The sequence below is a fragment of the Urocampus carinirostris genome, chromosome 7 (genome assembly GCF_059441175.1).
Source record: "Urocampus carinirostris isolate Australia breed hairy pipefish chromosome 7, RoL_Ucar_1.0, whole genome shotgun sequence".
NCBI lineage: Eukaryota > Metazoa > Chordata > Actinopteri > Syngnathiformes > Syngnathidae > Urocampus > Urocampus carinirostris.
In genome coordinates, this window is record NC_142355.1 from 8,368,841 (window position 1) to 8,433,462 (window position 64,622).

Consider the following 64,622-nt stretch of genomic DNA (forward strand, 5'->3'; position numbering starts at 1 on the left):
TATCACTTTTCAGTATTTTTTCGTAGTAATATTAACTGTTGAAATAATTTGATACCACTTCACGATTGTGTCTCACATGTTTCTGATTCTTAGAAAACGTTTCCAGGTTTTTAGCTTTAAGTTAAAAGCCTGTAATGTGGCAATATGAAAAACGTTCTTGTCGGGCCAATACTTAAGTTAGAATCTGAACATCAGTCCACAGCACTTTATTCCAAAGCAAAGCTTGCTTGACCGAATGTGCTAATGGGTAACCTCGACCAGACTCAAGGAACAACAAATATATGCATGGCGGGAGAATACAGCATTTTAAAATACCGTAAATTCCGGACTATAAGCCGCTACTTTTTTCCCAAATGTTTAGCCCTGCGGCTTTTCAGGTGAAGCGGACAATTTATGTAATTTTTCTAACGGCCGCTTATGACGAGGAAGACTTCAACTCCTTAGATTATGCTAAAACTGTCTATATGACAAAGGTTCTTTCAGATGGCGAGGAGACTCCCTTTGTAGAGACAGTCATAGAGAGGAAGATGAGGACAGTATACCGTGAATTTAACAATTAGGGTATGCTTCTTTATTAGATACGTTTGATACGTTGCGTGCGTGTTCATAGTCGCGTGTTGGTACCTTTCAAAGGCAGTTTGGGATGAAAGTTATATTATTATTATTAAAGCTTTGAAAACTCTCTCGGTGTACCGTCTTTCTTTGCAAATATGTGTAACCATATATAATATGTATATTTTTGTAATGTATTTATTTGAGACACTTATGCTGATTTTCACGAGCAAATAAGAAAGAAGGGGCGGAACAAACGCGGGCTGATGGGAACTGGGGACGGGTAAAGGTGAGTGTTTGTGAACGCAGGAGACAATAGTGGATATATATTTTTCCCACCCTTACCTTTGGAAATATACACTTTTTTTTCCTTGGATTACTTTCAAAGGGCACCCGACTCTGCAGGTCTGCATCAAATGATAAGTAGCCTGCTCTGTTCACTTCACGTATCAGCCTGATAGTGCAGTACCACCGGGAACGATGCAATAGCACTGATAGTTTCTTGGCCCTTTGGCTAGGACCTTGACTCAGTTTCTTGAATGGGAACAAGTGTCTCGGCCTATTGGCTTAGAAATGTATCATGTATTGATTAATAATAGGCAGTGGATAATTGATAAAGAATATATATCAATAAACCTATACAAACTCCCCCCCCGTCAACAGAATAGTTCATTCAAAAGGCAGCCATTATTTAATGTGGGCGCATGCGGCTAATATACCGGTGCGGCTTGTGTGTGTACTAAGTTGGTTTTCCTCCCGAAATGCGGTGGGTGCGGCTTATAATCAGGTGCGCCTTATAGTCCGGAATTTACGGTAATCACTTGCTTTAAGATCCAAAAAACAATTTAAACCCAAACCGCATTTGAGTTGTGAGAGGAAAACATGGCCGTTGGCATCAGTCCTAGTCGCCTCACCCTACTTCTTTATCAACTGTCAGAGAGAACAGGGGTTAATTTCAAAAGACCTCGTTTTTTTTCATAAAAGCATTCCAGTTTAAATGTAACAACAGTACAAGGAGACCCAGAAGAAACCATACTCTTTTTCCACTTTTATCATAACAAATGAAAGGTTCTCAGTTGAAATCAGCAGAAAAGAATGTAAAAATACTTTATTGATGTAAAATATATACAAAAGCGATGGCAAAACCAAAATAAAAAAATACACTTTAAAACTAGGCATAATTATGTCTCATGTGGAAGTTGACCACATACTCGGCGTTTGTGCGCTGAACAGAAATGGCGAAAGGTTCGAAAGGGTGAAAAGTGAATGCCACCAGGCGCCGCACGGTGTGGTTGACCGGCCGTCCGAGCAAGCCCGCTTGGATTTTAAACTTCAACAGGCCCGAGTCACGTGCGTAGAACCTGATGCGTGACGAGAAGACGACATGAGATTACAGGAAATTCCTGACTACAAGCGCTTAATATTTTTCGACATTTTAAACACATTTTTTTCTTTTCTTCCCCACTGTGGCGAAACTGGGGAAAACAGCGAGCTGCTCTTATTTTGACAACGCAAGCGCCTTAAATATAAAACTCCGCGATGACGCCTTTCGAGAGAAATTAGTCCATGTTTTTGATAACATTCGTATAATACGTAACTGGAGCAAAACAGGAGGTTTATCAGTACTTTATTTATTTATCAAGTAAATTTATTTATTATACATCCTTAATTTATAAATGCCAAATGAACAGCAGTGGAAGGTATACATTAAAAAATCTACACTTCTCTTTCTGAATCGTTTCTGAAGTTTGCTTTTATACAATGCTTTTCAATTATTTTCTGTCATGCCCCCCTCAGAAAAAAAATACCCCCCCAAAAAAGTTTATTTTTTTGAGTGAAAACACAACGTTGGTGGGGATGAAACAACGATTGCTATTAGAGGTAACACATTCCCCTTTGAGCTATCTGTCCAAATGCAGACTTTGGAGCCTACCCATCATGAATGCTGGGTTTGGTTTGTTTTCTGAGAATCTACAGCACCTACTGGAAACTTGTCTGGCATGTAACAATATAAAATATGGTGGAACCTCGGTTTTTGAACGCCTCTCAGTTCGAACAAATCGGAGTTCGACCAAAAATTTAGAGAAATTCTTGCTTCGCTGTACAGTCAAAAATCGGAGTTCAAACGCCAGTAATGCGTGAGTGCGTACGCTAGGGTGCGATGCTGAGCGGCGTACGGGTGTAGATGGCTCTTTTCGTGACCAACTGTTATCGCGTGCGGACGTGCTTCGTTTTGCTTTCGCTTTTAATATAGGTGTACCAAGTGTTTTAGCCCCTAATTATGCCTCCGAAGAAAGTCACTGCAAGCAGCAAAGTTGCTACAGCTGAAAAAACAAAAGTGCGTACAAATATTGCACTTAAAAAAGAAATAATAGCAAAATATTTAGAGAAAAGAACATCCTTCCTAACAATAATTTTCCTTCCTCCTCCATCCCTCTCCCCACCGTCCACCTGCGCCTTCTGCTGACCACCACAAAGGTAAGAAATCCTATTCATAATTCTTTTCTTTATCCTTTTTTTCTATTTTTACACGTTCATGTTAGCGTAATCGTTCGTACGGAAGATTACGATAACGCGAACGTACGATTAGCTTGGGTTAGCTTTATGTTTACGTTAAACATTCAAGGTAAACATTCAGGGTGTTGGAACAGAGCCCAACATTCAGGGTGTTGTAACGGAGCCCCCTTTCCAATAAACCGCTCACAACTTGTTATGGAGACCCGGGTGCTAAATGACTTGTAAACAACCTGATTTTTTCATTTTTACACGTTCATGTTAGCGTAATCTTTCGTACGCAAGATTACGATAACGCGGACGTACGATTAGCTTGGGTTAGCTTTATGTTTACGTTAAACATTCAAGGTAAACATTCAGGGTGTTGGAACAGAGCCCAACATTCAGGGTGTTGTAACGGAGCCCCCTTTCCAATAAACCGCTCACAACTTGTTATGGAGACCCGGGTGCTAAATGACTTGTAAACAACCTGATTTTTTCATTTTTACACGTTCATGTTAGCGTAATCTTTCGTACGCAAGATTACGATAACGCGGACGTACGATTAGCCTGGGGTAGCTTCATGTTTACGTTAAACATTCAAGGTAAACATTCAGGGTGTTGGAACGGATAAAAACGATTTACATTATTTTTAATGGGAAAAATGATTTCGGTGATCGAACAAATCGGTTTTCGAACAGGGTTCTGGAACAGATTATGGTCGAGAACCGAGGTTCCACTGTATACTAAAAAACAGGCATATTCTGGTAAGTTCTATTGCACTGCCATTATTTTGAACAGCACTGTATCAAAAGAAAGTTTCAACCCTCATCTTTCATCTAGCTTTTACCATTGTGTAGTAAACCACAGTTAAGCATTGCTAAATTTTCTTGAAAATACTTCCAAAAAAACTGCTTTTTGCAGAAGGATGCATTTTAAGCAGAACCTTCAAATTGGTGCTTTTTTCCCCATCTGTGATACCTCCTAAATCAAAACAATGCTTTTTATAAACACAATGGCACTCTGCTTGCAACATATCATTTTATTGTAAGAACCCTGAACTTTGCAAGAAGTTTTCAGTGCCCGATGTTTTCGGTGATGTGATCAAACTATTTCTGTCACCAGGGCCATCGCGTTCCTGCGGATGTGCACAAATACGTCATCCCCCTTTGACCACACAATAACAACAGGACTTCGACATCTTTTTGTAGAAAGGAAAAAAAAGCTCTGTTGAAGCGTAAACCATCTGTACTAACTCTGTACTACTCTCACCAAACTGCTTCACAACGCCTACCCGCCAGTTGGAATGTTTTATACAAGAAGCAACACTAGAAAGTGCGGGCTTCTTTGATGTGTGGACAATTATTTGATCAAGGCCACTCTTGCCATCTAATGGTGATTTATAATACTGAAACCATTCACAGATGCTTGATACTTACCGATGTGCTGCGGAGAACACTTTATAAAAGTTTTCTTTTAAATAAAATATTCTCACGTTTTGGCACACAGGGACAATGCTTCTGAAACCGTATTTATACGTTATGGCATTGAATGTGTTAATACTTTCCAATATACTCAATGCATACATTTGTGTTTTTCACAAAAATGATAGTTCAATGGTTATTTACTGCATTTATATTGCTTCATCCACACACCTGATTGGGTGGTCCCCGCAGGTCTTTGGCCTCTCCATCACAGACACCCACTTATCATCGTAGCTGAATAAGGACAGGTCTAGGTAAGGGCTACTGCTGTAGGACTGCGCACTAATGGGCAGCTGACCCAGTAGTCGGCGCACCGCCTCCGTGTGCCCGCCGTATTTGGCATTCACAATGGTATCTTTGAATCTGAATAACAGACAGGTGCAACATTTGATCAAGCCTCGACAGTTAATAGTGCAAAGGTGCAGTTGAACACATAGTTTGGCATAGCTTTAGTTTACAGAAAATTGATACTTTCATCCGAAAATGGGGTCAAATTATTATGGAAAAAAAAAATAGAACGTTTTTATATCTTGACATTTACGGATTCTCATTTGCCCTTAGGACTCCCTCACTCTCAAGGTGACGCAATTTGCAATAACATGATGGACTTCATTAACTATCACAACAAAATTCTTATAGTTTGCATTATTTAGCATCTCCTATTGGTAAAATAAATCATCTATCAAGAAAACATTGATTCAGTAAGATCCAGACAACACACCACTACTTTTTTGCTACATTTTAAACAATACAGTGCGGCTTTTTTCCCCACAACGCATGCTCACTAAATACAAAATGCCATGGTAATGTCTGGAAACATTTGACACCCTTTAGAGGAATAAATCCATGTTATTTCCAGCATTGTTCATAGAATAAGCAAAATAAGAGGTTTGAAAGTATGGTACTTTAGTCAATATTTACAACCTACTTATGATATTTTTTACATACAGACCAAGTCCCTAATTTATGCATTACATTGAACAGCAGTGGAAGTTGTCAATCAAAACCGCTACACTTCTCAGATTATATGTGAAATCCATTTGAGCTTATCTCATGATCATTCTTTTTATTCTCGTCGCCAGAAATACTGATTTGCATTGTGCAGTTTGTTCTGCATTCTGAAACAGTCTATTCACTTCTGCGGTTTAATGTGTATACGTACATAAAAGAGCTTGTATAGTATTTTGTTGGAAGACTACGTTTTTCACAATGTTATTGACGCACAGGTGCAGAAAACAACAGACTGTTCTTGGGATTGGACATCGAAAATGTTGAAAGAGCCATATTGGGGAAAAAAAACATTTTTGGAGATCAACAAATGAAGTTTTTTAGAAGCCTTATAAGGAAGGCAACACATACTCTGTATGTGTGTGTGTGTAATATATATATATATATATATAAAGTGTATATTTATATTTATTGGAAAATGTTAAGAATGTTTGTGTCATGTTTGTACTTCAACAGAAACCATATGATTTTCCATTGGTAAACACACTAGGGAGCGCCAAAGAACCAGATGCGGCTCCCGATCCGCTGATTGCTGAACCCACGTTTAGTAAGTCTAGTGGAGCGCTTTTCAGCCTTTTCTGAGCCAGGGCATGTTTTTTTTATATCGGAAAAATTTTGCGGCACACCACTAACCAAACATGTTATAAAATGACACTGAACAGTATGTTTAATTACAATATAATTTATAATACCCCCAGTTTTTACAGCACAGACACTTGACAATGACATAATATTTGCAGAAAATAATGCATAAATATTTCATGAAATTTTATATTTTTAAAAATGACATTGGAAATTTCTCATGGCACACCTGACGATCTCTCAGGGCACACTAATGTGTGGCGGCACAGTGGTTGAAAATCACTGGTCTAGTGGAAGAATATCGGTGCCCTTACTGCCAAGACCCACATTGAAATCCTTATTGCATACAACGTATTGATATTTCGGTCAGCGACGATCGATTGATCATCCATCCATTATCTGCACCGCTTATCCTCAGTAGGGTCGCCAGAGTGCTGGAGCCCACCCCAGCTATATTCAAGCAGTGTGCAGGGGACACCCTGAACTGGTTGCCAACCAGTCGCAGGGAACACAGAGACAGACAATCCGCTCGCTCATTCACACCTAGGGACATTTTGGACTGGCCAATTAACCTGACATGCATGTTTTTGAAATGTGGGAAGAACCAGAGTGCCCGGAGGAAACCCACGCAAGCACGGGGAGAACATGCAAACTCGGAAGGTTCAATCTCATGACCTCAGAACTGTGCCGCACATGCACCTACCACTGCGCTGATTAATTATTCCTTAATCATTGCTCATAAACAGTAGCATACCATAAAACCATGTGTAGTAATGCACACCCATAAACACAGTATATTTCCAATCTTATCAACCATATTCTGCAGTATATAAAGCACAATTTAAATTTCTAACGAATTTTGGGTTTTTAGGTGCACCTTATAGTCCGGACAATATGGTCATTCAATATCAGATAAGACACTGCGTTTTCCCCGTCATCGCACCTTCTCTGGACTTGCCGAGCATAGTTATTGGAGGAAGCGGAACAAGGGAATTGGACAGCCTGGCTGTGCAGCGTGGCGTTCCTGAACAGGTCGCAAAAATTCTCGAACAACTCCAAGAGCTGATCCGAGGTGTTCTCAAAAACGGCCAGCACCTCCGTCGACACCATGTTGTAGACCACAAAGAAAGACGGCTGCAGCAAAAAAGAAGAAGGCTTTTCAGGGAATCGAGATCGAAAAAAGTAAACTCGGGAATGACAAAACAGCAGTGCTGTAGTCAGGGATGGAATAACATGCAGTTGCGGTACACACTTTTTTTTGTATGTTTGGTGAAGAATAACAAAACACATAAAAATGTAGACGGAATTCGATTCTTCTGTTGCTATGCTGAATGAGTCATAGGACTGAACCAAGCGTGTAGACGAGATGGTCCTTGGAGACGAGAAAAAAGGAATCCCTTTCATACAGCACAGACAACAAAAGAAGTGCGCCCAATAGGAAAAAAAAACAACAAAGAGAGCAATGTGTGTGTGTTTGTGTGTGTGTACCTGTGAGGGGTCTGTGACCCTGAGCGTAACCACATCTTCGCTTGTGTATTTAATAAAGAGATGATCCTCATCCAGCAGCTGCATCTTCCACATTCGCAGCCTCCTCAGCTGATCGAAAAACTGGAAAAATCTAAAAGGAACATTCAAAATAAAACTGTTTTATAAAAGAGGACAGAAGGAAAACTATGACAGTGTCTTTCTGCTACAAGGACATCCAAAACCACACAATAGTAGCCAGATTAGGCAAAAACTCTTAGCAAATGAAACATATTTATTAATTTAGTGCGGTGGTCTGCAACCTTTTACTTACCACCGACCGGTTTAATGTCTGAAAATATTCTCCTGGCCCAATAGTAACATTAGTTCTCGTAACAATAACAATAATATTAAGCTTAAATCCACTGTGTAATCAGTAGAACATTAGGGGTCTAGATGACCTGCGTAAAAGCATTAGATCTTATCTCTTCATCACACTATTTTTACTCAAAGTACCATGTTGTTACATCGTTGTTTTGGCTGAACTCTTTCCCACAATGTTCCAATACAACGTTGTACAACGAGGCGTAAAAATGGTGCGATGATGAAATAAAATCGAATCCCTTTTAACTTATCACCTGTGCCCAGGAATAGACGCTCAAACCACCTCGGTTCGATTCCTGTTGCGTTACAATGTTAAACAAGGAGGTTGAATGACCAATCAATGCGGTCAGTGGGAATTGTCGATTGATTGGGGCGGCAGTAGCTCAGGAGGTAGACCGCTCGTCTTGGGATCAAGGGATCCCAGTTCGAATCCCGTGTCCTTGGGTAAGACACTGAACCCCTAATACCCCCAATAAGCAGGTTAGCGCCGTACATGGCTGCAAGGCCGCTATTGGGAAATGTGGAGCACATGGTAAAGCGCTTTGGGAAGTCATTGACTTGAAAAGTGCTATATAAATGCAGATCATTTCATGATCAATCGTTGCTTGAATAAATAATTTTTTGGGGAGTTAAAAAAATGTGCGTACACGACTAAATATGGTAAAGGCAAAAAATAAGATTAACTTTTTATCCGTGCAGCCAGGAACCAAACGACCCATGGCCTTGCTTTGACAACCAATGATTCAGTGTCCCCATTTTTTTACTTTTCCACTCATGTTCTGTGCTTCCCCTCGATTTTAAATGGGACGATCAATACTAGTTGTGGAGTGAAGCTAAAATTACAGTTGCTTGAGTAACCACCAATCATAACTTTTCAGCTTTAGAAAACAGATCAGCTCTGATTAGTTGATGCAGGGATCGTACACCCTTTTCATGGCCAAATTCAAGAACTTTCAATGCCGATTTTCTAAATTTTCCCAGACCAGTACAATTAACTCATTAACATTCCTGTATAATTCGCCTGAAATCCAATTTCAAGACTCAACCAATGTGAATTGAGTGCTGTTCTGGAACCGTTTAGAAAATATAGATGGTTGTGGTCTCTTTTGAAAGGTAACACTCTGAAGTTTTGTGTCAAATGGAAGTAATCACTGCAAGTGTTATTAACATTGAGTAATACAAGTTGGAACATGCAGAACAAGGTTTTATTTCTCTCATGACTTTTTTTGCAATCACATGGCTAAAAAAAGAGTGTAGCATGGGCACCTTAACTGGAAAACAGCTTGGCCAATAGCATGAAGCCTTTCCTAGTCCCAGGTCAAATTTGATCACAATTTTAAAAACTAAACATTGTATTTTACAAATTTTTTAAAGGTATGTTAAAGCCTTCCAAATGTAATAGCGTTTTTTTTTTGTTTTTTTTTCCCCAAAAATTGTTTTTGCAGGGAAATAATGGAGCAAAACAAACATTGGTTGGCAATATCTTTTGCTCTGGAGTAAATATTTAACACGGTATGATAAAATGGACTTTAATGAATGTAACCATTCAATGTTTGGAAGGAATCCTGTCAATTTCGCAGCACTTTTGGGTGAGTTGTACTGGCTTTATAGTTTTTGGGTATCTTGTTTCAGACTGATCGTTATGTTTCTATGATGAGAATATTTTGAAATTACATCTTGAATCCCCAGAGTTTAAACTTTCCAATGATAGGTGGCATGATGTCTTTCAGTGACTGGTGACAACATGAAGACACAACTTTGTTTATCAAGTCTGTCAGACAGGTTAAATTAGATTTTTTACCTTGCGTTTGTTGATCTGAACACCACAAGTGTAAATATTTCTGAAACAAATCTCTCCCCATTTAGGTGTTCGGTAAAATGATAAGTAACATGTGACTTACATTTTCAAGTTGTTTCCGTTACAGTTTACCACTGAGAAACACTACCTTCATAATTTGCATGGTCCATAATTTCCATAATTGGTTCGTAATCCTTCCACAAATACACGTTTTATCGTGTTTTGGTGTAGCATGCACTTGTCCTCACGGAGGCAATGAAGCTTCATGAGATGATGTCATACAAACAAATGCCAGCTGCGGGTAGTCACGAGCGAAGAAGAAATATGATGACAAAGCGAAGCCATTAGGGAGCAGTGTCTGCGTCATTTTTAAGCAGACTTGTTGAGAAACACAGCTACAATTATAAGCATCTACGCGCAATTCCCCAATATTTCAAGCACTCTTCAAGCCTTGAAAACACAGCATTAACATTGAAATTTTTTTTAAGGATTTCAATCAACTGTACCAACGCTGTTGAGACCTGAGCCCTGACATGATTTTGAGTAAAAATAAGGTGTCAAAATGCCAGCGTCCACAGCTGGGATTAAAACCACACTGCTTCTCCGGATTCAGAGATTTCATGACGTATCCTATTCTCCGGTACCCCAGGGGGAGCGTTAGTAGTGTGATCCACATCTAGTTGTAACCGTTTGCCCAATCAACATGGTCCACTCGTACTGAATGTCCCACACCTCCTTCCATGGGGCATGAGTGAGATTGTGCTTAAGGACATGGACTCTGTTAGATCTTCACAATACGATCAAAGTCTGAAAGCTAGGACTGACATTTCCACCAACCAGCTAGTGATTCAATGCCCTCTTTACCCAAGTGCCAAAAACACCCCGCCACAAACCGATGAAATGACTAAAAAGTTGTTCATCAAACTGGGCACAAGCGTATACTGGCGGCTTAGGCATCCAAAGCAATAATGTACAAAGTTAATGTTTGTGAAAGTAGACCTCATCAATTTAGCCAAGAAATTAATTGTAAAGCAAAGGAGCAAAAAATAGTTACCTAGTTTAGATATAGGCAGGGCCTGAGTAATTCTTTTTTCTGATATTGTTTTAATTACTTCAGATAATCTCAAATGATGAGAAGATTCCCCCGCGTCTCCTGCTGGGAATACGTTTTTGCAGAAATGTTCTTCTGTGACTGCAGTTTACATACACCTGCACATCATAACAATAGTCAGGGGTTGGCAGTTTTCAGCTGTAACTAGTCTGGACCTAACGCATATTTACTCCAACCGGGTTGCCTAAATTAGCGGGTTGCATTTCAAACACTAAAATTAGCAGTAAGAATGACAGGCACTATTATTAGCAACTAGTACCGTTAACCTGGATCCCAACATTAGCTGTCATTATCCAGGACTCTAGTGCTAGCATTCCTGCCCCAGCCAGTATTAGTGCCGCTTAGTAGGTAGGGAAAGTGTTTAAAAAAATCAAAATCTAAACCAGACCAAATCAACTGTGTTGATTTGTCAATGAAATGTTCATCATGCAAGATTGAAACCCAATTGTTTAATGTCAAGTAAAAGGTGATTCTCATCACCTGTATTAAAAACATTTAACAAAATCACACGGCTCCTTAAGGTCATATATACTGTGCAGAAGAGCTTGCTATTAATGCTTATTGCACTCCTATATGGCTGATTTTCCCTTTTTTTTTTTTTAATAAAGAGCACAGCATTTGATGAACATTTGTATGCCCTCTTTTTTTTAACATAATAGACAAGCACATGCACAATCAAAAAAACAATGGTGTTAAACAAAGGTCTATCTAATGCCACATGCCTGTTAAGAATAATGGTAATACTGGTTTTGGTCACGGGTGAGCTGAAGCTGAGGTAAGAAAAAAATCCCAAAATCCAAACCAACCCAGTCCCGCGAGGATTAAACCCCGAGCTGGACTTGCAGGACCGAACCCGAAAAAACTCAAAATTTTACATTTTATGTGGGAGGACTCGGGAGGAGGAGAGGTGATTTATGATAGCAAGTTTGTCTTTTGTAATAAAATGTAGGTTGAACTAGACTGTATAATCATTTATGTCTTTTATATTTCTGTGTCTGCAGCAATTACGTTGACCAACAATTTTCCATCGTTGACAGATCATTTTAATAGTTAACGGCAAAATTATAAGGAGGTCTGTGATTTTAACGGGCTGTTTATTGGGCGACAAACCACAGCAGCAATACGTCCTTAAGATTTAAGAGCGGCACTTTGAGAGAGGGGCAGAGAAATAAAGAAGAACCATGACTAGTTGATAATGGAGAGAGGAAAGAGTTTTCTTTTTTAAATTGACATTGCAAGAGTTTGGTAAAGTACGTGCTGTGATGAAGCATGTTTTGATGAAAAGTTGGAATACATTTTATAACCCGTGTGATCCAGTTCTAGTTACAAGTAGGACCCTCCCAAAAGGGGAGCAAACACATCTTATGTACGGTCGGAGAGCCAAAGCAAAGAGAGAATATTTTGGGGAAATATATTTTCCTTTTTTAATAAATTCATTTTTTAAGTATCTAAACGTCGATTTAGTATAATTTTTGTCTATTTGTTAGCAGTCATGCAAAATCAAAACATAAAAGACACACCCAAAACCTCGAATTGTGATCTGCCATGGAAAGGTATTTATATCACCAATATTAGTCATTCTCATTAATACACGATGGGTCAAATCCTGACATTTGAAAATGGAGGCAGCCGAGAAAAATAAAGCTGTACAATATTCTGTCAATGGAGTAGGGTGGCCAAATACTATGGAATGAGATGGTCTTGCACATTGGAAAGGCCATTATAAGAAATTTTCCTTTAAAATTCTTTTTAGAACCTAACTACGGCGTAGTGCAAAGACCTATTGTTTCTATTCAGATTATTGATGAAGTCAATCTGAAAAACGATGAAAAATGTACTCTGTAGTGCTCCTTAGCGTCGAAAATTTAAATAAAACCCTAACCCTGGCCAGTTTGGCTGAAAGAAAATTAATTTGGCACCCATGCGTAAGACCCCGAGACACACAAATAACCTCATTAGGGCTATATCCCAAAGTGTACAGGAAATTAGCTATTAATTTTACAAAGTCCAATATTTGGCTATTTTTCTACATTTATAAAAGTCATTTTGTTGCCCTTTGTAAATGATTCATCCTATTAATTTCAAACTTGTCCTGAAAAACCTCAAGACTTAGGGAAAACAACAAAATACTTAATAACTCACAAGTACAATGTCTAGAAAAAGAAGTACCGTATTTTCCGCACTATAAGGCGCACCTAAAAGCCTTTATTTTTTTCAAAAGCTGACCATGCGCCTTATAATACAATGCGCCTTATTTATGGATACACATTAAGTTTTCCAACTAACTTGCAGCCGCCGACTCGATTTTCCCCCGAACGCCAAGAAGTACGCGGTGGATGGTGGGATTTATTTACCGGCGTTTCATTGGCTAACCAATGTGTCAATCATCAGTTGAATCGATCACTATTGGCTAAAGTTATTCGGAGGTCAAGAGGCGGATCCTTCTTATCATTTACAGACTGCCATTGGCTCAAACGGCAAACAAAGCCTGCAATTGGCCGAAAAAGATGTGTCAATCATCAGTTGAATCGATCACTATTGGCTAAAGTTATTCGGAGGTCAAGAGGCGGATCCTTTTTATCATTTACAGACTGCCATTGGCTCAAACGGCAAACAAAGCCTGCAAATGGCCGAAAAAGATGTGTCAATCATCAGTTGAATCGATCACTATTGGCTAAAGTTATTTGGAGGTCAAGAGGTGGATCCTTTTTATAATGTACAGGCTGCCATTGGCTTAAACAGCGAAACAAAGCCTGCAATTGGCCGAAAAAGATGAATGCGTATAGCATGTGGCCGATGGCATAGAGAAAGCATTTTTTTCTATTCTGTATTTGTAAATATTGTATTCCCCTGGATTTACTACCCTCACGGATATAAGAGGACATTGCCTGCACATTATTATGAACACAATGACTTCGGTGAGCTATTCCCGGTTTTATATTGTCTTGTTTCAGACTGAACTCGATGTTTCTGTGAAAGCGGTGCAGATAATGGATAGAATGGAGTGTCTATTTTTAAATTAAACTCAATTCCAAGTGTTTATTGTCATATGCACAGTAAAGTTGCGAGCGAAAAAGAAAATAGATACGAAGGAATGGTTATCATTTCTTGAATCCCAAGACTTTAACCTTCCGAATGATGGAACGATTCATTTGAGTGACATCTTACGGACACCGCATCCGCACGTGTTCTCGACACGTATTTGCGTCTTTGCAAGCTTTCGGAATGTTAAGGGGGTAATAAGTTGGACTGAACTATCTGACTGTTTTGTCCATGTTCCCATTGTAGCGCCTTATAATCCGGTGCGTCTTATATATGTCAAAAATAGGACCAAAAACTATTTTTTCGGGGTGCGCCCTATAACCCGGTGCGCCTTATAGTGCGGAAAATACGGTATGTTTACCGTCATGATCTAAAGCCATTTATGTGCCAAAATTATTTAAATTGTAAAGCGCCACCTTCTCAAGGTTACGAAGTGTGTCCATTTTTATGTAACGATCTAGTGCAGCAAGCCTGTTAAAATGATCCAGTTCAAAATATGTCATAAAAGCCATTACATAATGATGATCGCTTAGAACAAACATTGTGGTATTTTGTGATTCTGAATAAAAAAATAGTCTTACGAGCGTCCCCTTTAAAATTCCAAAATAATGTAGCCTATGAAGTTAAAAAATAGATAAATATATATATATATATATATATATATTTGTATACAGCAGCACGGCAACGCAGTGGATAGCACATGTGCGGCACAGTTCTGAGGTCATGGGTTTAAATCCAGCTACCGGACTTTCTGTGTGGAGTTTGTACGTTCTCCCCGTGCTTGCGTGGGTTTCCTCCGGGCACTCCGTTTTCTCCCACATTCCAAAAACATGCATTTCAGGTGAAGAGCCGGTCCAGATTGTCCCTAGGTGTCAATGAGCGAGCGAGTTGTATGTCCCTGTGTGCCCTGCGATTGGCTGGCAACCAGTTCAGGGTGTCCCCTGCCCACTGCCCGTAGATGGCGACCCTATTGAGGATAAGCGGTACAGATAATGGATGGATGGATATTTGTATACACATTCATACATACACCTGCTCTCTACCACATTTGCATTTTTTGTATGGGTCACAGGTTTGCCAGATGTTTCCTCTGTGTTTTATCCACTTTACTTAAACGTTGATCTATTCTCTCTTTTAAGACCAGGGTCAAAAAAAAATCTTGACCTATCAAAATACTATATAGTGGGTGCGGGACATCTAATTTTCCTTTTATGTGTTCTTTTCCAGAAAAGATTAAATACTTGTCAAAAAATAAATAAATCAGGTTCCAATGTGCCTGTAACCAACAAATAGTACCCCCAAATACACGGTTTGCGACAGCCCTTTATAGGCTGCCTGAGCCTCGAGTTTGTTTGTATTTTTCAATGAGTAATTTTTTAAAATACCGACGCTGCCCTACTTACGGACGATCATTTTCAAGTTGAATTTGTTCGTACGTTACTTCAGTGCTATATTTTGTATGTTTAAGGTTTGTTTAAGTAACCTGTAATAATCATTTCATAAAATAATCTGCTCTATAGAGATAAATAAATTTGAGTTTAACTTACTTTTGGAAGATAAGCTTCAAGAGTTAGGCGACTTACTCCTATGTGGTAGAAAGTGGCCGAAGAAAAAGCAATCCAACCATTTTCTCAACTGCATCAAGCTTCCATATTCCACTTTCATTTCAAAAGAAACAGCACGCCTCCTCTATACAGTTTACACCAGCCATATTGAATGGATGCACAAGATATTAAACAATAAAAATGTCAAAGTTCTTAGCGCGCTGGAGATACAGTATAGAACGTTTACACTCGCACGAGGAAGAGGATTTCTTCTTCTGGGTGGATGCTGTGTGACCTCTCACAGCGCCACACGCCGGTAGCGGCGGAAAATTGCACTACAGTAATATCCTGTACTCGGAAAAAGGTGCACAATACAAAATCTTAATTGCAGCAATGTCCGGATATTTTTCGACATACCGAAAAAAATGTTCGTATCTACCGTTTTTCGTAAGTCGAATGATTGTGTTGTCGAAATGTTGGAGAAATTGGAGGTTCGATAATCGAGAGAAAAGTCTTCTCATATGTGGATAAGGATGGGCAGGAGCCAGCCGCGTGGAGGGAGATACAACTTTATTGATTCGTCAATGAAGATCTCACAGAGCTAGGAACATGACAATGTATTTAAAGCTGGTAGTGACGATTAGGCTTCGATTGAGTACACCCCAAAAGGCGGTCCTGTATCACGTATCAAGTACAGAGCGTCCCGTCCCTTGCACGCTATCTTCAAGGAAACTTAATGTCTGCCAAGAGTATCTTCAAGGATGTCTACCCGACGTTTTCCCACTACTGTAAGCAAGTCTTTCTAAATTTCTACATGTATGCAAATCTATTCTACAAATGCAAGTGTATTTACCACAACAATTGTAAGTAGGGGAGCGTCTGTAGTTAAATTTGTTATTGAGTTTTTTTATTGGTCGTATATTCCCATTATTATCTGATTTCATTTATTGTATTTATAATACTGATGAGGACATTCAAATCTGAAAATTGATTTAAAAGAAGGTGGACACCCCTATCAAAGCGAATATAACACACCTGTAAAAGAAAGCAATTACCGGTGTAAAATTACACAAACTGCATACCTCCTCTTGGCAGTAGCACTGCCGTCTTGTTCAGCCCTTCTCCACAGGTAGACCAGAAGTCTATGTTTAAGAGAGTTAATAGTTTTGTCTGTGTAGAGACGGGGGTAACCCTGTTGGCTCTCAGCCTGAGTCTCAGAATAAACAGCCGAAAGAGTCAGGAGGTCATCTTCGTAACAGAAGCGGCCTATGGTCCTCACATCCAAAAACGTTCCCTCTGCAGTAACCTGCAACGAAGATGAGATCGATAAAGGAAATACTCCTGGTTGCAATATTGTATTGGCAATAGCTACAGTGCCTTGCAAAACTATTAACCCCAAAGAACTTTGAGAAACATTGCCATATGTACAGGATTCAAACTTAGCCCAAAATATTTTCTAAGAATCAACAACATGTTAGACACTATCATGAAAAGAAACCAAATGTATCCACTATTTTATATTGCGGAACAAATAAAAAAAATTGAAAAGTAGTCATTTAGGGCGGCATTGGCTCAGGAGGTAGAGTGCTCCTCTCTGTATCAAGAGGTTGCAAGTTGATCCCCTCCTCAGTGTTATATGACAAAGTGTCCTTGGGCAAGACACTGAATCCCTAATGCCCCCAATAGCAAGTAGTTGCACATTGTAAAGCGCTTTGGGAGGTCTTCATTAACTTGAAAATCACTATATAAATGCAGACTATTTACATTTAAACAATATTAGCCCCCTTTGAGTTAATACTTTGAGCAACCTCCTTTTGCTGTGATCACAGCCACAAGTCTTTTTGTGTATGTGTCTAGGAGTTTTGCAAATCTTTAAACAGAAATATCTGCTCATTCTTTTTTACAATACAGCTTAAGTTCCTCAAGGTTTTATTGTAATTGTTTGTGCGCAGCCTTTTTCAGATCTTTCAAATTCTCTACAGGATTGAGATCTAGACTTTGGCTTGGCCATTCTAACAATCTTCCATCATTAGTTTTAAACCATCTCATTGTAGATATTACTTTAGGTTTAGGGACGTTACTCGGTTGGATGGTGAACATGCACCCCATTCTCAGTTCTAGTGCAGACGCCAACAGATTTTCTGCCAGAATCGCCCTCTATTTGGCTTCGTCCATCTTCCCTGTCCATGCTGAAGAAAAACAACCCTAGCGCATGATGCAACCACCACCATGTTTTACAGTGGGGATGGTGTTTTCAGAGTGATGCGCAGTGTTACTCTTAGGCCAAAAGTAACGCTTTGAATCTAGCCCCAAAAGTAAAATTATGATCAAATCTGAGCAGAGCATTTTGTTCCACATTTTATTTGTGTCTCCCTAGCGCATGATGCAACCACCACCATGTTTTACAGTGGGGATGGTGTTTTCAGAGTGATGTGCAGTGTTACTGTTAGGCCAAAAGTAACGCTTTGAATCTAGCCCCAAAAGTAAAATTATGATCTCATCTGACCAGAGCATCTTGTTCCACATTTTATTTGTGTCTCCCATGTGGCTTTTTTTGCCACGCCAAACAGGCCTTTTTATGGTATCCTTTCAGAAACGGCTTTCTTTTTGCCTGTCTTTCATTAAGTGTGGATTTATGCCGAGTATGACTAATAGTTGTATTATGCACAGATTGTCCAACCTCAGCTGTGTATGCCTGCAGGTCATCCAATGTGATAATGTTTCTTCTTGGTTGCTTCTTTGATTAGTTTTTTTGGGCTGAAAGTAGGTTTGCAGTGGTTTTATGCTCTCTCGGTTTTGATATAATGGCTTGCACAGTGCTCCGGGAGAAGTGTAAATGTCTCCCAAATTTTATTGTATTCTTTTCCTGCTTTGTACTTACTCACAATTTTATCTTGGACCTGCCTGATTTGTTCTTTGGTTTCATAATGCTGTGTCTCTTTTCAAATACCTCAGAGCCAATCACAGAGAAGGTGCATTTACACTACGACTAAATGCACTCCGGTTGTCATTGATAAACATTTAGGTCGACATTAGATCATTGGGAATTCATCTGACAACTTCAAGAGTCAGGTGGCTGAGCTGAGAGAACAGGAGGCCAATATTTTTGCAACACCTACTTGTCCGTTTCAAGTTGTAAAAATATGATATAAAGTGTTAAAAAAATGTGTTTCCTCTTCATGATTGTGTCTTGCACGTTGATTCCTAAAATAATTTCAAGTTTAAAGCCTAAAATGTGGCAAAATGCCCCAAAATTCTCAGAGGACTAATATTTTCTCTAGGCACTGTAATTGTACAGAGCCTTAACAATCCGACCACCTGAAAGACATGTATGGTTTGCTGCTGCACCGACAGCACAGCCAGGATGTTTCTGTAGAGGTAGAGGCCCTGATTGTGAGACAGGATGATCTTGTCAAATTTAAATGATCTGGTGTCACATAGTTTGCCCGTATGGAGGTCGATGATGTGGAGGGAATAGTCCTCTAAAGGGGAACGAGGATTAGGAGTCACTGATTCGTTGTTGCGGTAAACCTGTTGGCAAATTACAAAGTGACAATAAACCGTTGTCCGATGCCATTCACTCATTTTGCACTGCAGATGAGTGTTGATTTTAATGCAATACCTCAAAAAAGTAGGGTTGTGGCTCCTCAGGGACGTAAACGGCTGAGCCGACGATAACATAGCGGCAGTCATCCGTAAAGAGGCTACATTCGCGGTTGAGGTGTTCCCCGTTAGATGCCACATTAGTAACGTGGAGCAAGGAGAAAAAACGTTCAAATAGGCGGCCTCGGATGTTGAGGGAGCGCTGGTCGCTGGCTGTTAGGGGAGTTTCGCTCTCATGGCCTTTCAACAGGTCCTGGGCAGCTTGGCAGCCTTGGTATTCATAAATCTGGCAAAGAAATACTGTGTAAAGGATCAATGCATACAAGGAAAGTTCTGGTTAATCGATTCTGGATAGATTCTTTCATTTGTCTGGTATTAGACAGTGCAGTAGTCTAAAACAGAGGTGGCTAAACATTTTGTGTGGCAGGCCAAACATTTGGGTGGGTGAGAGGAAAAAAGAAGGCTCATTGATGCATTTCTCTTTTTTTAATATGTCGATAGAAAATTGTAAATTTAAAGGCAGTACATGAGAAACAAGTATAATAAGACTATCAATTTTTTCTCTTTTGCATTTCCTTGCACAAGTTATGTTTCATTCTATATTTGTCTATAAAGGGACTATTTCGTAATTTTTTTTTCAAAATATAAAAATGTAACAGATAAAAACTTTAAAAGTAATGGCAAATTAACACCTTCGTTTTTAAGCACTAAATTTGATCATTTTGCATTGAAAAACTTAATACAATATCGCATCACATTTTTTAACTTGTTAATTGATTTTTTTTAAAAAGCAAATACAAAACAATGTAACTAGCTATTTCTATGTTGGCTATGAGGGGCACACGAAGGGATAAAATGACATGCATTATTATTAGTATGACTTTTCAAAAACGGAAATCTTGGCATTATATTTTCATCATTTACATGTTTCAGCCTTTGCATATTTTTTTAATGAAAACTTTTACCTTAATTTGGGAACTTGGCTATTAGATTTCATATCTATTATAGAAAAGGGCTAAAGCTTTGTTAAACTTCTGCTAGTGATCCCAAGAGCCAGGAAAAGATGTGCAGGTTCGAGAGCGTTCTCCATTCGGGCCCCGGTGTTGTGGAATGCTATTCCCCCCTCTGAGATTTGAACCTCAGTGAAACTGTTTAAATCTAGGCTTAAAACACGTTAATATTCCATAGCTTATGAATAACTTATATTTCATGTTGACAATGTCTGTGTATTTTTTGTTAATACTACATCCATTGCAACCTGGTCATCCTTTTTATTTCATTTTTAATTTTATATTAAACTTTCATTATTTTATATTTTATGTTTAATGTTTGTTTTTTTGTTAATGCAACGTCGATTGAAGCCTAGTCCTCCTGGAAGGGGGATTACCTCATGTCTTGTCCCTTTTCAAGGTTTCCTTATTTTCCTCATGCTGAGTTTTTCCTTGCCATCGTGTAGGTTTTGGATCAGATGGTGTAACAATAGTCTGTAGTGTGCAATAGTCTGTGATCCGTGCAGCCCTTTGATACTCCTTGTGATTAAGGGCTATACAAATAAACAAGACTTGACTTTTTCAATTGTGTATTTTGTAGTCCAGATGAGTGAAATCATACTGCCCGGATTAAATCGGTTTGTGGGCATGCTCAAACCTGCGAGCCTTACTTTGCCAAACCTTGCCCTAAATTGTCAGCTTTTTGTGAAGTAGTAAATGAGACAAAAAAAATCATAAACCCTACCCCCTTTAGACTACAGTGAAAAAGGTATAATCTTGACCAATCTGGAACATCAAGTTTAACACAGCGGGGTTCTCTATCACAATTTACAATGATTGGAAGCAAGCCAATTGACTGACTTTTGAAGAGCATTAAAAATAGAATGCATTGGCGTTAATAGGACCAAAAACTTGAATCTGAATAGAAAAAAGCGATATAACCAATAAAAGACTGTTCATACTCAACCTAGCCTCCCGCCCCAGGTTTTCTGATTAGAAGTAATTGTGCAAGAGAGTTGTTCAGAAAATCTCCACAGAGATGTGAAAGACTAATAATTACCATTAAAAAAACGATTGATTTCAATTGTTGCTGCTGAGTGTGGCTCAAGCAGTGTAAGTTTTTAAAGTCTTGTTTTACCCTCCTTGATATATCCTGTATTTTATAAGGCGAAACCACCCAAAAAATAGTCTAATTTCATATTATTTTTATACAGAAGGTGCCCTGGATTATAAAGCGCATGGAATTAAAACTACAGAAAGGGCTATCGTGTTTCCGTTACAGCATGTCATAGTGCAATGACTAATCAGTCGATAAGTATCGCTGATTAAAATCACAAAATATTGTTTGCAAAGGAAATTGAAGCTGGATTTCAGCAGTGATGGCACCAACAATTTACCACTAGACCCATAGTGATACAGGGGACGTACAAAAAGGCATTAGAGGTTATCTCATTATCACACTATTTTTCTGACGGTCCCAGAAACACCAATATGCACAGTGCATTCTGATAGGTTAAACAGTTTCTCCACTCTTTCAAAGGTGATTTTATTTCATAAAAGTAATTATTTTCAACTTGCTTAAAAGTGATTTCTATACAAAGTGCAAATTCTCAATGATTCACTGTTCTATAACACTTCCCCCCAAAATGGCGATACGAAGTCATTTTAGTGACCTTTGTGCAAGTGACGTATGCTAAGGGGGCACGACGCAGCAAGGTTGAAATTTTCAACACAGGTCTAGAGCACCCTCTCGCGGTTTAGCGTGAAAATAACATGTGAAATTATATACAATGGAACCTCGGTTCTCGACCATAATCCGTTCCAGAACCCTGTTCGAAAACCGATTTGTTCAATCACCGAGATCATTTTTCCCATAAAAAATTATGTAAATCGTTTTAATCCTGAATGTTTACTTTGAATGTTTAACGTAAACATGAAGCTAACCCAGGCTAATCGTATGTTCGCGTTATCGTAATCTTCCGAACGAAAGATTACGCTAACATGAACGTGTAAAAATAAAAAAATCAGGTCGTTTACAAGTCATTTAGCACCCGGGTCTCCACAACAAGTGGTGAGCGGTTCATTGGAAAGGGGACTCCCTTCCAACACCCTGAATGTTGGGCTCCGTTCCAACACCCTTAATGTTTAACGTAAACATGAAGCTAACCCAGGCTAGTCGTACGTTCGCGTTATCGTAATCTTCCGCACGAACGATTACGCTAATATGAACGTGTAAAAACAGAAAAAAGGATAAAGAAAAGAATTATGAATAGGATTTCTTACCTTTGTGGTGGTCAGCAGAAGGCGCAGGTGGAAGGTGGAGCTATTATTTCTTTCTTAAATGCAATAGTTGTACGCACTACTTTTATTTTTTCACCTGTAGCAACTTTGCTGCTTGCACTGACTCTCTTCGGAGGCATAATTAGGGGCTAAAACACTTGGTACACTTATATTAAAAGCAAAAGCAAAACGAAGCACGTCCGCACGCGATAACAGTTGGTCACCAAAAGAGCCATCTACACCCGTACGCCTCAGCATCGCATCCTAGCGTACACACTCACGCATTACCGGCGTTTGAACTCCGATTTTTTGACCGAACAGCGAAGTAAGAATTTCTCGAAATTTTTGGTCTGACTCCGATTTGTTCGAACTGAGAGGCGTTCGAAAACCGAGGTTCCACTGTACCAGGTAATAATGTGTTAATGATTTCACACATTAGTCTCACCAGAGTATAAGTCGCACACCCTGTGAAAAAAATAAACTGCAGCTTAAGTCCGAGAAATACGGTACATATGGCTCAAAATATTAAGTGTGCCAAACAAGACCAAGAAAAACACGAAATGAGCAAACTCATTGTAATCTATCGATAAAATTTACCTCCAGAGAAGTCTGGTCAGATGAAAATGCAATGAAGCAGCGTCCATCAGGTGAGAACTTTCTCAGGAAGCAAGGAGGCTTTTCCACATTGACCACCGTGAAGTTGGGAAACAAGTTCTGGTGAAAACAGCGGACTCTGTACCAGTGAGCGCCCGGACGCCCGGAAGAGCTTCTACGCTTCTCAAGGCGATGGACTACATTTTGATTCTGGATCCTTCTGGGTTTTAGGGTGGGCATGTCTTCATCCATCATGACAGATAATCACTTAAAGCACTGCTTTACTTTAGATGGTATGGATAGATGGAGGTGCTGACCAAATCCACAAGTTTTCCTCAGCCACCCATCTGTCAGGAAAAAGAGGAAAGATTTTACACCACATCAAAAATAATTTGAAAAATGAAAAAAAAAAAAAAAGCAGTGCTGATGAAAGTGTTTGATAGTGGTCAAAACGGAGATCTGCCAAGCTTATTCCAAAATGATACTGGAAGTATGAAAAAGCAGTAGAGGTGCATTGACAATTTAGGAAGGAGTTAAACAAAGAAAAAACAACAGGAGTTACAATCACTCAGATTAGAGAGAAGCTTGAAGCTGAAAGAAATGTTTAGGACGTCTATAGGCAGCATTCTGGAAAACCAGGTACATCGACAAACTACACAATGGAAGAAAGATTACTTGAAACATTTGAATGAAGTCCAGGAAAGTATTGGGGAATAATCTTGAAATATAACTTCTCCATTGACAATGTTTCAAGATGCGTTGGACAGATGATTTTGAAATGCCAACCTCATCATGTCTAGCTTGCCACAAAGACTTTTTTGGACCTGGTTGGAACAATTCCATTAATCTTTCTTTTCTTTTGTGGGGCTGGACGATGTAAGTAATCTTTGGGAACACTTCTTACGTACATCCTGAACAGTCTCATCTGCTTCAAACTTATTTTAAGTTCGAGTGATTTTAACTCGTTTTAGTGGTTCTTTGAAAAACCACCTCTTAAATTGTCTTTGCAATTCTGCGTTTTCATACTCCCATAGGGTAGGGTAATTGCTTTATAATATATTTATTTAAATCAGACTCTAACAGGTAGTGCACATAGTTTCCTACCAAATGAATTCAACATAGCTTCATATTGTGTCTAGCATTTATTATGAAGGAAGAAATACAAAACATTTTGTTTTAGCTCTAAATTATCGATTTGTCAGCTCATTGATATGGATACTGATTGATCAGTCACGAAGGAACATAGTAGAGACACATAAACAATGCACGTGTTTGATACTAACAAGCAAAAGAATGGGGGGGGTGGGTATATGGCTTAGCATTTTCATTCGGTCTTGTGAAGAAGCACCGCTGTGCCATTAAAACAGCTTCCGTTTGCTTTACCTTTTCACAGTGTTCGTTTTCAGTTAGGATTTTGTATTTAGCATGTTTTGTTTGGCAGTGCCTCTAGTTGATTTTATGCTCTAACAGCCACAGTTTCTTGGCAAATTAGGCAGACACGGTTGTTTCAGATTTCTGAGAAAAATACTGCAATTTCCACTTGTCTTAGAAGTGGCAGCCCTCACTGTCAACATTTTTTTTAATTTATTTACCGCCATATCAGAAATAGTGTGGGTTAAATTATCACAGAATGCCAAGGGCAAGGTGGCAAAAGGGCTACTGCCATCATCTGGTGAAATAGTGAATTATTTGGGGACAAATTCATTTTATACTGCGGTCGACATTACTGGCGGGCCAGTAAAAATTTGATCAGGGACCGTAACTGGCCCCTGGACCAGACTTCGGACATGGCTCAAGCCATCTCCACCAGACTTTCACACGTAGATGTGGTTGCCTTTGTAGGAAATGTGAGCCAAAATCTTTTCAGCATGAACTGTTGGAAATATATTAAATCAAATGTCAGGAAGAAAAATCTATATTCAAAAACAAACGCAAACCAGAGGGAAAAACAATAGGAGTGAGTTTACCAGATAAATTATATTTTATTGCATATGAATGGCTATAACAACTTTGACATAAATATGGCAAAAACTTCCGGGGATTAGAAACAGGATCTGCACAAAAGAGGGACAAAATAATGGAATCGACAAACTGAGCTTGGACCCGTGACCTTTTCGTGCAAACCCCAGGCATCTAGGACAACCAGGAGCTTGCTATTTTTACACAAATAGAATGTAAAATTAAAAATGGCTAGTGCAATTGTTAACTATAAATGAAATCCCCTCTATGCTCTGTCAGGTCAAAAGTCAGGGCGCTGATCAAAACAAAAGTGACAATCACCAAACCAGTTCAGCAAAACTGTTCATCCGTTCTTTCAAAAATAGAACAAGTAACTGGATAACATACCATTGCTCCGGGAAGCTAAACAGGGACAAATAAGTATTAATATTTACGATTGCGTATTATTTTCAATACAAATAAGCACATTATTCCTGATTACTTAATTTAAATATATCTACTTGTCAAATGTACATAGGTAGTCCTGAGTGGTAATTCATTTCATAGATAATTGCAGCAATTCTAAGCACATAGATTTATGAAAAGGGCAATTTTCTTATGAAGAGAGTTCTGAATTGTCAAGCAAGAATGAGGGGGGAAAAGCTCAGAGAACACTGGAATAAAATAACTGCTAATGGGTCCATTTGCAATTATTAACCACATCTATTGAAGACCTGAATAGAATGATGCATGTGAAATTATCCACTTCAGTGATAGAAGACATTTTCCTTTTAGCATCTTATCGTTAAATTAGACATTCCTAAATGTGTAAATTGTGCAAAATTTTGAGGACGAAAAACAACTTTTGGTTACATTGAAAATGACTTTTAGTCGTAATTTCTCAAGTTAACGTTGACCATGGTGTGCTTCTGATTCCGTTGAGATTGCTGTATATAGCGTACGGTTGGTGTTGTTGGGTGAGTAGGCCTGTCGCATTAACAAAGTCAAAGAACCGCTCAGTAAATGAAAATAAGATTGGTAATTCTGCCAGCTTTGAAAAATTGAGGGACTTTGTTTTTCCCTTTTCTCACAATCAAACTCCACTATATCATATGAGACAGGAGTCTCAAACTTGGGGGTCGGTGGAGCTACGGTCTGCTTGAAGCCCACAAAAACGCCTCTGATAAAACTTTACACCGTTCTCAACTTTAAAAAAAGAAATGCGACACATAACAAGATCTGACGATTAAAAAAAACAAGAATTGGTATGAAAATCTACGGAGACTCAAAGCAACTTTCTTCTTATTTATTTCTCTGACTTTTGCAGAGAATAAAAATGGGGCTAGGGTATACAAAGAAAAAGGGAAAAATGAAATGAATTAAAGGAAAAGAGAAAAGAGCAAAATGAGTATAGTCAGGATAAAAGGAAAAAAAAAGCAATGCAATTTAAAAAGGAAAAATTAAAGAAAAACAAAAAAGCAAGGGAAAGAAAAAAAGGAACAAAAAAAAAGAAAAAGAATTAAAAAGGAAATGGAAAAAAATAACAAAAGAAAAAAAAAGAAAAACACAGGTAAAGAAAAAGAAAAGAAAAAGGGGGAAAAAAGCAAGAAACAAACAATATAAAAGAAAGAAAAAACAATTGAAGGTTTTTTGGAGCAGCTTAATGTAGCTCTCAGTTTTTAAAAGGTTGATGACTTCTGTATTATGGCCTACTTAAAATGCTACCAAGTGAGAAAACATACCATACAGAGTCTCCGGTAGGCTGCCAGGGTTTTAATTGGTCCCGCCATTCTCATAAAGTTGCATATATAAAAAATGTGATATTTTCAAATATATAAATGGAAAGTTGATCAAAATACCTTTTTTATGTCTTATTATAAAAATTATCGTAAATGCAATGGTGTGTGTTCGTGCTACATAATCCTCAAAGAAACTCTTCTATTTGGAGTTAGTCCTGCTCTCTTTCACCCACCACCTTTTGGCAACCCACCAAGTTTATATCTGGGTGATTACTGACAGGCATACTTTTAGCATCTCTTCCAACTTGGCCTGCTGCTGCATCCTGTTTGCCATGCAGAAGACAGGGCCAAATCAGGAACCTTTTTGACCCAAAGAGCCATAAAAGCTAAACCGAAGCTAAAATGATAGAGGCAAACAAGAAGAACACAGCGCAGTGTGGACTTTTTTCGACGACAGAAAAGAACGATGCCAGGTGTAATTTGCATACGTGTCAACTTATACATTTCCCCCCTAATTTATTCTATTTTATGTTTTTTGATCATTACAAATACGTATCGACCGATTATTAGTATTGAGAGGAGGCCGATGACAAATATTTGGAGCCAATATTCATTCTTGGAAAAGCTTGAAAATTGCTGCAAGAATTTAGACTAAATGGCTCCATGCAAGAGTTTTCCATGTCGGTTAAAATTTGATTGAGCGAAGCTGATTGAAATCACGTATGACCAAATCAATGCTGAAGTTCTTGTTGGTACTGTCCAGTTTACATAGGGCGCATTTTTAACCATAGTTGAAAGTTAAGGTGTCACCCAACAGACTGTGGCTATACATCGCCTAGGAATCCTTTATATGGAAGCTCAAATAATGATCATTGTTCACTGTTGAGACACGTTATGATGAAAATCCACATAACAAATTGTAAATAAGCAAAACACCAGAAGAGCACCCAGACCAATATGATTGGGTGAGCAGTAGGGATGGTTAGAGCCATGCAAAAGAGCGCAAGCACTCCCTCCTGTCTCTTCCCCTAAGTTGTCAGCGTCAAAAGTATGCAAATATGTGTGATGTGTTTACAAAATAACTGTTTGCACATTGTTTTAAAACCATTATTCAAAATAAATGAATAAATAAATAAAGTTCAAATACAGTCTCAACCATCTTAAGTAATTGCAGGAGCGAGACATGTGGTATATATTTGTTGACATTTGTCTCAGGCATTATTCTCATTTTATATCCATCCATCCATCATCTGCACCGCTTATCCTCTGTAGGGTCGCAGGGGTGCTGGAGCCCATCCCAGCTATCTTCGGGCAGTGGGCAGGGAACACCCTGAACTGGTTGCCAGCCAGTTGCAGAGCACACAAAGACAAACAACTCACTCGCCCATTCCATACCTGTCAAACTCCAGGGCTCCATGCCCTTACAAACTGTCATATTTTCCCTTACAAAATAAAAAAATAATCTTACACCATATTTTTTTTCCAAACGTGTTTATTTATGTAGTTTAACATGTTTTATTGTACATGTGTTTTTTTATATCATATATATTGTTAATTAACATTTTGTTGCGAGACACTGAGTTGCTCGACATGAATGAGGTTTATTATAAAAAAAGTTCAAAAATTAAGTAGTTTGGACGTTCGCTGTAGAAGGAAAAAATACATGCAAATATAATTAGGTAGAATAATACATTTTCTTAATTTCTGCATTAAATTATTGTTGGTAATATACTGATTAAAGGGATAACCACAAACCTGTCTTTTTTCATTTTCTCCTTTTATACTTCCTTTTTTTCTTAACTTCTTTATACAACAATAATGATTTGTAATACTGTATAATGCATCAAAGCAAGTGAGCCGTTTGAGAGCCGGCTCTCTTTAATGAGTTGAGCCGAAAAAGCCGGTTCTCTAAAAAGAGACGGACTTCCTGTCACTACACAACTACCACGGAATGATGCAGACGCATGCGCACAGTAGCATCAAACCGCTCACTTCGTTTGCAACGAAAAAAACGATACCGAGATAGAAGCTACTGCGGCGAACTCCTTTGACTTGATTGATTTGCCGTTTCGTGATAGTCTGTGTATACCGGATGGCACCCATCATTGACAAATTTGCGTTTTTCCGAACAGATTTTCTTGTACGTCGTACACGTCTTAAAATGCATCATAAACGTACTTTGTACGGCAAAAACATAAAGATTGAGAGGGATGCCCATTCACACGTAGGGACAATTTGGAACGGCCAATTTACCTGACATGCATGTTTTTGGAATGTGGGAGGAAACCCACGCAAGCACGGGGAGAACATGCACACTCCACACAGAAAGGTTCAATCCCATAACCTCAGTACTGTGCTGCACATGCGCTAACCACTGCGCTGCCGTGCTGCCCTCTCATCTGATAAGTTTCATCAAATCATCAAATGTCACACAGCAAAATAAAATTGTTTGGATATTGAAGGTATAAAATGCAAAGAAAAGCACCAAAGTGAAAGTTCTGCTTGAAATGCATCCTTTCACAAAAAGCTGTTTTTCTCAAAAGTTTACTTGGAAACTAATATTTTCTAGTAACTTAGCAATGTTTAACTGTTGTTTACTAAACAATGGTTACCGCTAGGAGCATAGTTTTTTTTAATGAAATACGAGGGTTCACGGTTTCTTTTTATATGTACTTTGCTCACATATCTCACGGTTCACGGATCCCTTAACCACCAGGGTCAAGGGAGCATCACTTCCTGTGGTGTGACTTGGGCAAGTACAGCCTGACTGTGCCCATCCCAGTGTTCTCGTCTGCCTGCGTCCCTGCGTCCTAGACGCATCATTTTTGCTGGGGACGCATAGTGTCAAATCAATGTGAGTCCCCGGGACGCAACTTTTTTGACACAAAATTGTCATTATTACCCAATTACTTTTTTTTTTAACAAATATTTGCCGCACTCCAAACTTTTCGTCAGGCAGATCTGCCATTGTTGTTTTGGTCTTGCGGTTCGAGATCTCGTTGCTTCGAGATTACGTCATTGTTGTGGTATGCCTCCGAAAGAAGGTAGCATTAGGTGCAAATCAACACAAAATTGGTAATTTCTTCAGTGTCAGTAATAAGTCGAAACATAATGCAGAAAATGATAACAACGGCAATAATTCCGGCACGAAAAAACTGCGGAGAAATTCTTCAGAAGATGGCGGAGGCAAGGAAAACACGTGTGTTGAAGCGAATGATTCGACGAAAGAAAATAAACAAAAAATACTCCTAGCAAGAAAAGGACTCTTCTGCCAAAATTGACTAAATTATATTCTTGGTGTGACAAAATGAAACTGGATTGCATTAATCATTTCCCAGCAATCATCGGGCAGTGGACAGGGGACACCCTGAACTGGTTGCCAGCCAATCGCAGGGCACACGGGGACAGACAACTCACGCGCTCAGTCACACCTAGGGACAATTTGGACCGGCCGATTCACCTGAAATGCATGTCTTTGGAATGTGGGATGAAAAAATGGTAAATCCACACAAGCACGGGGAGGGCATACAAACTCCGCACAGTAAGGCCGGTAGCTGGATATGAACCCACGCAGGAGGTTCCCACGACCTCAGAACTGTGCCGCACACGCGCTAACAACTGCGCTGCCCGTGAGCCATATCAGGCCCACCGACAGATTGAGTCTGCCCCACGGGATAACGCCGAAAGAAGCACAGGAGAAAAACGAACTAAATTTTAAATGTGTAACGCATTGTCGCCAAATCCAAGCACCACTCACAGCAACTGTAGCGGTCTATTTTTCTTTCCTTTAGGTCTTTTTTTGTCTCTCTTGGTCTTCTCTTTCTCATACCTGTCAACTTGTACGGTTTTGCCGTACAAAGTACGTTTATTATGCATTTTAAGACGAGTACGACGTACAAGGAAATCTGTACGGAAAAACGAAAATTTGTTAATGATGGGTACCACCCACCGACTATCACGAAACGGCAAATCAATCAAGTCAAAGGAGTTCGCCGCGGAAGCCTCTATCTCAGTATCGTTTTTTTTTGTTGCAAATGAAGCGAGCGGTTTGATGCCACTGTGCGCATGTGTCTGCCGCCTGGGGATTTCCCATCATGCATCATTCCGAAAAGAAAATAATATGATGTACGATCATTTTGTACGGGATAATAGGACAGTTTGTACGGGCCAGGAGCCGTGGAGGTTGACAGGTATGCTTTCTACTTTTTGTCTTCTCTCACTTTCTCTTCTCTTTCTGTCTCTACCTTCTCTTTCACTGTCCCTCTGCCTGTCTTTATTTTCTGTGTTTTCCTCTCTCTTGTGCTCTCTTTGACTCTCTCTCTTCCTAGTCTATTACAGTGGAACCTCGGTTTTCGAACGCCTCTCAGTTCTAACAAATCGGAGTCCGACCAAAAATTTCGAGAAATTCTTGCTTTGCTGTTCGGTCAAAAAATCGGAGTTCGAACGCCGGTAATGCGTGAGTGCGTACGCTAGGGTGTTTTAGCCCCTTATTATGCATCCGAAGAAAGTCCGTGCAGGCAGCAAAATTGCTACAGGTAAAAAAAAGAAAAGTAGTGCGTACAACTATTGCATTTAAGAAAGAAATAATAGCAAAATATGAAGGAGGTGTGCAAGTGTCTGATCTTGCTAGGGAATACAGCATGGCTAAATCTACGATCAGTACGATACTAAAGAATAAGGAGGCTGTGAAATCTAGTGATGTGGCTAAGGGAGTGAGTGCTATAAGCATGCAACGGCCGTTGCGTTTTGGAAGAGGTTGAAAAACTTTTGATGATTTTCCTCTCCCCACCGTCCACCTGCGCCTTCTGCTGACCACCACAAAGGTAAGAAATCCTATTCATGATTCTATTCTTTATCATTTTTTCTATTTTTACACGTTCATGTTAGTGTAATCTCTCGTACGGAAGATTACGATAACGCAAACGTACGATGAGCCTGGGTTAACTTTACGTTAAACATTCAAGGTAAACATTCAGGGTGTTGGAACGGATTAAAACGATTGACATTATTTTTAATGGGAGAAATGATTTCGGTGATCGAACAAATCGGTTTTCGAACTGGGTTCTGGAACGGATTATGGTCGAGAACCGAGGTTCCACTGTACTCCCTTATCTTTTTTCTCGTCTCTTTCTATCTTTCTGTTAATCTTTTTCTTAATTTGTCTCTCTTTCCCTCCTTCCATTTTCTCCGTTTCTCTTTAATCTACTAGTCTGCCCCATGTGAGAGTTTTGTTTTCTACCACGTAGCATCCGAGTTACAAGGAATTTGGCACTCTGAAGAGGCTACCTGGTTACCCACAGTGCTCCAAAGTGATGTTCATCAGCTGAGAGTTTCTTCATTGTCATGGAGAAGCCCTAAGGCTAACGCAACTTGCAGTGGCTTTGCTTCCTTCACCGTGAAACAGATATAGCTCTAATACAACTTATATTTCTTTCATTATCTGCCATTGAAGCACAACCAGAGCAAAGTATGGCAGCTAGTCTCTCCTACCTTGTTGGCACTTCTTGTAGATAATGGCAACTTGGTTTAGTTGTTACGGCGGGAGCAGCGACATTTAGCTAAGAAGACGAACACTTTACAGCGTCAAACTTTAAAACACAACATGTGCTAAACATTTAGCAAATAAAAAACGAGTACGAAGAAATAGTGAATTTGTCGCTACAAAACGGTGCTGTTTGTTGTGGTTGAAATGAGAAGGTAAATGAAAGCGAAGAAGAAGGTGGTTGCGCTATTTTAAGACAGCGCTATTTTTTCTCATGAGGTTTAAAACAGTATTGCACGCTGTTGTTCATCGGCGCCTCAAGCTCCAGGGCTCCATGCCCTTACAAAATGTTGTATTTTCCCTTACAAAATACAAAATAATCTTACACCATATTTTTTTTCCAAACGTGTTTATTTATGTAGTTTAACATGTTATATTGTACACGTGTTTCGTTATATCATAAATATTGTTGATTAACATTTTGTTGTGAGATACTGAGTTGCTCGACATGAATGAGGTTTATTATAAAAAAGTTCAAATATGAAGTCGCTTGGACGTTCACCGTAGAAGTAAAAACTACATGCAAATATAATTAAGCAGAATAATACATTTTCTTTTTCAAAATATGAATTCATTTTCTGCATTAAATGATTGTTGGTAATAAACTGATTGAAGGGATAAACACAAACCTGTCTTTTTTCATTTTCTTTCTCTCCTTTTATACTTCCTTATTCTTTATACAACATAATAATTCGTAATATAATGCATCAAAGCAAGTGAGCCGTTTGAGAGCCGGCTCTCTTTAATGAGTTGAGCCGAAAAAGCCGGTTCTCTAAAAAGAGACGGACTTCCTTTCATTACATCAAACCGCTCGCTTCGTTTGCGATGAAAAAAAACGATGTAGAGCGCTCGTCTCGGGATCAAGAGATCGCAGGTTTGATTCTCGGCTCCTCCGTGTTATATGTCGAAGTGTCCTTGGGCAAGACACTAAATCCCTAATGCCCCCAATAAGCAGGTTGGCACCTTGCATGGCCGCTATTGGTGTGTGATTGTGTGTGTGAGTTTGAATGGGTAAGTGCGAAGCACATTGTAAAGCACTTTGGAAATTCTTCATTCACTTGAAATAAATGCAGACCAAATATCATGAAAACATTTTTTCTTTTAATACTTGGTGGTTAGAAAATTAGCATTTACTTGATCCTCACTTAGAGGGAGCTGACATGATTGGCCGTCATCTTGCTGCCAAGCTTTATTTCTTTTTCTTTCTTTTGCACATCATTTTATCATATTCTTTCACAAAATGGAAACATTTTAGAACATAGTAAAAATATCACTCTACTGTAAAATATTTTTGCTCATTTTGGGTATTATTTTTTTTCAGTTTTCATTTTCTCACTTTTCCATTTGATCTTTCTTTTTTCATTATTTTCTTTCCTTTACCATTTTTTTCTTTTTTCCCTCTTTTCTTTTTTATTCTTTTTAAACCTTTTTTCTCTTTTCATTGTTTCATATTTTTATTTCCTTTTTTATTCTTTCCTTTTTTTTCTTTTTTCTTTCATCACCAATGGCTAGGCAAAAAAGTGGAGAATATTAATGTGTTTTGGTCATTTTGAATTTTGATCTGTCCACCTATCTATCTATCTATCTATCTATCTATCTATCTATCTATCTATCTATCTATCTATCTATCTATCTATCTATCTATCTATCTATCTATCTATCTATCTATCTATCTATCTATCTATCTATCTATCTATCTATCTATCTATCTATCTATCTATCTATCTATCTATCTATCTATCTATCTATCTATCTATCTATCTATCTATCTATCTATCTATCTATCTATCTATCTTGTCTCAGCCTTGTCTTGTTTTCAGAGTACCAAACCCTTGCCTCCTTTCCTGACCACGACCTGCCGAACATTTGGACTTTCTTCAACGTGAATTTTCCGGATCACCGACACCATGCCTGACCCTGGACATCGACAACAGCCTCTGGTGATCAAGATACGGTTGCCTCTCGATTTTTGTGTCCCCTGTGTACCAAACCCGGACCGAATAAACGATGCATTGTTGCCTCAATCCTTGCTTGACACCATTTCAATAATAACAATAACAATAATCACAAATTTCTTTTATTTATTACTGATGGACGAATCAAATATCTTATTCAAATCATTGTAAATAACCCATATTGTAGCTGTTTATGTCATGATTACCGATTGAGAGCACCTGCGACTGCTTAATTGGCGCCAACGACCTGGACAGCTGATTGGCTGATGCTCTCTTTTTCCAAGAGGAAGCCGTCAGATTGTTATGCGAACTGTTGCCACCAGCTCAGTAAGCCTTTGCGTCCGACTCTGTTCCTGCCCTGCTTTTCTCTGCCTGATCTTTGTTGCCAACCTGTTTAAGGACATGACTTTGCTCCATTCTGCCTGCCTGTTACCTGATCTGTTTTGCCCTGCTACCTGCCTGCATCCTGTTGCCGACCTCGTTTCCGAACTTGACACCGCCTTTGCTCTCCAGTCCCGGCCAGCGACTTGTAATTCCCACCTGTTTCCGATCCTCCTCGCTAGACACGGAAGTGCCACTTCCGCATAGCCCGCTCCCCTGGTCGGTAAGCCATCGGATCGTGGAAGCAAGCCCTGCTTTCCCTCTTTATTAATAAAAACTGAGAAAACGAGCGCTATTGGGTCCTGTGTCCGTTTCTGGTCTGTAACTGTTTATCATTCCTTTTTCCACAGGTGACAATGAGCTTGAAAAAAAACACAGCTTTTTGTTTATTTAAACATTGCAAAAAAATCACATATTACTGAAAATTTCTTTTCATGTTAGTGTCTTCTTTGGTCGCAACTGTTTGCTCAATGGCTTTTAGCATTGACGTGCGAAGAGGTTGGTGTCTGGTGAGGGACAGTCAGATTTACAAATAAATTAATCTTCATTCATTATTTGATTGGCACAAAGCAATACACGAACTGTAGCCCCCCAAAACTTTATCGTCTTTAGCCTATAATCCAGGGGTAGGGAATTTATGGCTAGGGAGCCATGTATGGCTCTTTTCATGAGTACATATGGCTCCGAAATAAAATGTAACTATTGCACATCTCTCTGTGGCGTTCCAAAGTCAAGTGATTTCATCCCGATTTTGGTTCATATAAAGCCAAAGCAACTTAATGCAGAAGTTTGATAAGAAACCATTTAAACTGATGAATAAAAACGCTGGCAAACGACTTTGATTGGATGAGCAGTACAGGTGGGCGGATCCCTGCACACAGCACAAGGCACTTCCTTCTCTCTCTCTCTCGCTCAGTGCAGTTTACACCGAAAGTGAATACGACGATATGCTTATCGTTTGCAGTAATATGTGACATTTTTACAAAATAACTTTGCATGCACCTTGTTTTGAAACAGTTATTAAGGACAAACTTCATGGGAAAAAATTGCCTCAACACTCTTAACTGAAGGTGGAAGACGAATTGTAAATGGCATATTTACATTGATTTGGGAGCTTGCTCGGTCCACTCCACGCATCGGCCCGGTATTGCAGTACCTCCGGGAACGGTGCATTCGCAATGATCGCAACAAGGCTATAGGGCTAGGACCTTAGCTTAGCCTTTTGGCTGAGAGTAAGTGTCCCGGCTCCTAGGCTTTGTAGCGTATAATGAACTGACCGATAACGGATAATGGATAATGAATAACGAAGATAGATCAATAACCCTTAAAAACCCCCCACATTGATTTGGGACACAGGATTTGGGATTATTATCATTTCATACACACAGTGAAATAAAATGTGCTGAAGAATTAGCTTTTGTCTAGAGAGCGTGTTTGGCAGTTTTTTCAATTTCTGTCTGAAAATATATGATGTGGCTCACTCAATGTCTTTTTTAAACATTTTTTGCTTTTATGGCTCTTTGGGTCAAAAAGGTTCCTGACCCCTGCTATAATCAAAGTTTTTACCCATGAGGCAAGAGAATTGCTTGCCTCACTCTGCATCTGCAGACGCTCAGCACAGTAATACGTTACATACTATCCATTATGCTTATCCTCAGTTGGGTCACGGGGTTGCTGGAGCCCATCCCAGCCATCTTCGGGCAGTGGGCAGGGGACACCCTGAACTGGTTGCCAGCCAGTCGCAGGGCACACAGAGACAGACAACTCACTTGCTCATTCACACCTAAGGACAATTTGAACCTGCCAATTAACCTGACATGCATGTTTTTGGAATGTGGGAGGGAACTGGAGTGCCAAGAGGAAGCCTACGCAGGCACGGGAGAACATGCAAACTCTACACTAGGAGGCTGTGGTAACTGGACTTGAACCCTGAACATCCGCACTGTGGGGCTGCGCGTTAACCACCCAGCCGCCTTGCCACCCACATTGCATATTAATTGTATTAAAAACATTTATAATGTAATTCAAAATTCAGATATTTTGAATCAGTAAATCCGAAAATTGTGAAGTTAAAAGATAAAACACTTTAAAACTGTATAAATATAATCATTGAATACATTTTTGAGTTTATATTACATGATGACAAGTGAGGCTAAGCCTTAGTTTTCTCCACCGACTGCACATCACTGAGTTTTAGCTAATATTCATTCTCACAAAATAAAACTGGAAGGACTATCTTGCCATCTATCAAGACTGTCGCGGTTGCCATGGCGCCTGTGTGGCGCCACCTGCGGCTAGTTGACAGATTGGCTTCCCTTTTATTTAAGCTCAGTACTCTCACTCACCCTTGGTTAGTCCATCAACGAAAATTTGCACCCGCAAGATGTGGGTTTTGACATGGGTTGTCCGGTATCCCGTTTGTGTATCCTGTCCGGTATCGATCCCGTCTGATTCGTCCTGTTTTGATTTCGGTCTCCGGTCCCCAGTGTCTGGTATTGTGCCCGTCATTCTCGTTTTGTCTGATATCTGTCTCCAATATCCTATATCTGTTATCAATCCTTTCAATCACATTCTGTCCGGTTTCGACATCATCTGTCCGGTATCGGCTCGTGTAACTGGTATCGATCTTGTTGGTCTCTTGCTTTCTGTTGTCTTTCTTCTTTCGCCCCGCGATCGCTAAATCAGTAACGTTTTGTGTAAACGTGCATGACCGCCCCATTTCCCGTAAAATAAAAGCTTGCGTGAGAAACATCACGCATTTGGGTCCTCCTCCTGTTCCGGTTCTCGACAAAAATATTTTAGAGAAAAGGTGCTTCCCAATCTCAAAACAAAGCAGGAAACATCTGAGAATTGTTATTAGTAAAATAATGGATTATTCAAAAGCACAGTTACCTAAATCCTAATTTAAACCGTAATAAAAATCTGTGGAAGAAGCTGAATGCTATCTCAACTAAGCACCCTTCAAAAATAAAACAAATTGAACCGTTGGCTTTGAACAGTGTTCATTGGAAATGGTATTTCCCTTATATGAAAAGTTTTCACGGTTGCCATGGCGCCCAGTTGGTCCCAGCCGGGTGGTGCCGGATTCTGTCGCGGTTGCCACGGCGCCCAATTGGCCCCGCCCATGGACACCGGCTGAGACGCATTGACTGATTGCTCCTTGGCACTACTTTAACGCGCTCCTTTGAGCCGTTATTGTCTGAGCGTTTATGAAACTTCTGTGATACTTCTGTGAGACTTCTGCAAGACTTCTGTTAAAACTCTGTGTTAAATGCCTAGTTCTGTGAATCTGCCTGTGTTTGATCCTGTTTTATTTTTGGCCTGATCCGTTTGTTTCTGACAACTTTTTTTTTTCGGATTTGAATCCACTTCAGTGACCATCGATGCCCGGATCGAGTGCGCGCGCATTCCTCCTCTCCCCAATAAATTGTGAGTACGTTACGCGGGTGGGTTCTAAATTCTGTTTCCTGCCCTGGTCTGTGACAAAAGTAGCACCATCCAAAGCCTTAAATGCATTTTAGATTTGACTATACATTTTTTTGGCACGAGTACTCTAAAACATGCTTGCAATTAGTATTTTCTTTCTCCCCTATCTAAGTTAATCATCGCTTCAGCCATGCAATTAATATAATTCCTGAGAGCGAGGACTTTCTTTATCCTCCTCCTAATGGTTAAAGTGTTGTAAATAGTATTTTCTTCAACACCCCCATCGACAAAGTATAATCGACTGGAAAGAAAGAATTTTGCCAAAGTCGACCTTTGTTTTTTGTTGTAAAATTCAGCTACTTCAAGCGCCCTTGCAAGTTACTATGCATGAAAAAAAAAACACATAACTGCACAATATAATGGGAACATTTCACTGGTCTTTTAAAGGCTGCTGCTAATGGTCATTTGAGCAATTACCCTTGCCCAATGGATCTCTTTTGAATGGTGCAATTTTCCCAAGATTTTCATTTCCTACATAAAAGGAGAAAAACTTTACAGTGCACATCAGGGGTCTCCAACACAGCAATCATGTGCGCTAGGGTGGGCCCTAAGGACAGCTGAGGTGTCCGCGGACCGGTTCTGAAAATAGATCACCCTCTGGGTCATTGTGATTTTTTTTAGTAAAATTATTTTTGGGGTAATTGACTGAGTCTTTTTAACCATGCCTCCAACAATGAACCTAGTAATGAGACAGTAACGACATAAAGATAACATTATAGGTTGTTATTTTAGAAATCCATATATCAAAATTGGTGCCCTTTGCGCTAATTACAGTAATCCCTCGGTTATCGCGGTTAATGGGGACCGAGACCACCCGCGAAAACTGAAAATCCGCAAAGTAGCGGCGCCCCTTCAAAAATGCTTTAAAAAAACATATACAGGTATACAGTATACCCCTCGCCATTAAACCGAAGTGATCGCTGGCATAATGGCAAGGAGTTATTGGGTGACTCATCCAGAACTCTTCACACTGGAACTGAATGTACTAAAACATGACCCACAAGTGTAGCCATGTCTTACATAATCAATTTACACGGAATAGGACTGCGGCGAAACCACTACGAACCATTCAGTATGATTGTATTAACCGCTCTCAACCACATGCAGCCATCGCAGTTCATTTAGCTTGTTAACACTACCGGTTACATATTGAAAATAAAAACAGTGAAAATGTGATATTTGATGAGTGTTTGTGAAGCGTTTTGGGAAACAACAGTTAAAAAAATGGTCTGTGTTCATTTTAATGAAAGTGAAAGAGCTACTTTAGCTAGCGGCATCGAACGGCTTTTACAACAAATACACGAAACCACACACAATTAGCCGTGTTTAGGTAGTACAAACAACCACTCGCTTTTGGTATAATAAAGTCAAACTTGAGATGAAATGTGACAAAAGAGAATATACTTACGTTGCGTCGCCGAGTTCCTCCATGATAAACAGCGCCACATAAAAAGGGGGTGAGGTGGGAGGAGTTGAAGGAGGGGGGGTGAGCGAAGCAATAACTCACCATGATTAAGCATTGTGTCAGGGCCTCCCCCTCCCCTTCACAATAAGAGTGTCCACACCGTGTCCTCAGTTGACAGAAGCTCGCGCTTGCTCAAGTCAATAAATGCTTTTATTGAGAAGGTAAGTAACAAAAAGTAACTCACAACTTGAAAGAGGTTGGAGATCCGGGCGCACATCGATCCCAAGCGTGAAAAGAACAAAATAAAGATGCAAAGGTGACATTTTCAGTGTTTTGGTGACCATTAAGTTCTCAAGAGTGTTTTGCACCATTTTTTCACACACCAGCTCAGGGAGGCACCGGTAAAATACATCCGTGTAGGGGAATTTGTGCTTCAAAGTTCCTGATCCTCATGTGGGGTCTGGTGGACAGCAGCGGTAAGGGAGGCCGTCCGCCTGAAGAAAATGTCCTACTCTGCATTTTTTGGCCTGTGGTAATCCTGGTGTAGCTAGCAGGTAAAGTGTGACCATGGGAGAAGTTTGGTGAAGGAATTGAAGTCGACTTCCAGATTGAGAGTTATTCTGGTAAAGCATCCGTCATCTCTTAAGAGGAAAGTAATGCACTATTTGTCATGAACCAGGACGGAATCTCGGACCCAATTGCGTTTGTTTTAAAGGAATCTTTATTGAAATGAGTTGTCAGAGCTTGCTTTGGACGCCGGCGTTTGTCAGTCATCAACCGCTTCGGACGGAATGGCAGTTCCATGACGGGTAGGCAGAATCGGTACAGCTTAGCAGGCAGGTCGATGGCCAGGGCAGGAGAGCAGGTTGTAAACGTGGGGCGGAAACAGATCAAAACAGAAGGCAGGCAGAAACCAAGCAGAAGTCTTTGGTACTGGTAATCTGGCGAAACACACAGAGAGACACAAGTACGGTCTGACACTCCTCTCTGGGCGCTGACAGCTTAAGAGGAGAGTGCCAGCCAATCAGAGAGCGCGCTCCTGCGCGCCAAATGATTGCCCCAGGTGTCTTCATTTTGTCAATCATGACACTATTAACATCATGTAAAGTGGAGATGGAATGCTGCTGACATCAACTCTGGGCGTAAAGAAACAAGCCAAATAAGTTGAGGACCACTTTTGTGGATGCGGATTCTGGGGTCTCTGACATGAGCTCTCTGAAGTCACTAAGGTGGTCAAAAACTCCTCTGTGGCCAGGCTCAGAGGTTGAATGAGATCTAACCGGGTTCCTAAAGGCTGTGGATGTTTTTCAGCTGTAATTCTGGATAACCCCTCTTTTAAGAAAGAGGACCAGAGAGTGAGTTCTAACGATAGAAGGAACACACTTCTCAGCTTCACTGATAAGGTCCATTAAGAGGTACAAGCAAGGAAAGTTCATCATTCTTTTTGTTTTGTTTTTCAGGAAAGTATCACCTAACTACAATAAATAATAACACCCTGTGAGTATTTATTTTCTATGTCTCTCTGTCATACCCCTCATGAGCGTTGAAGTCCCCAAGCTGTATGAGGGAGTCCTCAGGGGACGCGCTCTCAAGCACACCCTTCAAGGACTCAAAATACTCTGAACTGCTGTTTGGTGCGTAAGCAAAAAAACAGTTAGGAACCGTCCCCACCTCATTCGAAGGCCAACCTTCAGGCCCAAGTAACATACCTGTCAACATGTACGTTTTTGCCGTACAAAGTACGCTTATTATGCATTTTAAGACGTGTACGATGTACAAGAAAATCTGTGCGGAAAAACGCAAATTTGTCAATCACGGGTACCATCCGGTATACACCGACTATCATAAAACGGCAAATCAATCAAGTCAAACGAGTTCGCCACTATCTCTGTATCGTTTTTTTTTTGTTGCAAACAAAGCGAGCAGTTTGATGCTACTGTGCGCATGCGTCTGCCGCCTCGAATTTCATGTGGTAGTTTGGTAGTAAAAGGAAGTCCGTCTCTTTTTAGAGAACCGGCTTTTTCGGGTCAACTCATTAAAGAGAGACGGCTCTCAAACGACTCACTTGCTTTGATGCATTATATTACGAATGATTATGTTGTATAAAGAAGTTAAGAAAAAAAGGAAGTATGAAAGGAGAAAATGAAAAAAAACAGGTTTGTGGTTATTCCTTCATTCAGTATATTGCCAACAATATTTTAATGCAGAAAATGAATTAATAATTTGAATAAGAAAATGTATTATTCTACTGGGCAGCACGGCGGCGCAGTGGTTAGCGCATGTGCGGCACAGTTCAAGTCTTGGGAACCTCCTGCATGGGTTCAAATCCAGCTCCAGACTTCCTGTGCAGAGTTTGTATGTTCTCCCCGTGCTTGCGTGGGTTTCCTCCGGGCACTCCGGTTTCTTCCCACATTCCAAAAAATTGCATTTCAGGTGAATTGGCCGGTCCAAATTGTCCCTAGGCGTGAATGAACGAGTGAGTTGTCTGTCCCCGTGTGCCCTGCGATTGGCTGGCAACCGGTTCAGGGTGTCCCCTGCCCACTGCCCGATGATTGCTGGGATGGGCTCCAGCACCCCCGCGACCCTACTGAGGATAAGCGGTGTAGCTAATGAGATGAGATTATTCTACTGAATTATATTTGCATGTATTTTTTCCTTCTACGGTGAACGTCCAAGCGACTTCATATTTGAACCTTTTTTATAATAAACCTCATTCATGTCGAGCAACTCAGTATCTCACAACAAAATGTTAATCAACAATATTTATGATATAACGAAACACGTGTACAATATAACATGTTAAACTACATAAATAAACACGTTTGAAAAAAAAAATATGGTGTAAGATTATTTTGTATTTTGTAAGGGAAAATACAACATTTTGTAAGGGCATGGAGCCGTGGAGGTTGATAGGTATGAAGTAATATGCCCACACCGGCTCTGCAAAGAGTGTCCAACCCAGGGGTGTCAAACTCATTTTAATTTGGGGGCCACACGATAGAACAAACATTCTATAGGGGGGCCGGACTAGTAGAGTAAAGAGAAAGAAAAAGAGAGATAAAAATATGAGAGAAAGAGGGAGGGAAAAGGAGAGAGGGCGGGACAAAGAAAGAAAAAGAGAGAGAGGGGAGCATGAGAAACAAAGGGGATAAAAAGAGAAGTCGTGAGAGAGGGGGAAAGAAAGGGAGAGGAAGAAAGAAATCCAAAGAGAAATAGAAAGACAGAAGGAGAGAAAAGAGAAAAGAAAGCGCGAAGGGAAGGAAGAGAGAAAGAGAAAAGGAAAAAAGGAAGTTAGAGGAAATGAAGTTAAAAAGACACAGAGAGAGAAAGAGACAAAGAGCAACAAAGGAAGAGAAAAATAGAGACACAGAGAGACAGAGAGTTTGAGAAAAGGGTTGGAAAAGAGAGAGAGAGAGAGAGAGAGAGAGAGAGAGAGAGAGAGAGAGAGAGAGAGAGAGAGAGAGAGAGAGAGAGAGATGGATAAAGAAACAAGAGAAAGAGGGAGGGAAAGGAGAGAGGGCGGGACAAAGAAAGAAAAAGAGAGAGGGGGAGAGAGCGTGAGAAACAAAAGAAATAAAAAGTCATGAGAGAGGAGGAAAAGAAAGGAGGAGGAAGAAAGAAATCCAAAGAGAAATAGAAAGACAGAGTGAGAGAAAAGAGAAAAGAAAGCGTGAAGGGTAGTAAGAGAGAAAGAGAAAAGAGAGAAAAGAAAAAAAGGAAGTTAGAGCAAAATAAGTTAAAAAGACACAGAGAGAGAAAGAAACAAAGAGCAACAAAGGAAGAGAAAGAGAGAGAGAGAGAGAGAGAGAGAGAGAGAGAGAGAGAGAGAGAGAGAGAGAGAGATATTTTGACCTGCAGCTTGTTTTTCTCTTGCGCTTCTCTGAGTGTTGTCTCGCGGGCCGGATTCAATCCCTTAGCGGGCCTGATCCGGCCCGCGGGCCGCCTGTTTGACACCTGTGGTCCAACTCCTCTCGATAGGACTGGTACCAGAGCCCAAGCTGTGTGTGGAGGTGAGTCCGACTAAATCTAGTCGGAACCTTTCAACCTCACACACCAGCTCAGGCTCCTTCCCCACCAGAGAGGTGACATTAAAGGTGAGCAGAGAGCCGGATGGCAGCCAAAGGAGGGTTCCTTGTTGCAACGATCCCCGGCCACAGAAGTTGTTAAAACAGATTTTCAGAGAAGCGCATTTCCATCGGGACACTAAAAAACAACACAAGCACTTTATAAAAGGTTAGTCAATACATTGAATAAAAATCAAAGTATTTATTTTTTCAGCGTTAGTTGCAATTTTATCCACCATGAAACGTAGTCGCGCCTGGCATTTAAAGAAACCTTTTAACTTTTCTATAATGCCTAATTTCAGTGCACAGTAGGACATTTTAGCAATCATCCCTCGAGAGAGATTACGGTGATCACAAATGCATTACTGCAAGCCAGTTTGTTGCTGTCTTAAAGTGTGCACTACCGGCTGTGATGACGACAGAGAGAAAGGCGGGGGGGCATGGGCGGCTAAAGGCTGCACTTTTCTGAGTGCCTTACCAAATAAGCGGTTGCAATGAAAGAAAAGTTTCAAATGTCACTTTCAATCTCAAAGAAGTGTGTATATAAGAATGTATTGCAGAAAGAATGTTTTCTTGCAGTTGACTTACCGTATTTTCCGCATTATAAGGCGCACCTAAAAGCCTTTATTTTTTTCAAAAGCTGATCATGCGCCTTGTTATACAGTGCGCCTTATTTATGGATCAATATTAAGTCGCAAAGTCTTGCAACTAAGGCAAGCAGCCGCCGACTCGATTTTCCCCCGAAGGCGAAGTCGTCCGCGGTGTATGCTGGGATTTATATACCGGCGTTTCATTTCCTAACCAATGTGTCAATCATTTGAATCAGTCACCATTGGCTAAAGTTATTCGGAGGTAAAGGGGGCGGATCCTTTTTATCATTTACAGGCTCGCATAGGCTAAAGGGGCAAAACAAAGCCTACAATTGGCCGAAAAAGATGAATGTGAATCACACGTTGGGTTGCACTACGGCATAGAGAAAACATTTTTTACTCGTCTGTATTTGTAAATATTTTACTCTCCTGGATTTACTACACTCACGGTTGTAAGAAGACCATGGTTACGTATCATTATAGAACGTGATGGCTGCAAGAGAACTTAGGTGAGCCATGCGGCTTTATATTTTCCCGGTATCTTGTTTTAGAACGATCTTGATGTTTCTGTGATGAGACTATTTTTAAACTAAATTCAATTCCAGGTGTTTATTGTCATATGCACAGTGAATAACCCCGTTTCCCTGCAGAATAAAATTCTTACTTTGCTGTCCAGTTGCCAGCAAAAAATAAAATGGAAACTAAGAAATGTTTGGCATTTCTTGAATCCCAACACTTTAACCTTCCGAATGATATGTGGAACGATGCATTTGAGTGATCGGTGACATCGTACAGACACTGTTTCCGTACATGTCTGAGACACGTACTAGCTTCTTTGCAAGCTTTCGGAGTGTTAAGGGGGTAATAAGTTTGACTGAACTATCTGACTGTTTTGTCGACGTTCCCATTGTAGCGCCTTATAATCTGGTACGCCTTATGTATGGAAAATATAGGACCAAAAACTATTTTTTGGGGGTGCGCCCTATAACCCGGTGCGCCTTATAGTGCGGAAAATATGGTAGTTTTGTCATATTAGATTTTCAGTTGTACCAGGATCTCTTAGTGTTCAAGGTTGTGACGTTGTGTGGGAAATTACATGCAGTAACAAACTAGCTGCATCTAATTATTTAGCATATACAGAGGACCGTCACCAGGGGCATTACCAGGAGGGACAGGGGTGGGTAGTGCCCAATTATTGAGATGCTCTGCCCACACAAAGTAAAGTGGATGTAGTACTGACGGCAGTCTGGCCTAGGTGTGTGTCAGCGGACACTAGCATGGACTCTCCTGCCCCCTACAACACATAGTGTCTGCGTCAGTCCCTACTGAGCAGCCCCCTCCCAGCATATACCTTTGTCATAGTGATGGGAATTCCATCTCTTTTTGGAGAAACAGCTCTTTTGGCTCGGTTCAGAAAAAAAGATAGATAGATAGATAGATACTTTATTCATCCCCGCAGGGAAATTCACATTTCCAGCAGCATCCATTCGCTGAGAACAATACAATAATAAAGCAAAAGGAGTACAATATACAAATACCCAATGTGACATGCTAATACCCATTGTAGCGTGTTGTATAGAGTATTTAAATAGTGCTACATAAAATACACAATGTAGGGGGTGTGGTTTAATGTGGGCCTTTACTCCGCCGGGTGGAGTTAAAGAGCCTCATGGCATGAGGAAGAAAAGATCTCTTCAGTCTGTCTGTGGTACAAGACAGTGACAGCAGTCTGTCGTTGAAGCTGCTCTTCTGTCTGGATATAAAAGAAAACAATTTAAAAAAGAAACAAAAGAAGCAATAGAAAACAGGTAAAATGCTAGGGAAAAAAAGAAACAAAAAAAGCAGAAAATAAATAATAAAAAAATTAAAAAGCAACAAATAAAGAATTAAAAAGCCCCCAAAAATGAACAAAATAGGACAAAAATAAAACGGAAAAACAGAGAACAAAATAAAAAAAGCATGAAAAAGGAAGTAAAAAGCTGGGAAAAAGGAAACAAAGAACAAAAAAAGGAAAAGGGAGATAAAAAACAGTTAAAACTAGAAAAACAAAAAACAAAGAAAAAAAGAAGAGAAAAAACACGAAACAAATGGAAAAATGAAGAAAAAAAAAGAAAAAAAATACATTTTTCAAAACTATTATTCTACTAAATGATAATAGCATTTATTTTTTTCACAGTCCAGTGAAATATAAACCTTTTAAAGCAACTAGAATCCTTGGGTGACAATACAAAATGTCAATCAAAAATATTGACTTCAGTTCAACAATGAATAAACTACGAAACACGAGAATAAATTATAATTTTCTTAAAAACACATTCTTGAAAAACACTGGAAACATACAATCAAATGTTTAAAAATAAAAAAAGGCAAATACCAAAATAATCAACCTTTAAAATACTCAAAAAAGTCAACAACACAGAATCCATGGGAAAATATTGACCGGTCACAAGAGGAAAAAAGCATCTGGAATGGAGCCTGCTGTCTACTGTTTTACTAATAAAGCCTACTGTAAGATTTTTGGGAGTGCCAATTCGCATTTTGGTTATTGCTGGTTCACTACTTCGCATATTTTGATTTTAATTTAATTGTCTTTATCCATCCATCCATCCATCCATTATCTGCACCGCTTATCCACAGTAGGGTCGCGGGGTTGCTGGATCCCATCCCAGCTATCTTCGGGCAGTGGGCAGGGAGACACCCTAAACTGGTTGCCAGCCAGTCCCAGGGCTAATTGTCTTAATTGACATTAATATAAACATGTCGTGCATTGTCTTTTGAGCAGACACCACACAGTAAATGTTAATACAGGGGCAGGTTAGGAAGGCCTTTTTGTGTTAGGTGGGTGTGACTGTAAAAAGCTGGTGTAGGCTGTTAGTCAAACAGCAGGGCGGGCGCACAAGTCAATGTGTACACCCAAACCCTGAAAATAAACTGTGGAGCATGGCTAAAGCCGAGCTAGTATGTTGGCGACTCTTTACGTTGAAAATAAATTCATCAATTTAATCGGACTCTGAGTAAAGAAATGGTGATCACCAGCGGGTACTCCTTGGATTGTTAACGGGTCCGGGAAGTGACTGAGGTGGGGTTGGAATAAAAGGCAATAGTGAGGCTGTAGACAGGCCTATTGCTACGCCTAGGCTAACAATTCTCTTAAGCCACTCTTGCGGAACCTTTATCTTACCAACGTCAGATCCATTACCCATGGACCGAATGAGGCTACAACTCATGGGAAACCGCTACATTCAGGACGGTTGTATCTAAATCATCGCGGATACCTGTCTGTAATGTGCCTCTGAAAAATTGTGGAGACCAAGTCAATACAAGGAAGATATAGTGGAACCTCGGTTCTCGACCATAATATGTTCCAGAACCCTGTTCGAAAACTGATTTGTTCGATCACCGAAATCATTTTTACCATAAAAAATTTGTAAATCGTTTTAATTCGTCCCAACACCCTGAATGTTTACCTTGAATGTGTAACGTAAACACAAAGCTAACCCAGGCTAATCGTACGTTCGCGTTATCGTAATCTTTCGTACGGAAGATTACGATAACGCGACTAAAAAAAAATATGTTGAATTCATTGTAAACGTTAAAAAACATTAACATGAACGTGTAAAAATAAAAAAAAAGGATATAGAAAAGAGCAGCACGGCGGCGCAGTGGTTAGTGCGTGTGCGGCACAGTTCTGAGGTCGTGGGAACCTCCTGCGTGGGTTCAAATCCAGCTCCCGACCTTACTGTGCGGAGTTTGTATGTTCTCCCCGTGCTTGCGTGGGTTTCCTCCGGGCACTCCGGTTTCCTCCCACATTCCAAAGACATGCATTTCAGGTGAATTGGCCGGTCCAAATTGTCCCTAGGTGTGACTGAGCGAGTGAGTTGTCTGTCCCCGTGTGCCCTGCGATTGGCTGGCAACCAGTTCAGGGTGTCCCCTGCCCACTGCCCGATGATTGCTGGGATGGGCTCCAGCACCCCCGCGACCCTACTGAGGATAAGCGGTGCAGCTGATGAGATGAGATATAGAAAAGAATTATGAATAGGATTTCTTACCTTTGTGGTGGTCAGCAGAAGGCGCAGGTGGACGGTGGAGCTATTATTTCTTTCTTAAATGCAATAGTTGTACGCACTACTTTTCTTTTTTCACCTGTAGCAACTTTGCTTCTTGCACTGACTTTCTTCTGAGGCATATTTAAGGGCTAAAACACTTCGTACACCTATATTAAAAGCGAAAGCAAAACGAAGCACGTCCGCACGCGATAACAGTCGGTCACGAAAAGAGCGATCTACACCCGTACGCCGCTCAGCATGGCACCCTAGCGTACGCACTCACGCATTACTGGCATTTGAACTCCGATTTTTTGACGGAAAAACGAAGCAAGAATTTCTCGAAATCTTTGGTCGGACTCCGATTTGTTCGAACTGAGAGGCGTTCGAAAACCGAGGTTCCACTGTATTGTCAAATGCTTGGAATCAAAATGCTAAGAACATGTCAGCTATTCATTTGAACCAGTAGGTGGTGCTACCACTACGATAAAATGAAATTGAATAAATGTCCTCAGGCTTTAACTCTCATGAACTGCGTGAAATTCGAGCACACGGGATCATCTGAATCAATGTTTTTGGGCATGGTGTATGAGATGGAAATGTAGGACATTTAACTTTTTGTCATCAGATTTTTTTTTTTTTTGACAACACAAATATTATCCTAAGTATATCTGAAGGTCGCAGTCATTATCCACTATCATCCACCGTAGCATCCACTATTAATGGGCTGTAGCATTTTCGCGGGGGTGTACTGTTCTCAATTTGACTGTATCTAATCAGGCAATGTTAAAAATTGTGTGAATAGTTGCCTCATGGTCTGTCTATCTATCTATCTATCTGTACATCTATTTGTACATCTAGCTGGGGTGTCAAAATTCATATATATATATATATATATATATATATATATATATATATATATATATATATATATATATATATATATATATATATATATATATATATATATATATATATATATATATATATATATATATATAAAACCGCGGTGTACTTGTTCCACCAAAGATCCACATTCACGCTGGACTGGATGATGAGGTTTTTATTACAGTTACTGCAAATGAATGAGTCACAACATTAGCTTTTCTGCTGGCTTTGATCTCTTTGATCTCAGTAGCAGCTCTCTCTGGAAACTGCCCAACAAAGCATATCAAAGAGTTTTCTTTTCAATTTACATAAAATACATTTCAGAGTATCACAATACATTTTTACATCCATTTTAACAAGATACTTTTAACAAGAGATCGTATAGTGGTTTTTTAACGTTTACAATGAATTCAACATATTTTTCTTTAGTCTGAATGCTAACCAACATCATCCTTTTTAATATATATGAGAAAATAGAAATAGGAACAATAATGAGTATAAAACGGATACAATTTACCTGCAGATGAAATGAGTCACAACATTAGCTTTTCTGCTGGCTTTGATCTTTTTGATCTCTACAAGGGGAATTAACATTTCAGTTAAACAGAAACAAAACAAAAATAAATCCAAACAGCTTGACAATATCAATCACATTACTGTGCATGTTGAGAGATTTGTCAGCTGGGGTTATAATGTTTAAAATTAACTTCTTTTGTGGAGCACCGAAAGATGTGTCTTACCGTTAGCAGCTCTCTCTGTAGACTGCCAACAAACCCCGCCTCCCGGTCACATGACAGAAGCCAAAACCAAACCCCACCTCATACCAGCAGGTGGTACTGTTGGACTCATCATTGCAGGACACTTACCAAAAACTATACACATATTTCAGCAGGAATTTCAATAAAACAAAAGTTATTATAACACCTGTTACATATATATATATATATATATATATATATATATATATATATATATATATATATATGTATATATAAATATATTTATTTATTTTTTCTCTTGGAAAGACGTTTGGTCCAGGCAGACGTTATTTCAGTCACTGCTTATTAATACACGGGTTGTTGTCGTATGACACTGAAGTGTCCTACTGGCTCTTCTGATCAATTTTGGGGGGCTTTTCTGGAAAGCAATTCCAGCTTGTGCAAAAATATTTTATCGAAATTGAGGGGCGTCCCGTTGTTTTCGATAATAATAAACACACATCCGTTACGAGTTTACCATCTCACTATGGACTTCCGCTCTGGTGGCTCCTTTCCCAATTTTCTGCATAATGCATATTAAACAACAGTCCATGCCTCCGTTTCTCCAAATTTAAGCACACAAAACGCCTTGCCCGGTTGAGTGAACACTTTTAATAGGTCTGACAAGAAATAAGAAAAAAAATCAGTAGCCTTACAAAGATTTCATAGATAAGGGGGTCCGGGGACTTTAAATATGCCCTGTGAGGAATAATTTCAAATAAAAATACAAATGGTCTTCTTAAAAGGAAACAATTACTAAATAGCTTACATTCAATTGATAATGAATTTAATTCCTCTGCCCCGTGACCCTACTGAGGATAAACGGTGCAGACACAGACACACACATACTTTTCCTGGTTGTTCTCACCTTTGGGATTTTGAATTCACTACAGCCCCTCAAGTTATAATTTCCCTCTTTCCGAGTGAATCACTTTTGTATGTTTTCGGTACTATGTTTTTGTTGACCTTAAATAAGAATTGTGAAGTGAAAAATTTGATTAAATCATCCAATTTCAATAATTTGGACCGCATGAATAAAATATTGGTATGATCCCGATATCCTACCCTGTGTATGGTTCTTATTGCACGTTTTTGAAGGATAAAAAGGGGCTGTAGTGAACTTTTGTAATTATTGCCCCAGACCTCTGCACAATACGTTAAGTATGGCAGAACTAGAGAACAATATAATAAATACAATGCATTATTATTTAAAAGAAATTTGGCTTTATTAATTATTGAAATGCTTTTAGACACCTTAGTTTGTATGAGTCTGATGTGTGTTTTACAACTTAATTTATTGTCTATTATGACCCCCATCTCATCAGCTACACCGCTTATCCTCAGTAGGGTCGCGGGGGTGCTGGGGCCCATCCCAGCAATCATCGGGCAGTGGGCAGGGGACACCCTGAACTGGTTGCCAGCCAATCGCAGGGCACACAGGGACAGACAACTCACTCGCTCATTCACACCTATTTTAAACATTGGACCGGCCAATTCACCTGAAATGCATGAGAACATACAAACTCCGCACAGGAAGTCTGGAGCTGGATTTGAACCCATGCAGGAGGTTCCCAAGACATGAACTGTGCCGCACATGCGCTAACCACTGCGCCGCCGTGCTGCCCCTATTATGACCCATAAAAACCTAATTCCTGATACAATGTCTATTGCAACACCATCCATTTTTACTTCTAAATCTTGATTTGCCTTACAATTACCAAAGAATATTACTTTGGTTTATTTAAATTAAAAGATAATTTATTTATATCCACCCATACTTTTAGGTTGATTTGTTCACGATTAATACAGGTTACCAAATCAATATAGTTATCATTTGAATAGAAAATGTTAGTGTCGTCTGCAAATATTACTATTTTCAATAGTTTTGAAACATTAAAAATATCGTTAATATATACATTAAATAACTTTGGTCCCAGGATAGAACCCTGTGGTACTCCACAACAGATGTCCAAGTATTCAGATGACAACTCTCCCATTTTTACATATTGCTTCCTCCCCGTCAAATAACTTTGAATCCATTGCAAAGCCACTCCCCTGATGCCATATCTTTCCAGTTTTTTAATAGTATATTATGATTAATGGTATCAAATGCTTTTTTTAAGTCAATAAATACCCCGACTGCGTATCTCTTCTTTTCTATACTATGGGTGATTTCTTTTACTGAATCAACAATAGCCATTGTTGCTGATCTGTTTGCCCTATCTGTAACGGGTGTAATAATAACTTTTGTTTTATTGAAATTCCTGCTGAAATATGTGTACAGTTTTTGGTAAGTGTCCTGCAATGATGAGTCCAACAGTGCCACCTGCTGGTATGGGGTAGGGTTTGTTTTTGGCTTCTGACATGTGACCGGGAGGCGGGGTTTGTTTGGCAGTCTACAGAGAGAGATGCCAACAGTAAGACACATCTTTTGGTGCTCCACAAAAGAAGTTAATTTTAAACATTATACCCACAGCTGACAAATCTCCCAACATGCACAGTAATGTGATTGATATTGTCAAGCTGTTTGGATTTATTTTCGTTTTGTTTCTGTTGTACTAAAATGTTAATTCCCCCTGTAGAGATCAAAGAGATCAAAGCCAGCAGAGAAGCTAATGTTGTGACTCATTTAATTTTCAGGTAAATTGGACCCGTTTTTATGCTCATTATTGTTCTTGTTTCTATTTTCTCATATATATAAAAAGGATGATGTTGGTTAGGATTCGGACTAGAGAAAAATATGTTGAATTCATTGTAAACGTTAAAAAAAAAACACTATACGATCTCTTGTTAAAAGTATCTTGTTAAAATGGATGTAAAAATATATTGTGATATTCTAAAAAGTATTTTATGTAAATTGAAAGGAAAGCTCTTTGATATGCTTTGGGCAGTCTACAGAGAGAGATGCCAATGAGATCAAAGAGCTCAAAGCCAGCAGAGTAGCTAATGTTGTGACTCATTTAATTTGCAGAAACTGTAATAAAAACCTCATCATCCAGTCCAGCGTGAATGTGGATCTTTGGTGGGAGAGGTACACCGCGGTTACATATCTGTGTTTGAGAAAGCTTTTTTCTTTACCAGCATCCGCACTGTGTTCCCCAGTAAAAGAACATTTACACTGTAAATGAACTGTCTCATTTTCTTTTTTTAACTCCCCAGGTGTTTATATTCTCACTCTCAAGCTCCTCCCAGGTTCTCTCACGCCCTCCTGCAGACCTGCCAGCAGCTTATTATCACACCTTTCTTCTTCTCTTGTTTTGCTACCAACGAATGAATTGATACGTTCCTCCTCATACACTGGGGCGTTAATAATTGCACCCTTTAAGCTCCTCATGCCAACCAGCTATTGTTTGTGCACACTTATGTGGATTTCATTTGTTTTAAAGAACACTCATATAAATATCAGCCTTTTTGAAAACAATCATGAAATTATTCATTATTTTCAGAACGCAAGCGCCTCATACTAGCACAAACAAACTGTTTTGTATTTCTTTTTTTTAATTTTTGTCATTTGAAAAAAATTACAAGGATATCTATTTGTGAGATGATGAAGATTTGTTTACTTTACAACTCATTTTGGCTTGAAGGCCAAATGGTTAAAAAAAAGGCCACACAGAGGCCAGACTAGTCGATGAATGGCATAAAAAGCAGGCTTTAGCTCAAGGGCTGGGGGTCTTTTCAGAGGCTCATAAACAATGTTCCCACTAAGCTGCGCGCGTGCGCAATCGCGCACTGCCTGCACATTATTCAGCGCACCAGGAAATATATCCAGCGCAATGTTCCCTCTGAGCTGCACGTGTGCGCAATTGCGCACTACCCTTTCCGTGCACAAGAAAATCTAGCCAGCTCACAAAAATCAGGGCTCGAAATTGCTAATTAAGAAGCGAATTAAGTCATAGTTACAGTGCATGAAGGTAAAAACACAAGGGTTCCCCTGACGTTGCGTTCTAAATGCGGTATTTGGAAGTCAAGGTCGAAGTAGAACGAAGTTGAGTAAAGTCAGTAGAGTTTTTCAAGAAGCGGCTTCTTCGGCTCAGCTCACTAAAAGGAACCGGCTATTTCGGGTCCTAAACGGCATTTCAGGTTGTTTTTGCTTCTTTCGTCCATATATGACCAAATATTATGTCAAATTATGCACAAAATGACTTAAAGGAAGGGGGAATGGAACAAAAACGAAAAAATACCAAAATGAAAAAGTAGTGAAAAGCTGAGAAAAAAAGAAACAAAAGGAAGAGAAAAAAAGAAAGAAAAATTCAGAAAAAAGCCAGAAAAAAAGAAAAGAAAGAAACAAAGGAAAAAAAAGTAAATAGAGAAAAAAGAGAAAAAAGGTAACAGCTAGGAAAAAATAAACACAATTTTTTTAAAGGAATAAAAAAACAGAAAAAAAACAGGGATAAAAAAGAAAGTTTGTGTTGCATTCAAATAATTTCCAATTATACCAAGTCAATCTTGTTGCCAACATTGTACTTTCACTAAAAATGTGATTACATACAGTTCTGTATCGTGCAACCGACTAAATAAGCCACCCAAAAATGTTAGTATTATGCGACAAAGGACACCAGGAAAAAAAAATTGAAATCTTGTGAAAGAATTGTAAAAACAAATGACTTTTGTAGGCCGTACAGCATTTGCAATAATACATTATTCAATTCAAAAGTGACATTTTTTTCTGTTCCACCACGGACAGACTGTTTATTGATGGTAGTCAGCAAATACAGCTACAGTGGGTGCTTTGCAAGAGGTGCCTGGCTTTAGGGACATCAAACATAAATGTTTAAAACTGCTGCTCATATTTTTCTTGCGCTCCTCCCAGCATTGTCAGATGGGATACATACAATAATATGGCAGGCCCATTTAGTCTACAGGCTATGAGTTTAACACATGTGCTTTACACTATTGTTGCTTGGTAAGACCTACAATATATTTCCTCTTTTACCTTTTATATTTATCTTCAAATGAGGCATGCTTTAACGTGAGATGAGAGTACAAATGCAGCCACCCCATATTTTGGCCTCTGGACCTGATTTACTCTGATCTCAAATAGCAAGTGCTCACTTGTGAGTTCATTTTGCAGATTGCGTGTGCTGTTGTCAGACATGTTGTGATCGACCGCAAATGCTCTCGGAAGATTACAATGACAGTAACTGCACTGCAAAAACTCAAGTAAAAAGGAGTGGGGAAAATACATTAAAAATGAACAACAGATTTTTCTATGAATTAAAATGCAAGGATTTGCTTTTGTCTGGAGATCAGGTTTGATATCTTTGTTTTTTCCTCAAAATACATGGTGTTTCTTTTACACACAAAAATCTCAATATTTGTCATTCATGACTCTTTGAGTCAAATAAGTTCCAAACCCCTGCTTTGGTGGGTCGAGATGTCTAAATTTGTTGTCCATAGAAAGCATCTTTCGATACCATTTGTGCGGCTCAGCAGCAGGTGACTTTGTCGGTCCAGTGCAGGGGTCGGGAACGATATCCATTCCATCCATCCATTATCTGCACCGCTTATCCTCAGTAGGGTCGCAGGGGTGCCGGAGCCCATCCCATACATCTCCGGGCAGTGGGCAGGTGACACCCTGAACTGGTTGCCAGCCAATCACAGGGCACACAGACACAGACAAGTCACTCGCTCATTCACACCCGGGGACAATTTGGACCGGCCAATTAACCTGACATGCATGTTTTTGGAATGTGGGAGGAAAACCCAGGCAGGCACGGGGAAAACATGCTAACTCCGCACAGGAAGGCTGGTAGCTGGATTTGAACCCATGACCTCAGAGCTGTGCAGCGGACGCGCCAACCATTGCGCTGCCGTGCCCCACACCTTATATTTCAAGACAAAATACAACCAAATTGCTAAACCCGCTCTCCAGACAAAAGCCAAGTCTTCGCTGCTTTTTATTTCACTGTGATATTTGATGATTTGATAAAATCTATTAAATAATAATTATCCCAGAGCCTGAGTCCTATATTACTTAAAATTGGTCTCTTTCCCGCAGTGACTTAAAGATGGTTGCTGCTCATTTTTACTGTCATTTTTGTCCTAAATAATGGTTTCAAAACAAAGTACAAGCAAGTTCTTTTGTAAAAACTGAGCTTTTGGAAGATTTGCCAGTACACACTGCAACACTGTTTATTTTGATTTTCTAAATTGCCAGAAACTCACAATGGACCATTTTTCAAACTTGCCTGCAGGATACTTTTGGGGTCCTTTGTGTCTTTGTATTCTTTACCTCAGTTAAACAATATGGCATTCCAAAGTTTTACAGTTATATCGTTGAAGTCAGATAGCATTGTCGACCCAGAGCAGCAGGAGTAAAAGTTTGAATGGAGCAAGAGCAAATTTGTATGTTGAGTTTCGTTTTTAGAGTCGCAATTTACAAAAACAGAATGCCCAGCAGTTGTGTTTGACGCGAGAAAAGGCGGCGGGCGTGATTGGGGAGCCCGCTCGTCCGGCGACCCCAGTAGCGCGGCGCGACGACAGGTGGCCGTCCGCGCGCGGCGGGCGAAAGGCGGCGGACATGCGCGGGACCCCCGTAACTCTGTCGGTGTCGTGCGTATCGCTCCCGAAAGTACCCGCGCTGCGGGTTAGGGGCTCACTCGCGGGAGCGACCGAACGGCACCCGCGGTAAAAACCCTGTCGTGAATTTGTCTCAGATCGTCCCGGGCGGACGTAAAATCGCCCAGCTGTACGACTCTTAGCGGTGAATCACTTGGCTCGTGCGTCGATGAAGAACGCAGCTAGCTGCGAGAACTAATGTGATTTGCAGCTGCGATTGGCTGGCAACCAGTTCAGGGTGTCCCCTGCCCACTGCCCGGAGATGGCTGGGATGGGCTCCAGCCCCCCCCCGCGACCCTAATAAGGATAAGCGGTGCAGATAATGAGATGAGATTTTTTTTTTTTTTTTTTGAAGGGGCGTCGCTACTTCGCAGATTTTCACTTTTAGCGGGTGGTTTTGGTCCCCATTAACCGGGTCTAAAAAATAATAATTAAAAAAAATTAAAAATAATAAAAAAAAAAATCTTCTTTTTCTTTTCTTTTTGAAGGGTCGTCGCTACTTCGCAGATTTTCACTTTTTGCGGGTGGTTTTGCTCCCCATCTACCGGGTCTAAAAAATAAAAAAAATTAAAAATTAAAAAAATTAAAAAAAAACAAATCTTTTTTTTCTTTTCTTTTTGAAGGGTCGTCGCTACTTCGCAGATTTTCACTTTTTGCGGGTGGTTTTGTTCCCCATTAACCGGGTCTAAAAAATAAGAATCTAAAAAAAAATAAAAAATTAAAAATTAAGGTGTGCCGCTACTTCGCGGATTTTCACTTATTGCGGGTGGTTTTGGTCCCCATTACCCGCGATAACCGAGGTCTTACTGTAACAATAAGATCATTCATTCCACGGCAATTATGTGTTGTGTGTTATTGTTTGTAGAACTATAGTTGTGATTTTGTTACGGTCCGTGTAAGGTAATAACGTCGTCCCAAGTAAGTTTAACCCTCTGGGGGATTTTACGAAGGTGCGACGCTACTTTGCAGATTTTCCCTTTTCGCAGGTGGCTCTGGTCCTCACTTACCGCAAAACTGAGGGTTCTCTTTATTTCCCGATATCTTTTTCTGGACATTTTGAAAAGCTTCACAGTTGACTCTGAATTTGTCCGTGCCCTTCGTCATGGTTACCAACAGAAATAGCATCAGCCGTCCTCTCACTTAGCTTGGAAGTAAGAGAAAGAAGGTCAGATATAGCAGTCGTTAGCCGCAGTAAGGCAGGCCGAGCTCAAAGGGAGGGCTTAAAAAGAGGCCACGCAAACTTGTTTCGCTCCACTTTCACGTCCCGCAATTCTGACAGAGTTAAATGGCCTTGGCGGGGGACTGAGCGGCTGTACACATTACAGACCAGACCCAACAGCGAGAGTCAAAGAAGGCCTGTAATTTCTGCCATTTCAAAGTGTGAGCTGAAAATCAGAGTGATGGCCACTTTTCTATTATTATTCCTTTTGCAGAGTGCTGGCTGAAGAAAACAACCAGCATTCGGAACATGTCCATCAGTTGCTACTGGCAATCACAAATCGTATTTGTTATGCTGTCATGTACAGTTTGCAATGCTAAAAAGCAGGCGAGGGATTGCGAGTTTAAGCAGACCAAAACCCATCTCGGACCCGTCACTTTTGCATCACGCTAACTATCATACGTACTGTAAATTACTGACAATGCCGACTAATTTATTGCTTTCTCAATTCCTGCTTGCAATTTTATGATTTAACAAAACGTTTATTTAAAAAAAGGTCATCACGGCGGCGCAGTGGTTAGCGCGTGTGCGGCATAGTTCTGAGATCATGAGATCGAACCTCCTGTGTGGAGTTTGCATGTTCTCCCCGTGCTTGCGTGGGTTTCCTCCGGGCACTCAGGTTCCTTACCACATTTCAAAAACATACATGTCAGGTTAATTGGCCGGTCCAAATTGTCCTTGGGTGTGAATGAGCACACACACATATATATATATATATATATATATATATATATATATACAGTGACCTCAGGTACAACTTTATCAACTTCGGTTTTGAAAACTTCCTCCCTCCTCGACTCACTGTGACTGGCAGGGGGCAGTTCTGAGGTCAGTCCAAAAGTGAAGGTAGATCTCAGATAGACCCTTACCATCTATAAAAGGTGATCAGCTCAAGGGGGCTCATGGTTTTTGATGGCAGGTCAGGGAAACTCTTGATTTCTTGTACAATTCAGATTCAAATTCAGATTCAGATATACTTCATTGTCATTCTTGTACACGTGTTTACAGAACGAAATGTTGATACATCTGACCCGCACAGTTTCCTTGAATGTACAGATACAAATGAAATGTTGTATTGAGTTGGAGTATTGAAGTACTAATAATAATATACTAAATAATTATAGCTATGTATAGTATTTTACAGTAGTGCAAAGAGTGCAAGAGGAGCAGCTAACCAGATGTGCAAAATGGGCAGTCAGGTAAACAAGTCACTATACAATAACAATAACACTGGAGTACGATAGTGCAGAGGAGAACAGATGTGCAAAGGAATGGCTAGGTATAAGAGAACTGCCAGTAGTGCAAAAAAAAAAAAAAAACAACAGATGTACAGATAAGCAGCTGTGTAGGCTTACTATGTGTGTGATTGACCATTTAACAGTCTAATGGCCAGAGGGACAAAGCTGTTGCAGAACCTGGTGGTCCTGCACCGCACACTGCAGTACCTCTTCCCAGAGGCTAGCAGAGTGAACAGTCCATGATGGGGGTGAGAGGGGTCCTTAATGTTCTTGGCTCGGGATAGGCAGCGCTTCTGGCCAATGTCCTGAATGGAGGGGAGAGAATTCCCGATGATTTTCTCTGCTACAAGCTGTTTACTGTCTAAATCTGAGCTCCCTTCAAAGGACAGTGTGGTGCCTAGTGCCTCAAATCGTTCTTCCAGCTCTCTGCCTTCAACATGGCTGATGTTGCTATATCGACATCAATATCGAATAAATATATCTCCGATATTTTAAGTGCATCACTGGATGGCTCAACATGGGCTTCATCTGCAAAGTGATGCTTTGTGTACCTCAACCTTTTTTTTCAGAACAACCTCCACATTCATGTCTATTTTATCCATTACACACAATTCAGAAAAATGCGCAGCAGTTGGCCTCTATTTTCAAAGTTATGAATAATGTGCCTTATTCAGTGTTCTTGTTTGCCCGCGTCCCTGCGTCCGAGACACATCATTTTTGCTGGGGACGCATAGTGTCGAATCAACGTGCGTCCCCGGGACGCAACTTTTTGGACACAAAATTGTCATTATTACCTGCTTATTTTTTTTAACAAAGATTTACCACACAAACTTTTCGTCAGGCAGATCCGCCATTGTTGTTTTGGTCTCGCGGTTCGACTTTTCGTCTGCACGCCGATCTCGGCCAACGAGATCCTTTTGCTTCGAGATTACGTCATTGTTGTGGTGCTTGTCGTCGAGTTAAGGTGAAAATCAACACAAAATTTGTAATTTCTTGAGTGTCAGTAATAAGTCGAAACATAATGCAAAAAGTGATAACGACGGCAATAATTCCGGCACAAAAAAACGGTGGAAAAATTCTTCAGAAGATCACGAAGGCAATGAAAACACATGCGTTGAAGCGAACGATTCAACGAAAGAAAATAAAAGAATACTCCTAGCAAGAAAAGGACTTTTTTGCCAAAATGGACTAAATTATATTCCTGGTTACGCTATGAGGAGGAGGATAATGGAGGCTACATGTTCTGTGATGCGTGTACCCAGCGTGACAAAAAAACTGGACTGCATAAATCATTTTGCAATACGAAAAGCACATTGGATCGGCACAACGACAATGAAAACCACAAATTAGCTATGGAAATTCTGTTGCTGCAGGAAGAGAGAGGCAAGTAGGAACGGATACGACATCAAAAAGAAGACTTGGCCATGCTTTCACTGCTAAAGATAGTTAAGTGGATGGCAGTATTTTCAGTAATTTGTATAATGTACAATATTGGGAACTGAAAAATCTGAAGCGATAACTGCTTTGTATTACAAATTAACTGTGATGATTAAAACTGAATGAAAGTATAGATTTATATAATAATTTCAGCAATATTATTATGTATAATTTACAACATTGTTGTGAACTGAAAAATCTTGAAGAGATAATTGATTTGTATTACCAATAAACTGTGATGATTAAAACTGAATAAATATATAGATTTATATTACATGTTTGTCACCGTTTTACTCTTTCAACCTCGATAACACTCAATTTTGGGGACCCATAGATCTCTGTTGGGACCATTGTTCCCTGTAATTTTCCACGGGTCTGAGCGTTCACACTAAGTTGGTGAGCAACGCCTGAAACAACAGTGAGCAACCATAATCCCAAGTGTGGCAAGATAATTGATTATCAAACATGTCCAAAACCTGACATTAAGTTACATTTTGCTGAGTTTCCGGCAATACAAAATTATTTTTCTCTTTTGAATGAATTGACTGATATTGCAAAGGTTGTACGTCCTACAAACCTTGTTTGTTCTTACAATTCTTTCACAAGATATCCATTTCTTTTTATTTCCTGATATATTTTGTTGCATAATATTAACATTTTTGGGGGCTTATTTAGTCGGTTGTAAGATACAGAACTGTACTTAAACACATTTTTTAGTGGAAGTACAATGTTGGCAACAAGATTCACTCCCCTCTTCCTTTAAGTCATTTTGTGCATAATTTTACATACTATTTGGTCATGTTGGGATTAAAGAAGCAAAAACAACCTGAAGAGCCGTTTAGGACCCGAAAGAGCCGGTTCCTTTTAGTGAGCCGAGCCGAAGAAGCCGGTTCCTGACAAACTCTACTAACTTTACTCAACTTTGTTCTACTTCGACTCGACTTTAAAATACCGCATTTAGAACACAACGTCAGGGGAACCCGTGAATTTTTACCTTTATGCACTGAAACTTTGACTTGAGTCGCTTCTTAATTAGTAATTTTAAGCCCTCATTTTTGTGCGCTGGCTAGATTTTCTTGTGCCCTGAGAATGTGCGAGCAGTGCGCAATTGCGCACGGGCGCAGCTCAGAGGGAACACTGGTTGGGACCCATAGATTTTTGAGCATGCGAGCCCCCGGGACCCATCACTTTTCAGAGGTAAAATGAACACTGCTTATTTGGAAAACAGGGGCCGCCAATAAATTATTGAATGCATAGTAATACAGTGAATCCTCCCATAGCCCCTCAGCCGTTCATTTTGAGGGAACCAGGCAGAGGTGAAGTGTTGCATCCCCCCTACGCTTTTCCTCGTTGCCTGTCAGTCTCTCTGCACACCTCAGCAGCAAGCAAAGCTGCCATGAAGGGGCGTCCGTTTGACAAGAAGCAAAGTCATATTGTTAGATAAAACAAAACTGCTTAGCGGCGTACATTTATTTTTATTGTTTTTAGTTTTTGGGTAATTCTTGTGCCGGCCCCCGTGTTTCATGGTAAAATTGCCGCCCCAGGCAGTTGCTAGCCTCGCCGTGCCTAACAGGGTTGGGTAGGGTGTCACGAGACCGGACCAGATCGGAGGCAGGAGGCAGGAAGGATGAACTCAATCGCGTAACGACCAGTTACTTTTTTTAAGAAAAAAAATTCGTCCAACACTCAGGGACAAAACAAAACAAAAACAGGCTTACAGGCAAACAGGAACTCAGACTAGGAATACTCACAAAACAGGCTTTTACTCAGAACGTGCAAACACAAGTTTCCTCAAGTCAGACAGAACAGATTAATGAAGAACAGAAAACGCAATGAACTAGCAACTGGCAATCCCCAAAACCCGCCTTTAAGAAGCACACACGCAAATTAGACGATCTGCTACAGCCGGTGCCCGGGGGCGGGGCCAGCCGGTCGCCACGGCGACCATGCTGGACATGACATAGGGTTACTTTAACTTGATTACTTTCAATTACTTTTGGATTACTCCAATACCAAATATGCTAGTAAAATACAAAAGAAACTAAATATGAATAAAATGATGACTCACAACACGTGGTAAGCTTTCTCTCCTGGCTTTGATCTCTTTGATCTCCGGCAAAACTAACATAAAATGCGACAGAAACAAAATGAAATTGAATCCAAATAGTTTGCCAACATCATTTTTGACGTTTCATGTATTCCGTTACTGCCCAAGCCTGCACAAAATTTAGTAATTTTATTTATATTTAGTTTCTTTTGTCTTTTATTAGCATATTTGGTATTGGAGTAATCCAAAATAATTGAAAGTAATCCAGTTAAAGTAACTCTACCCAACCCTGGTGCCTAAAACCGCCACCGTGCATCATAATGCTGTATGTTCAGGTGCATTTAAATTTGATGACACAGAGGCACACTCTGTTTGACATTGTTAGTCATTTAGGTTGACATTGGCTCATTCAAAAGTCATCAGGGAACTTCTGGAGTCAGTTGGCTGAACAGGAGACCAACTCCTACTTTTTAGTTCTTTACAATAGAATTTAAAATCTGTTCCACTTCACGATTGCCTCTGATATGTTGTTGATTCTCGAAATATATTTTCAGTTTTTAGCTCTAATTTTCGTGGGAATTGGGAGGACAATACCTTTCACTTGTCACTGTGTCGTCCATCTCTGATGAAAAAAAAACAGATATTATCCTCTTTATTTTGTCGCGTAAGACGTTTTCAGTTTGACTTTTGAGTCTTTCTTTTCAGTCTCTACTCGGAGGCAATCGAACGCTCAAGCTTTCACCCCAATTAAAATGATTTTGTGAAATTACAAAGGCATTACAGAACGCTGCTTTTAAAGACGTCTCTCCATGGCACGGACGTTTCAGTCATGCTCATGAATAAAGACACTCAATAGAATAGGAAGGGTCTGTGCATATTAATACAATAATAGTTCATGTTGATGGATAAACTTGTTTACAGACTGAGAATAAATAATACGAAAGAGAGACGTGATTGTACAAGAGCCTAGCCAATTAAGACTAAGTGGATGACTGAGCTCTCGGGGTCAAAATATAAATCCAGTGTTCAGAATCTTTTCATGAAGCGTCATGTGGAGCTCAAACATCATTCCCTCTATGTTTTTTCATTTTAGGGACTTTATTTTTCCTTTCTTTTGCAATGTTTTTCAACCCTTACATCATTTCATCTATAAGCGTTGTATTAAAATTCTTACGCAACTAGCGGAATAAATGCTCATTTTAACAGTACATGTTCTTATTTTAAGATGTTTAATCATGGATATCTTCAGTCCGGTATTGTTCACGGTTATGTTTTTCCTGTTTTATTTCGGGTTCCAGTTTTATTTCCGTCTATTTTGGTCCTGTTTATTATTTTCTCCAGTTTTCGTTCCTGTCTAGTTTCTCCTTTTAGTTATCGATATCCTGATTTATTGTCAATCCTGTCTGTCTTTTCCTGTCCGGTATCGACTCCATCCGTCCGACATAAACTCGGACTATTGGAATCGGTCTCGTCGGTCTCTGGCTTTCGGTCTTTCCACGCCAGACCGGCTACCTAACGTGCATGACATTTCCCGTAAAATAAAGGCTTGTGTGAGAACGTCACGCGATTGGGTCCTGTATCTGTTCTGGTTCTAACAGTGTGACAATCAGGGTTGGGTAGGGTTACTTTAACTGGATTACTTTCAATTACTTTTGGATTACTCCAATACCAAATATGCTAATAAAAGACAAAAGAAACTAAATATGAATAAAATTACAAAATTGTGTGCAGGCTTGGTGAGTAACGCAATACATGGAACGGCAAAAATGATGTTGGCAAGCTGTTTGGATTTATTTTCATTTTGTTTCTGTCTCATTTTATGTTAGTTTTGCCGGAGATCAAAGAGATCAAAGCCAGGAGAGAAAGCTTACCACGTGCTCAGAGTCATAATTTTATTCATATTTAGTTTATTTTGTCTTTTATTAGCATATTTGGTACTGGAGTAATCCAAAAGTAATTGAAAGTAATCAAGTTAAAGTAACCCTACCCAACCCTGATGACAATTAAGGGAAGCACATTTTTATTCTTAGCTCTCACTTGAGTTTGTTTATGTTTATGGGATGTTGGTTCAGATGTAAATCCGCGTATACTCAACTGTTGAAATGAACAAATTGTTAACATATTCAATGACAAACATGACTCTTGCAATACCTTTATGCTCTGCCTCCGGAGATGAGATCTGCAACCTCAATGGAAGTTTTGAAATCAAGGCTTAAGACACACTTCTATTCCAAAGCTTATGATTGATTCCCACCTCATATTCTGTATTGTGCTGTCTTTTTATGACTGCTTGGCCAGTGGCGATACGAAGGAGAAGGACGATTGGAGATGAGTCAGCGGACCAGCGTTTGACCTGAAGCATGTGAACGTCTGCATGGACCAGCTGGCAGAGATGGGAAGCTG

The 64,622-nt window shown here is 39.8% G+C and overlaps 1 protein-coding gene across 1 annotated transcript; it reads right to left on the reverse strand.

Annotated features, from left to right (window-relative positions):
• Positions 1-1,642: 1,642 nt before the first annotated feature.
• Positions 1,643-32,317, reverse strand: det1 (DET1 partner of COP1 E3 ubiquitin ligase). The gene is made up of 9 exons (XM_088339187.1): positions 32,096-32,317; positions 22,932-23,275; positions 19,085-19,351; positions 18,781-18,993; positions 16,545-16,768; positions 7,608-7,737; positions 7,063-7,253; positions 4,701-4,892; positions 1,643-1,913 (listed from the first exon to the last, which is right to left on the reverse strand). The coding sequence occupies exons 2-9, from the start codon at positions 23,181-23,183 to the stop codon at positions 1,724-1,726; spliced, it is 1,659 nt and encodes a 552-aa protein (XP_088195313.1). The 5' UTR covers positions 23,184-23,275; positions 32,096-32,317; the 3' UTR covers positions 1,643-1,723.
• Positions 32,318-64,622: the final 32,305 nt, after the last annotated feature.

Excerpts from the sequence above, each read along its gene's own strand:
- det1 (XM_088339187.1), bottom strand. The coding sequence starts at position 23,183 with ATGATGGATGAAGACATGCCCACCCTAAAACCCAGAAGGATCCAGAAT. Across the intron at positions 19,352-22,931 it reads CTGACCAGACTTCTCTGGAG|ATTTATGAATACCAAGGCTG; the intron begins GTAAATTTTATC and ends TTTCTTTGCCAG. Across the intron at positions 4,893-7,062 it reads GCTCGGCAAGTCCAGAGAAG|ATTCAAAGATACCATTGTGA; the intron begins GTGCGATGACGG and ends TCTGTTATTCAG.